This window comes from Arvicola amphibius, chromosome 9, assembly GCF_903992535.2.
Source record: "Arvicola amphibius chromosome 9, mArvAmp1.2, whole genome shotgun sequence".
Lineage (NCBI taxonomy): Eukaryota > Metazoa > Chordata > Mammalia > Rodentia > Cricetidae > Arvicola > Arvicola amphibius.
Window position 1 is genome coordinate 24,075,023 of NC_052055.2, and position 72,089 is coordinate 24,147,111.

A 72,089-nucleotide genomic window follows, 5' to 3' on the forward strand; every position below is an offset into this window, starting at 1 on the left:
CCAGAAGTGACACAAAAAAAGACTTGATGTGGTTGACTGGATCTATTGTCTCCTACAGCAATATAGAAGATGATAGGAGAATCGTGCAAATGCTCATGGACCAGCTAGCAACAGATACAGAGAAGTGGACGTCATGAAGAGACTCATGAAAGCTGTCCCCTGATCTCCACAAGCATGATGTGGAAAGAGAGAGAGATGTGAAGGCGGGGGACCTGGGGAAATTTTGGGTAAGATGTTAGAACATGATCTCTGGAGCTGCTTTTCCAAGATTTCTATTTTTCTGGATCTTCTGAAAGTCATGATCGCTGTCCCTCCTCCACAGCCAATTTCTTTTCTCATTGTTCTCTCTAGTGATGCACTCACACAAACATACTCACACACGCGCGTGCATTCTATTATTTAGTCTACATTTACCATTGTTATCTGTATAAAGTTTAAACTAACCAAAAGCTACTATATCATTACCAGAAACTGGAACTCTAGAATCAAGTTGAGCTAATCACAGGTAACATCCCTGAGTCAGAGGGTGGGAGAAAAGAAAAATTACAACATGATATGGAGACTACGAAATCACCTGCTCGTGTAATATGTGTGTCATTCTTGACTTCCTCCACCCAAGTGTCATCTCTGCCATTTCCTCTTAATGAAGGATTGCTACTGTATGCATCCAAACTATGTCTCAGTGGATCAGGTAACAGCTCCTTTGTGATTGGCAGCTCATATTAAGATTCTTAGTCAAGTGTTTAGCCTCCCAAGGGCTCAGTAGCAAGATGAGTGGTTAGTGTTGAAGAAGAATTATTAGCTTTCTAGCCTGTTTGGCCATGCTCCAGTATATAACTAACACAAATTGAACTGAGTTGTTTTTTTTATTATTTTTTGTTATTGTTTTGGTGGCATGGGGTATGTAAGCAAACGTGGAGTTTTTCTTTTGTCCCAATCGCCAAGTCTCAAATAATTATACAAAAGTTTATATTAATTACAAGTTCTTTGGCCTATAGCTCAGGCTTATCAACTAACTCTTTCAACTTAAATTAACCCATTTCTATTAATCTACATTTTGCCACCTGGCTTCATGGCTTTATAGGTTCTTTTTTTTTTCGAGACAGAGTTTCTCTGTGGCTTTGGAGCCTGTCCTGGAACTAGCTCTTGTAGACCAGGCTGGCCTCGAACCCACAGAGATCCGTCTGCCTCTGCCTCCCGAGTGCTGGGATTAAAGGCGTGCGCCACCACCGCCCGGCTAGGTTCTTTAGCATATCTTGCTGCTCTGGTGGATGGCTGACATCACTCTGACTCCACCCTTTTTTCTTCCTGTATCTCCATTTGGCTTTCCTACCTGGCATATGGGCCTTTCTATAGGCCAAAGCAGCTTCTTTATTAACCAATAAGAGCAACACATATTCACAGCATAGAGACGGATTATCCCACAGCAGGAGGAATCTTAGGGGTGAGGGGACAGATAAGGAAGGACTGGGAAGTATGTGTGATCAGGATACCTGATGTAAAGTTCCCAAAGAATCAATAAAAATATTTTATTTAAAAAAAAAGAATGGTTATTAGCAAATCCTGTGTGATTCTCCTCTGGGACCTTCCAGACCATGTCACATCCTTATTTTTCATCAACACTCTAATTTCATTCAGATTTTACTACAGCATTTAAAGTAACCAACCAGACTAATCCATTGGTCCTTCACAGGGAAGGGGGGGGGGGTGAAAGAAACCTAGAAATGTCATGTCAGTGAAGAAATGTGCATGTGGGAAGAATTATTAGGAATGGAAAGTGCCTCCTCCGTATCAGCCTTAAGCCTGAGGCAATCAGCAAAGAGTCTATATTAGAATAAATGAGTGCATAAATGAACAAATCACTATTAACAATCCAAAAAGTTGAATATTGATCCCATCCAGGTATTGCTTATTTGGTCACTTAATTAATTATCACCAATATGAGTAGAATATAGAAGTCTACTTAATAAACCTAGGTAGAGGAATAGCTAAATTATAGACTCAGCCTATACGGCCATTATCAAATGAATTGCATGTAGGCATACGGCTTGTGGCGTATTCCCATAATGGAGTGTTATTGGCCTTAAACAATTAAATCATGCCATTTGGGAAAAAAGGGGGAAGGAATAGAACTAGAAAATAAGCCAGAAAAAAAGTCACTTTCATTGGCTCTTAGAGTAGTAATATCAATGCTAAACACCAAGTATCATGGATGAGTGGGATTTGGAAAATATGATTAGCTTTATTTTCAAATATTCAAAGGCATTGCAGTGATTCTTATGATAAGAAATAAGGAAAGATCAGTTAGGCGATGCCTAATCTTAAGTTAAATAAAAATAAGATCTAGTATCTGTCAGCATATGAAATCTTTGAATATTGCTTTCTCTCTTCTTTTGCATTGAAAAGACAGAGAGGGTGCAAACAGAGAGGGAAGTCACGATTTACTCGGTACAATTAGATTTTATCTTTTTTTTCTTTCTTGGTAGAATTAGGTTTCCTTGTACAGCAAGTTTAGTGGTTGCTCTTGGGAGTCACAATGACATCTACAAATTCTGTGTTCCTGATTTTACCTCTACTGAATTTCATGAGCTACCTTGTTTTTGTTCATCATGGGCCAGTAAATTCCCATCATTCGTTCTATCCATTTGAAACATAATCTCACACTTTGGGATGCTTTGCTAATTAATGCTAAGCAGAGAGTCTGAAACTAAAATTGGCTGGCATTATAGTCCCCCCTCTAAAAATTGTATAACAGGGACTGTGTGTAATTTTGAAACACTCAAAAGAAGAAGACAGTAAAAGCAACCACACACTCAATTACCTTCCCTGTGAAACCATGGCAACCTACCATATGTATTTGTTATTGCTTTAATAGTTCTGTTTCTGGACTTGCTATAATATTCATCATATAATTTTACATTCTTTTGTCAACCAGCCCAACTGGGCATTTTCCAAATTAGTTATAAATTATTCTATTTTTAAGATGGTATGAGTTTACACTAACAGAATGGTACTGTTAATTATCATCCATTACATTGAAAAGATATTTCCATGCTTCAACCGTTGGAAATGAGCTGTGATTTTACCTTTTCTCATAAACTCTTTTATGTATGGGGCAATTCCCAAGTTCATTACACACCACGTTACATGTCTACTGTGTGCCTGTTGACTCTTGAGGGCAGACATTCATTTTCTGCCTCTGTTCGCTGGTGTTCAGCATAATACCTCAGTAAGCAAGCAAGAGATATTCACAGAGACATTGAAATAGCTGACAGTTCCAGCACCATGGAGCATCCTGCACATCTCATATGTTCATGCTAAGGACTTAGAGTGAAGCATACCAGTGGTTACCAGGGAGTTTAAGGACATTGAATTGCTGAGGCGATCTTCTCAGCTGAGAATGAAACGACGCAGGAGAAACATCTCCCCTGTCCTTGACAGTATTTTACTGTCTATTCCTGAGTAGGCACTAACCTAGGAATTCCTTTACAGAGCACAGTCACTGAGGGACGACTGAGGCTATTGTGGCTACTCTTACTCAAGTCCCTTGAGCCGACAAAGGGAGTTTGTGAAAATACCCATAAACCCCCATGAGTTTACCCACAGGTCTGGAGGTCTGTTTGTATACCTCTCTCCTGATATACCCACACATGCTCCTGTCTCCACTGTAAGCACATTTTTTAAAAAAAAAGGAGCCAAGTCTAATGGGTCTTGATTGTTACAGTACAGACACAGAACCTAGAATACAAAGCATACAATTCAAAACCAAATTCAGTCTATAGGATCCCAAGGATCTTTCACCTGGTCAACAAACACTGCCTGAGTAAAAATATCTACTAAATACATAGCTATGTGCTGCCTTGATAAATATATATATATATATATATATATATATATATATCAAGAATGAAGAAGAAATTAAGCAACAGCCACCACAAGACATTGTGTGTGTGTGTGTGTGTGTGTGTGTGTGTGCGTGCGTGCGTGTGTGTAATCTAAGAGGTTGAATAAGTAGCCCAAAAGCAATGAAGTTAAAATTGGGTTCCATCTCAATAAGAACTAACAGTGTGTAAGTCCTCAACAAAATGTCCAGGATAGCCAGCTTCCCAGACCTCTCTGCGGATGGTGGCCATGAGAGCACAAGCTCCCTCGCTCTCTCACGCTTAGTTAGCACTTATTCTCGGCATTCACTACCAGGAATCAGCAGGTGTAATTGCAGCTTGTTCTGTGGCCCTGTGTGCTGTTAGACTGATACACTGGTTGCAGCAGCTGATTGAAGTCGAGCCCCACGGGTTGCCTGTTAGCCTTTGAGCTGCTTTCTGCAAGTCACTCACATGTGCATGAGTAACTCCAATTTCCTTTCATAAAAAGAAACCCCAGAAACATGAGAAAGAATCAATTTGTGACCTGAAAGGGGGAAAATTCTATAGGTAAATGGCAGTGCTGGGGTCTGCTGAGGTTTAACAAGGCATGTAGAGACAGGCAAACGCTTCAAGCACTATTTCCTCCAGGGACTGTCCCTTCCACAATGCTTCATTTCTGTTCCTCACTTATCCTATCATTTCAATGTCATCAACTATAAAGGGACCTGATGGTCTATGTGCCAATGTAGGTTTTGTTACTTAAAACTCATGCTAACGCAGAATAAAAAGACAGGGAAATGGAGCTGTGAGGATGGGAAAGGGGCTACTTGCTCTCAAGCGTCATTGGGAAAAAGGATCCCAGCATGACTGACAACCACTCCGGGTATTTCTCCCTTCCCTGATGACGTCACTTTCTAATAATCTCACCAGAAACTTCTTTCACAACTCTAGTGGCTGCAGGTTTTGCCTTAGCAGATTATAACCATGTCAAAGTCATCCCCAGAGTTGATCTGTTTCCTTACTTTCCCAAAAGAGAGAAAAAGGAAAAGAACAAGCTTATGAGCAAGTCTCTAAGATATAACTTGAGAGCCACCAAAATAGTACATATGTCTATGGTAAAGACACTTAATTATGACTCTTTCTTGAGAAGTCTGTGTCCACACTTGGGTATATCTTAGTTTTTCCTTGAGAGACTCCCTTCTTTTAGTTCCCTTACTTGAAATCCATGCTAATATTGTCTTTTAGTAAACCATGAGTCTTCTTTGAGAAGCCAACACCCATGCTCTCAAGTGTTCCTTTAATTTTTGCTCAAATGACTTTGTTTCTATGTTTCTATTTTTAATAAAACCCTAATTCTGTTTTATTCTGGATAGTCTTGAAATTCTTTTCTGAATCAAATCCTGGTTTATCTGAATCAAGGTCCCTACAAACTGCTAACCTGACAGTGTTGAGCTATGTCTCTGCCCCCTCATCCCCTTGACAATGTTACTTTGATTTACCCTTAATTAAAGTATGTAGAAATCAGAAATCAAGATGGCAATGTATTTGTTTTCTTGAGGTACCTTAAGAAAGTACCACAAAAAGTGCTTTAAACAGCAATTATTTTATAGTTCTATAGGTTAGAAATCTCTGAGATCAAAGTATCTGCAGTTTTGACTCCTATAGACAGTAAGAAAGAACCTCTTCTATTTCTCTCTTCTAGTTTCTAGACACCTCAATAAATATTTGGTGTGTAGACCATGTCCTCTATAGTAATATTTTGTAGGTGGATGCAGCTGATTTGTTCCCAGCTGCCCAGACCACAAAATAATCACTCAGAAACTATATTATTTGCAATACTGTTTGGCCAATAGCTTAAGCATATTTCTAACTTGCTCTTATATCCTAAAATAACCAATATCCATTAATCTGTGCATCAGCACCAGGTTGTGGCCTACCAGCAAGGTTCCATTACATCTATCTTTGGCAGCAGGCCAAACTATAAAATAATTGCTGTACTTCTCCCAGACTCTGCCTTCCTTCTCCAAGATTTCAGTTTAGTTTTCCCTGCCTAGCTCTGTTCTGCCCTACTATATGACCAAAGCAGCTTCTTTATTCATTAACCAATAAAAGCAACACATGTACAGAAGGACTTCCCATATCATCTCCCATTTTCTGTCTAAAAGGTAGATTTTAACTTTAACATAGTATAATTACATATAACAAAACAGATATCAAGCAAGAATTACAGTTACAACATTTATATCTATCTTTTAACATAACTAAGGAAAACTATAATTATAACTATCTATTCTTCAACTCCATCAAAGACTCTAGAAGGATATAATATTGCCTAAGTAAACTGGGAGTGCAGTGTAAGCAACTTCCAAAACACTAGAATTGACAGAAACATCTTGCTACCTGGACAGTCACCCAAAGTGACCCATTCTGTAATGTTGCAGCAACCAACTTCAGCCTACAGGCCCATAGTATCTGGCAGATGCTTTCATGAAGCAGGAAATTTGAAGATCTATTCTGCCTTGAAACAGTAAAGTCCATAAATTGCTTTCTTCTGCGTCCTGCAGAATGTCTGGCAGACTCTTTCATGAAGCAGGAACCCCAAAGGACAGTCTCACCTTCAAGGAAGATCAGCAGTCATTTTTCTGTGGGTCCTACATGTCCAGTTCATACAGCATAACAACAAGCAGTCCAGGCAAGAGCAGTTTCTTGCCCAAATGGCAAACAAATTCCATGAGGAGCCTCTTCAATGCCCATTTTCCTCTTGAAGCAATTGGTGCTGCCAGGAAAAGTTCCAAGTTCTTAAAATACTTTAAATGCCATATTCTGTAGGTCTTTGAAAGGTTTGAAGGCTATCCATCTAACTAATTATATATATATATATATATATATATATATACCTAACAAACATGACTACAAGCTTAACTATTATAGATGATTCTCTCTTAACCTATATTTCTTAATTATACATTACATTTTTAAATGAGCTGCACACATAATACCTTAATCAAGAACAGAAATACACAAATAACAAAAATGACATTAAATTTGTATCAATAGACCAAAAATCATACCAATGCAAAGTATTTATCTCTATACCCCCCCTTTAAATGTAAATAAACATTTATAAACAATCATTTAGGGAATTTGGACTTAGTTCTCTCCAAAGTGCTTCCTGCTTTTTGTTGGGCAAAGTAATTTTTAGGGGGTGTTCACGGCAACCTTTCAGGGGATTTTGGTCCACAAAACCACATTAGTCTGGAAGGAGTCCATAGGTTCTCATCCTCTGTGGAAACAAAAGAAGAACCTCTTTTCCAAAGCAACATATCCTTAGACCCAAATTTTGAAGTCAAGATAACTTTAAAATATATGTGTTGGTTTAACTTAGCAGTCCCCATAATCAAATGTCTCTCTGCAGTCAAAAAAAATCAAAGAAAACGCAATAATATAAGTAATCCAGACACTCTGTATATATTCCATATTTACGTAGCTTATTTTTCTTTATTCATATTACTTTTTCTACAAGTTTACTCTGTCTCTTTAAAGACTTTGTCTTATATTCTTAAAAATCCATTTACTTCTTTTTATAACTCTCTATACTCTTTTTCTTTCTTTCCTAAGCCTACAAACATTTATTCAACACTATGACCCATTTAGAGGTCTTTTTTATCTGAATCTATCTTTATTGTGTATCTGTAATTATTTTCTGACCAGAAGTGTCTTTTTTTTTTAAAGTGGGAAGACGAGCATGGAGAAAGCATGTTTTCTGCCTCTGAAACTGCCCAGTGGGAGCCATCCTCACCACCTCAACTCTGGGAAGCACTGTGCAGCATATAAACCCTTTTTATCTGAGTAAAAGCCAAATCTGCCATGCAGCACACTGCATGGCCTGGAAATATCTCTGTGTATGGTGGCAGGAATCTGCCATACTCTCCTGCCTGTGTATGCCTAGCAGATCTGATTCGTCTGCCTGCTAAGCCATGGGTTGATCTCAGCTACTTTTCTACCCATCCCAAGTGGGCATATAAGCATCCAGAACCCAAAGTGGATGGCAGACATCAGCTCCAAATGTTTTAGACCACTTTGGTGCACCAGTTAGTTGGGTGGCGAGCCAGCGCTTCCCATATCTATATTTCATTTGTATTCTAGTAAACAAAGCTTGCCTAAAGATCAGAGAGTAAAACAGTCACCCTGGTCAGCCTTATAGACACACACCATTAATCTCAGTAGCCACACTAGTTTGCCATAGAAACTTGGCAGTAACGGTATACAACTTTAATCCCAGCTCTAAAGAGGAATATAAAATGGGAGGAGACAGCTCTCAACCAGTCTCATTCTGAAGATTCCTGCAGGCAGGGTTGCCATTTCAGACTGAGGTAGAAGTAAGAGCCAATGGGTGGCTGTTTTGCTTTTTTAACCTTCAAGTTGAACCCCAATTTCTGTCTCTGGGTTTTTATTAATCATGTTACAGTCTTCTTCACATTGCCATCCCTCTGTGTTTTTGTATCTCCAAACTCTCTCTTGTTACAAAGACACCTGCCACACTTCCCCTTGTTATAAAGGAATCTCTTGACATCATTCGAATTTGACTATCTCTGCAAAGATCCTATTAGAAGAACACCTTCTAAGGTTATGAGGGTTAAAATTTTAGTACAACTTTTTAAATACAAAAAATAATACTCAGTCTGGAACCATTTGAAGTTATAGCATGATTATGAGGATGTCCCAGAGGGTGTAAAATGGCAACTGTTCAAAAGATGCTTATGTTGATCAACTTCATATTGATATGACATACACCTGAAGCAAACAGCTTGCAAGAAGGAAAGATTCACTTTGGCTGATGGTTTTATTGGTTTCTGTTCAAAGTTACTTGACCCTGTCACTGCAAGCAAATGAGGTGACACAATGAATCAAGGCAGAATTGTGTGTCAGATGAAGTTTGCTCACCTCATGGCAAACAATAAGATGAAGAAGAGCAGGGATATAGTATTACCATCAAGAACATGATCTCCAGTCAGCTAACTTCCCTCCACTAGACTTTCCCCTACAGGTTCAATCACCTTTCAATAGTGCCAGAGATTTGAACCCAAACCATTAACATATAGGACCTTAATGACATTTACTATTCAAATCAGAAGAAATGATATTTTCTCTTAAGTATAGATTTCAGCCTGATCCTGATTTGTTTCTCTTAACATCAATAACTTCTTCTTAGTAATACATTGCTTAATAGTTTTCTCAAGAATGTCTTGTTCTGTTCTGACATAGTATAGATTCAAACTATGTGTTTAATGAGTACTTCATAAAAAATATTTTTACTTCTTGCATAAGTACACTGCTACTTATTTTTTCTCAACATTTTTATCAATAGAACAATTGAAGAGGTAATACTATGATGTATATGAACTAATTTAAAAATCTGTAAATTTGGAAATATGAAACAGTATGGGGCTTAGAGACACCACATGTTAAAAGGAAGATACAGAGAACTCTTTTTGAGAGGCTAAAATGAAATCATTGATTAGCAGCCTTAGCTCTTTGCAGACACTCCATAAGTACAATTCATATTTATTCTTCCTGTTGCCAAATCTCTACTGAAAATTTTGACATATGCTAACACAGGAGTGACTAAGCTTCAGATAGTAAAGAGCACACAGGAAGCTGAGGAAGGAGGGAAGCCTTCAAGTCTGTGGACATTCCCAAGATCCATGACTTAATCAACCCAGCATCAGAAGAAAGGAAATCTAAAGACTGCCATCAATAATGAGTTCAAAGATAAAAATACGCAAATACTTGGGTTCTGAGAATTTGTAGCTCACTGTTAGAACATAGAATGTTATTCCATCAGTATGGATAATCAGTTAGAAAGTAAAACAGGTTGTGTTAATTATATAGAAGGAACAGATTGTATTATTATTATTATTATTATTATTATTATATATTTAGGAATATATATGTGTAAAACAAAAATTAAAGAAACAAAGGACATGGATTTAAAAAAGAGCAAGTTGGAATACATGAAAAGGGCTAAGCGGAGAAAAATAAAAGGATAACATGATATTATTACAGTAACTTCAAAAAATTTAAGAAGTTATCCTGATGATAATAAAGGGGAATTACTCAAGAAATACAAATAGGAAGTAGATTAATTAATTGTTTCCTCAAGCACTCACTTATTCATACAATAAATACCTCTATTTGTTGTATTGCTATTTTAGGTTTAGATGATGCAAAATGAAAAAGACATAGCCCCTCTTCTGCATAAGTTTACAAGGCTTATGTGGCCTTTCTAATTGCTCTGAATGGACCACTTTGAACACTCTAGACTTCACAGTATTCCTTTGTAAAACGGCAGCAGTAGATGCTAAGAATTCTTCCTGGTAAAATTTGACAGATCTGGGAAAATTGATCCTATGGATGCTTGACAGGAAGCTCTATCACACACTGCTTAACAGGAGGAACTGAGAGAGAAAGGGCCCGGCTGCTCAAAGGCAAGCTCTACCGCCGATCATTGCTCTCTCTCACCAAACTGCCTAACTGCTCCTAACTTCAGAAACGTTGTCTCTAAAGAAAGATTATCAGTATCTGCCCTGAGGGGGATGCTGCAAAGATTCAATATGAAAATGTCTTGAACTTCAAAAACAAAGCTCAGTGTATAACCGGAAGGGCCTATAACATGCATCTATAACTATAGGTGTGATGAATGCTGTACATGCACCATTCGTGTGTGTATGTTTGTGTTTATATAAATAGTGTACAATAACTGGATTACACATATGTGAAATTTTCTTTCACACATTTTAACTAATATTTGGGTTAGGTTATTAACATTAAAAAAATGTATCTAGGTGCTTAAAGAATCTAAGTTTCGTGAGATAAACCAAGAAGACAAAATCACCTTGAGAGAGTACGATTTGTTTTCCTCAAAGCACATCCTTGGTATGTCTGGCTATATGTTAAGGAATGGTTTAAAATTATTTATAAATGTCTGATTATTCAACGAATGCATTGCAAATATCCCACGATTATGAATTGGATTTGCTAGATGTGTGCTTAAATTGATATTTTAATGTAATTTAATGTAAATGCTAATATAATAAATATTAACCCAAGCCATACACTGACTAATTTATGAAACTCAACTTTCCAGAAAGATGCTATGATTTGCAATTGCTTAGTATGTATGAAATATTTATGCATCGTGTGCTACCTGGAGATATTAAAGTACTCTGTACCCCTGAGCTATCTTTTCTGCTGAAGATACCGTAAAAGCACTACGGATGTTTAAGAGACTAGGCAGGATAGTGGCAGGCAAATTTCTCTTATGTCCTACCTGGCCTCAGATCTTCCTTTGGCCAATAGAAGACCAAGATAGGCTATATAGGCATAAGGGAAAGAGATAAATTGACTGGAGACGAGAGGCTGAGGCAACCACATAGCTGTATTAGTTACTTTTCTGCTGCTCTGATGAAACAAAACTTATGGCTTATGATCCCAGAGAGGTAAGGGTCCATTGTTGCAAGAAACCATGATGACAAATGTCAGGCAGGTGACAAGAGCAGAAAAGCGAGAGCTCACATCCTCAACCACAAGCCCAAAGCAGAGAGAATGAGTTAGTGTTATGAGACTTTGCACTCTCAAAGCCTATCCCCAAGCAATAAAAATATAACAGAACTCAAAACTGACTGGAACAAACATGACTTGATGAGACAACCACTAAATTCATCCTAGTGGTATGTCTGTGCCAGCAGCTATACGAAATTGGCCATTCTCCTGTATTGAATTCCATAACACAATCCAAAAATTTCATGTACAGATGGGGAAAGAGTAATCCTATTCTAGTAAAATCCTTTTCCTTTAATTCCCTCACCAATTTTCTACCTTACAAGTGATTCTCCTTACTCCTCAAGTCTGTACACCATATGAACTGTCAAAGATTCCAGGCTTTGAGATTGTGTCATGAGGAACACTCCTACCTCTGAGCATATACTAAAATAAAATAACTCCCTACAATTCCTTTTTTAATCTCACTTATGAATGTTTTCTCTCTTGATGGACACAGAACCTGAAAACATTATTTAGAGGTCTCAACCCAATTTCTGTACTTCACACCAGCAACAAGACCTGACTTCAAAACTCATCTGCAATGACTCTCTACTGTTTACTTTAGACACTAGGTTGACCTAATGTACGCACGTTGAATGGGCAGGCCTTTTTCATAGCATTAGGAGAACAAGAAAAAACAAAGCGGACTTCTATGCCCACTCTCAGTAGAGTAGACCTTACTTTACAGAATAATTTCATATACCTATCTCACAAAAAATGAATTTTCCTATAGCAAAATCTTACTAAACAAATGTTAAAATTTTGAACAAGGTATTATAGTAAAAGTATAAAATATGGAATTGACACCATTGTGTCTTTTTAAGAACCAAAATTCATTCACAATTTGTACTAAAAGTACTAGCTAAGAAAGATGATCAAATATAACATGTCTTTGCCTGTCAACAGCAATTCATTATTACCATAAGAATGTATAGAATTTCTGAGTGTGTTTTTGCGTGTTTTTCTCTAACATTCTAGAGGCATTTGTCAGCCTAAATGCTGTGCTGAATACATGAGGTTTACTCCTAATAAGCAATGTGAGGAAGCATAGTATTTTTATTATCTCATTGCAGTTTGAAAGTCCTTTGTTACTATAGCATAACTCTGCTGCCTCTGACTGATACATTTTTACAGTAGTAGTCCTGGATCCAAGAGGGAATGAACTGAGAATAGAACAAAAGATGCTTAGAGTCACTCGGGTTAATCTAATTTAAGGAAACTAACATTTGAACAGGGAAAATGTAAGCAATTGAGACTCTAGGGAAATTTGAAGTTAAAGTTGTATGCAGAACAAATTTAAAGAGTCAGTTCAGTGTGAGAGACAGTTTCTCTTTTTATTTTTAATGAAAAGACCACCCTTCTGTAGAGTTCACAATGTGATCTGGGCTCATTTAGTCCTCCCAATAAGCACCATAAAAGCAAGTGCTTCTTCTAATACTCATGAATCTCCCAACCTTCACCATAACAGACACCATCTCAATATGTCCACATGGCCTGGCAAATTATGGAGAGTAGAAATACTGCCAGGAAATTCTGGCCAGAGGACTGTGGGGGAAAAAAAGGGGGCGCCATCGTGTGATAAAACAGGAAAGCCCGGATGGGGTAGGAAACCTTGAATAATGTCCAAAAGAGACTCTGCATATGAAGACAATTTAAACATAAATATGACTTTCACAAATGGTGGAGGAAAAGTTGTCAGAAGAATTCACAAAGGATGTGGTGACAGAACAAAATCACAGATGTGAGAAAACTCTGAGAACATTCCAGAATGAAAGACTATCTCTGTGTTCTGGGCTGCTGTCTGACATTTATGTTAGAAAATATCAATTGATAGTAGACAAGCTACTTAAATTTTTTGAGGATTAAGAAGTACTTGTGAGAAACAGACATTTGTGGGTTGTTCCCATAAGCTTTGTACCACATTTGCCCTAGCTTATTTTGCAGGCAGGACAACATTGTAATTTAAAGAGTATGTGGCTGGGTTGGTATTTGCATTTCTCTTTTCGTAGCCTGCAGAATATCTTCCTGCTCCAAATACACTAGATGTAGGGGTGAGGGTTCTGTGCAGGTAACAGCTAGACTTCTCCATGTTCAATGAGTTGTGTCGCTGTTGTCTTCAGCAATAGGGAATGATTGTCAGTTTGTGGAAACCAAACTACTGTCTTGACAACAGCTTGGGTTGTTTGGGGATTTTCATAAGACTCCTTTGGCCAACAATTCAATTGGATATAACCCAGTTCCAGTGCAGGAAGCTTCATTTAGCGCAATTGGGGCTTCATCTCCCCCATGATTTGGAGACTTTGACTTTATTAGTATTACCTAATAAAGTCAGTGATGGTATTAGTCAACTTTCGGTTACTGTAATAAAGGGCTGATAAACGTAGCTTACAAAGAGAAAAGGGTTAAAATCTTGAACCAGATAAGCTATACCCTGACTCCTCATTCATATATGGCGAGACAAGTATTTTGGTTTAGTTTGGTTTGTAATAATAAAATATTGTTACTTCTTTGAGCATTTCATACATATATACATATAATATCTTTTGGTCAAATTTGCCCTCATAGACTCTCTGTAACTCCTTCCAGATCTCCCTTCCCCTTCCCACCTCGTAAATCCATGTCCTCTTTAAGTCCAAGTTATGTTGACCATATATTCACAAGTGTAAAGCCATCCAATGGAACATAGTCTACCTACCAGGGACTCTTAAACAAAACTGACTCTATATCGCCCACAATTCATCAATTCCTATAGTTAATCAGCAGGTAAAGGCACTTACCACTAACCCTGACAACCTGAGTTCTAGCCCCAGGATCCACATGGTAGAAGGAAAAACCAATATTGTCCTCTGACCTCCACACCTGTGCTACAATATTTGTACCAATCCTCAACACATAAACACAAATAAATGAAGTTTTTAAAAATTTTAAGATGTTGGCAAAATGAACCCCACAAGATAGCTATTGATAACCATGATGATTAAACCAATTGAAAAGTCTTGAAAGCAGATTCTCAAAAGATAATTAAAAGGGGAGAGCAGGGGCTGGAGAGTTGGCTCAGTGGTTAAGTATACTGGCTGCTTTTCCAGAGAACCTGGGTTAAATTTTGAACACCCACATGGCAGCTCCCACCTGTCAGTTATTCCAGTTCTGGCATACTAAATACCCTAATATATATATATACATGTAAGCAAAACATCAATGCACATAAAATAAAAACAGAGAAGTCATTTTAAGAGGGGAAAAAGGTGAGAATAGGTCCAAACTTCTGGAAACTCTCTTGATGCCCAAATTTAGGGGTATAGTGTTTTAAAAGACAAAACCATAATTACATCAGTAGGTAAGTGGAGGGTACATTAGTGATGGATTTAGAGTAGCCAAGTAAACTTTACTCTTTTCTTTTTTGCAAGGTTTGGTATATTTTAGATTCAATTTAGACACACACACACACACATATATGTATATATATATGATATGTATATCATATGTAATATACATGATACTCCACATTGACCAAGCAGCCATGGCTAAATTATGTAAAATTTTTGAGATTTGGTTTACTTATCTATAAAATGGACTTAATTATATCTATCTTGTATTGTTATTGTGAATTACAGGTGATATAACACATTTAAAGTACATAAAAGTACTGTAACAGTTTTGAGAATGTAGTAAGTCTTCAATAAATGCAGTTTTTATTTAAAATTAAAGTCTTCAGCTTGCGGTTTTTATTTAAAATCTAATGGCAGACATTAACATGTGGCAGATAAGGTCAAACTAAAATTCAGGTGTGCATAACTAAAAGAAGTTTTTATTCAAAACGTCTGGAACAAAATGTCTGTATGTTTGACATGTTAGGAGAACTAAGGAGATGAGAAAGATGGGGACTTACGGGGAGTTATTAGAATGTCTCTAAAGCCTCTGGTTGCTAGGGATGTAGCCACTGCAGGTGGAGGGAAGACAGAACCAAAGGGTTACTGTCAGCTACAAGAAATCCAAATGACAGGCAGCAAAAACAGCAGCAGACAAATGGGAGAGAAAAAACTTAAAGGGTTCTGCATAGCAACAGAAACAATGATAAAATAAGAAGACAGCCTACTGGTTGGGGTAAAATACTCTCATCCTGTACATCTGATAAAATATGTAAGTAACCCAAAGAAATGTACGGCAAGAAAAAAATCAGTTTGAAAATGGGCAAAATCTTCTTTAAAGGTATACAAATGGCCAATAGGTACGAGTAAAGAATGTTCAACATCACTATTCACTATGGAAATTGAAGCCATAATATGCCACCTCACTTCTGACGGAATGGCCTTTACCAACCAAGTAAGAGGTGAGCAATGGAGAGGATTTAGAGAAAATCAAACTGGTACACACTGTTCATAAGAATGTGAGCCCAAATATTATGGAGAACAGCATGGAACTGCTTTAAATTTTAACTAAAAACAGCTACTGAAGGAACTAAAGTCAGTATGTTCAAAGGATTTTTCCACCCCTGTGTTTATTGCAGAATCATTCAAATTAAGCAAGATATAGAACTAGCATAAGTACCCATTATGTTTATTGATGGAAAAACAAATATGCTATCTGCAGTAAACCAGAAATGGACAAATACTTCATGATATCATTTAGATGTGGAATCTAAATGTTAAACTCTTAAATGTAAAGTGTGGAACTATACTGAAAGAGTGGGGACAAGGAAGAGAAAGAATGGGAGGTTTTTTATCAAAAGGCACACTTCCAAACAGACAGGAAGAATACGTTTGACACTGTGGTACAGAGCAGGGAACTTTAGTCAGAAATACTGTATTATATATCTCAAAAAAAAATCTAAGAGTAAATTGCAGGTGCTTTACCATTAAAATGTGATAGATGATAGAGAGAGAGAGAGAGAGAGAGAGAGAGAGAGAGAGAGAGATGATAGGTAGATAGATAGATAGATAGGGAGCAAAGACATGGAGCTGGCACTCAACTAGAAACTTTGCCCCTGCTGACTGTGGCTCATGGTACCAGGGGTACTCTGCACTCTACTAGAGAACAGTAACCATCAACATCTCCCAGATACAAACCCTGTGACCTATAATAGAGACTTACCTTCAAGATAATGGTATTATTGTGCTATAATGGATATACAAACAACCAACCACATTTTTGTTTGTTTTGTTGTTTGCTTTTCAAGACAGGGTTTCTCTGTAGCTTTGGAGCCTGTCCTGGAACTATCTCTTGTAGTCTAGGATGGCCTCGAACTTACAGAGATCCTCCTGCCTCTGCCTCCCAAGTGCTGGGAGGAAAGGAGTGTGTCACCATAGCCCAGCTACCAACCACTTTTTGATTGGCTGTAAAGCCTGCTGCTTGAGACTCCTGACACTGTTAAAGTGGTCAGGAACTTGTGACTAGATGGGTCATGGGGCTAGGGGAAAACATAATACTACTATTCTGTTATAGGAATAAAATGTTTAATAAAATGTTAATAACACTACTGTACTCAAAGATAAGTGCCTAGCTCAGCCTCCATCAGAGTAGCTTCTTCTTATAGCAGATGAAAATTAACAGAGACCCACAGCTAGATAATGAACAGAAAGTAAGAAGTTTGAAGCACTCAGTCAAAAAGAAGATGTCTTCATTAAATCCCTCTCCCTCAAAGATTATGAAGCAAAACATACCTAAAGCGGTAGAGGTGTCAGATAACACCAAGGAAACAGTGTCTTCTGGGCACTGCAGGATTAAAACACATATAAACACACAGAGATTGTGTCAGCAGGGGCAAGGCCTGCACAGGTTCATGCCCGATAGGGTCTGAACACTGGGAGGGAGAAGAGAATAAGGGGTCCTACTTTAACCAAAAATTATTTGTGGTTGAATCCAGCTAGCAAAGGGAAAATCCATTTTTTCAAATACAATGTCACTGGGTATATCAACCACACACAACTCCAGGACAGGTTCTATGCTCAGGAGGAGAGAGTCAACACAAAATAAATTCCATGATTTTTGTTTCTGTAGTTGTTGCTGTCTGTGGACTTTTTGCTTCATTTTGTTTTGTTTTCTAATTTTTTATCATATTGGTTTCTTGCTGTTTTGATTATCACCTGCTTAATTTTGTTAGGTTTTCCTAAAAAAAGAAAGACCATGAAGTTGGGTGATAGGGATCTGGAAGGAGTTTGGGAAAAGGGAAAAAACATGAGCAAAATGAAAAATGTTTTTAATGTGAGAAGGAGGCAAGGAGAGTGAGATGATCAGGCTGAACTATATAAGGTGTTCCAGGCCAGCCAGGATAGATAGGTAGGTAGATAGTAGATAGATAGATAGATAGATAGATAGATAGATAGATAGATAGATGATAGATAGATAGATAGATAGATAGATAGATAGATAGATGATAGAGAGAGATAGATAGATAGATAGATAGATAGATAGATAGATAGATAGATGATAGAGAGAGATAGATAGATAGATATATAGAGAGAGATAGATGATAGATAGATAGATAGATAGATAGATAGATAGATAGATAGATAATAGATAGATAGATAGATAGATGATAGGTAGATGATAGATAGATAGATAGATAGATAGATAGATAGATAGATAGATGATAGAGAGAGATAGATAGATAGATATATAGAGAGAGATAGATGATAGATAGATAGATAGATAGATAGATAGATAGATAGATAATAGATAGATAGATAGATAGATAGATAGATAGATAGATAGATAGATGATAGGTAGATGATAGATAGATAGATAGATAGATAGATAGATAGATAGATAGATAGATAGATGATAGAGAGAGATAGATAGATATAGAGAGAGAGAGATAGATGATAGATGATAGATAGATAGATAGATAGATAGATAGATAGATAGATAGATAGATGATAGAGAGAGATAGAGAGATAGATAGATAGATAGATAGATAGATAGATAGATAGATAGATATAGATAGATAGATAGATAGATAGATAGATAGATAGATAGATAGATAGATAGATAGATAGATAGATAGATGATAGATAGATATAGATGATAGATTAGACAGACAGATAGATAGATAGATAGATAGATAGATAGATAGATAGATAGATAGATAGATAGATAGATAGATAGATAGATGATAGATAGAAAATGAAGTGAAATGATGAGTGTTAACCATATTGACTTAACATTCTTAATCAAGTAATTGTTGTACAAGAGTGACGACATGAGCTCAAATCCAAAAACTTAAAAGCAGAAATTAAAATATGTGAGAAGCCAAGCATAAAGGCACAAGCTGCAGTCCCAGCACTGGGGAGGCAGAAGCAAGAGCTTGCTGGAGTTTTTGCTGTCTGTGGACTTTTTGCTTCATTTTGTTTTGTTTTCTAATTTTTTATCATATATAATTTTTTATCATATATAAGGTGTTCCAGGCCAGCCAGGATAGATAGGTAGAATGTGCTCCATGTCAGTGAAAGATTCGTCTCAAAATATAAGGTAGAATGTGATAGAGGAAGACAGAGATGTGACACTCTGGCATCCACAGTCATGGACTGTGCACATACATGTGCACATAAATATACACATAAACCAAGCAAAAATAAAATGGTTCAAAATATCCTATCTGTGCCAATAAATGTAAATAATAATGGTTTGTCAGCACTAGAAATGTGAAGTGAAAAATGAATAGAATAGCATACTGAGAGTCTATGAAGTGTCTACTAAATGTCCTCAGGGAAGAGTCCACCAATTGGTTACCCAATACCAAATGGTCATCCTTGAAAACAAACATATAAGTAACACTATACCAACTGAGCAGGCTGTATTTGTGCATTTAGGAATATATAGACATATATATGGATGTCACAACATAGGTTTGTATATATGTAACAACAACTCATGAAAAGAGGCCATGAATTTGAAAGAGCTAGGAAGGGTATATAGCAGGGTTTGGAGGGAGGAAAGGAAAAGGACTAATGATGCAAGCACATTATAATCTCAAAAAAAATTAAAAGATATTTTAAAAATAAAAATTCATATTTATATTAAATATATCAGAATACATGTGTATATATACATAATCTTATTATCTACCACCCTCATATTACGATAAGCATTGTATTAAAGCCAGGTAATTTTTGTCTCTTTCACTGAGTGTAGAACAGTCCTGCCAAAGGATGGGAACATAACGTGTTTTCAAATGAGTGAATGAGTCAGTTGGTTGAGGCACAACAGTTAAGAGGATGGACTGCTGTCCTTGTCCTGGAGCTTACATGCCATGCCAAGAGGAGTAAAGCAGACCCCACAGGCCACAGGGCATGTGCTGAAGAGCCAGCTACGCAGTGAACTGGATTCCACTCAAAAAGAAAAATTCCTGCATCTTGCAATTGCCACAATTGCAATTTCTCCTGCTAAATAACCAAAACTTAAAGCATGAGAACGCTTTTGTCTTAGTACCCAAAGCAATGCTGCTGAGCCATGTAGAAGGATTTTCCTGTATTTCCACTTCCTTTTGAGGGTGCTTTCTCTTCAGCTTCTGCTTAGTTTCTGTTTTATTGTTGGTCCTATTTTAATCCCTACTTCTGTCCCCATTTGACTATAAAGGATGGTCTTTGCCCAAGAGAGGAAACAGTACTTTGGAGAAGATCTGTGACTGGCAATATTCTCATGCTCAGTCCTGAGAAGAGAGCAGATGGCTGCAATTAGCTGACTATTGTACTTACTGCTCAGCTCCACTCTAGAGCGAGATTTGGAAAACTGATAAGAGTCTGAGTAGCTTCCGGTACCCAAGGAGATACAGTAAAAAAGTGAAAGGGGACCTAGGTGAGAAGCAGAATATTTCAATTGGCACACATATGTACATATACATGCACACGCACACACGTGCACACAGACACACACACACACCACACACATTTTCCCCCAAAGAAGATATAATCATTCACATGTGTCCAAAGTAGGAAATAGTTCTGGGAGCTTACCCACTACCCATGTTTCAGTGTTGGGGTCACATCAATGCTAGTCTGACTCCAAAATCTGTACTCTCCTTATGATGGGGGATACAGTTATTCATTCTATTCATCTATTCCATCTGAAACTGACATAAAAAGTCCTGCCAGGACTGGGGAGATGGTTCATTGAAGAGGGTCTGAATTCAAATCCTTAGTGCCTATATAAAAAGCCATACATGGCCGTGTAACCCCAATGTCTGGAGGGGCAGTGACAGGTAGGTCCCCAAAGCTCATGAGCCAACTCAGCCTAGCCAACATAGTAAGCTTTGTATTTAATGAAAGATCCTGTCTCGAAAATATGATGAAGAGATGGAAAAAGACTCCTGATATCCTCCTCTGGCCTCCACACTCATGTGCATATGTACACACAGAGATACACATAACATACAACACGCATAGACACACATTTGCACACGCAGATCTCTGCCAAACTTCAGGCACCGTTACAGATGTCTGACCCTCTACTTACCAAATTAGAAACAAGTTGTTTTGACAGTGTCTTCCACTAAATTACAGTAAAACGCCCACTGTCCAAAAGATTTACTTTTTTTTTTTTTCAAAATTACATGAAAGCCATCAGAGAAGCAAATTCCAACCCTCCACTCGTGGCATGCAACCCTATGATGAGGTTGTTGTGACAGAATGCTGGTCACATCCACAGTAACATGACTATTTTGAATTTATTTACTTATTTATTTTTTAGTTCGGAAACAGGGTCTTACCCTGTATGCCTGGCTGGCAAACAGACTGCCCTCAAACTTGCAAAATAGATTCCTGCCAATTCTGCCTCTCCGAGCTGGAATTACAGGCATGTACTACACCTGGCTAACTATTCTCCAACAGGTGACGATGCCACAAAATAAGCCAAAGGGATGCCAGGCAGGACTGGAGGTCAGTTTTCCTGCTGCTCTGCCCCTGATACAGCAATCTTTTGAAGGCACAAAATCCGGAAGAGATTCTGACGTCACAGTGAGGGTGAAGCAACCAGTCTGCCTAGATCTTTCCTTTCCTAAGGAGAAATTGATTGGCAGTCTCCTGGCCTCTTCCTTCCACTTGCCATCAGCAGTTCTGCCCAGCTTCACTCCAATAATTCTTCCCTAATGAGAACCTCAGGGAGAGAGAAGTCTCTTGTTGTCCATTCATGCAAAGATACTCAGCAAACGTTTTCTGCAGAAGTCTACACTGTTTGCCATTAGTCTACACATGCTTCGGGAGGATCACCCTTGATCAAGTTGTAAAATTTTCCTCTATATTATCTCAACACGGTGGAGGAGCTAATCTCACTATATATTTGGACAGCTAGGTGGCTCACTCTTCACAATTACGACTTTAAAGTAAACAAAAAGCAAGCTTCTACTTTGACACAGATCAATAGACACTTCAGTATACTTATGGATCATTTGTGCAGCACCAGACATTGCATATGATAGCCAGTTCTAACCTCTTTGTTTTTAATATTTATTTCTTTTACTCACATGTATGTCTGTGTGAGGATGCTGGGTCTTGGAGTTCCACACAATTCTGAGCTGCTATGTGGGTGCTGGGAATCGAACCCAGATCCTCTGGATAAGAAGTCAGTGCTCTGAACCACTGAGCCGTTTCTCCAGTCCCCAGTACTAACCTCTTAGAACTCAGATATTAATATGTGGATAAGTAACCTGACTTTTGTAAGACAGTACAGTAATTGCTACAACATCATCCTATATGAAAGGCTAGGGAAATGGCTGATTTTGTAAATTGTTCATCTTGCAAGTACAAAGACCAGCGTTTGATATCCACTTTTTAAAAACCAGACTTGATGGTGTTTGTAACCCAAGCACTTTGGAGGTAAAAACAGGCAGGGCTCCCTGACTAGCTAGCCTTGCTTATACAATCTGTTCCAGGGAATAATAGACCCTGCCTCAAAAAAAGTGAATGAAAAGGGTCTGTGGCACCTAAGAAACAATATTTCAAGGGTTTCCTCTGAATTGAGGGTGTGTGCCTGTGAGCGAGCACACACACACACACACGCACACACACACACACACACCACAGCATATAGAATGTCACAGGAATAGTAAAGAAAAGGCAACTGATCTTAAGTATGGGAGAAGTGGAATCAAGAGTTCAAGATACTCCACCCAGCAGAATAACAAACTCCTATTATTGGCAAAAGTCAGATCAAGTTTATTGACGATCCCTTAGATGTATCAATTAGAATAGCCTGTAGTACTTCTTTTCAATAAATATTAATCTAGATGTTATTATAAAAATATTTTACAGATGTTAGTAAAGTCTACCAGCAGACAATTTTAAGCAAGCCGTACTACCAAGATAATTTTTACAGACAGAATTCGATAGATCGAAATAAACCTGGTACTAGGTTTCCTTCAGAGAAAAGAAAAATCCCACTGTGGTCACCGCAGACCACACCTAAAAGCTCCCATCCTTTCCGTCTACTATAAACTCAGATAACTAATTCTAATGATTTGCGTTTGCCTAGCCAATACCTACAGATTCATAAACCAAGTAATTGCAATAAACTCTTCTTATTTATTCATCATATTCCTGCTCCTCTAAAATATGAAGTATTCGTGAAATGGGACTTAAAAGTGCAGAAATCGCTTTGTACTATAGGCAGGCAGAGGAATAATTCTAAGGGCTTGACTGCAAAGGCCTCTACTGCATTAAACGGATTGTGAGTAGACACATGGATCTTACTACAGACACGAATGGTGAGAATTCAGAAGGAGCTGAAAATGTTTCCCACAGACAAGAGAAAAATCTAAGTCAATAATCATCTGCAGCGCACAACAGAGTTTCCACTGATACTGAAATCCTGAAGGTCAGGGCTTTCTTTAAGGGAAGTCTCTCTGGTTCAGAGGTGGAAACCCAGTAAGACTACACCTAAGAGTGGACACAAATTCAAATTTAGATTTAGTCAAAAACATTGCATCTGAAACTGGGATGGATTCATTTCTTGGTGTGATTGTGAAGGCATCCCCACCCTAGATGCTTACTAAAGACAAAGTCAACATTTGCTGGAGGACAAGGACATCATTCCAAGCCTCTACCATTGTTTACATAAACAGACAGACCTACCAGTACAACATGAAACAAGATAAACACAACCCAAACCACTGAAGAAGATGCATAATGGCCTGTATTTATGTTCTGATACAATGAGTCTGGGGACATGGGAGGCCTTGACTGACAGTTCTCTCACAAATTCTGAAGATGAGAAGTTCACATGCAGTCTAACTAGGTTCTCTGTTCACTGCTTCACCAGGCTGAAATCAATGAGACGGTGTTCTTATGTAGGTTTGGGTCTTCTTCCAAATTCATTCTGGCTTATGGTTGTAGATCCCAAGGCCTAGTCTTCTACCTGGCTGCTTAGCTCTTAGAAACCACCCCTAAGGCCTCCACGTGGCACTCTCACAAATTGGTATCTTACTTCTTCAAAGTCAGCTAGAGAATTTCTATTCTGTCTATTGCAAGGGGCTTTTTACCATAAGTCATAACTATCTTATCTTCATTGTTAAGTAGCATAACCAATTACAGGGTGGTATCCCTAACACAAGTAGAGCTTATACTACAAGGGGAGGGGCTAAACGTGGGATCTCTAATGGATGGAGGTGAAGAGGGGATTTTAAGAAACGGTTAACAAATCCTGCCACTCAAATGACCCAAGCATTGACTTTATCTATGAATGACTTTTAAAATAAAATGTATGACAAAATAAGCAATCTCATAAAAGATAAACCAATAAAATTTTCAAATAGAAGAGTTGGAGGGAAGGCTCGGTAAGTAAAACCACTTGTGGCATATGTAAGAGGACCCGAGTCCCGATCCCCAGCCTCCATGAAACAAAAGAAAGAATTAGATAGAATGTAGATGGAAACACGGACTAAAGCACAAGGAAGACAAGATATATATTTCTCCATATATTTTTACACTAATATACTGAAGATACACATTGTCAGAGTGGATTTAAACTATGTAAAAAAAAGTATCAGGTATATTTTAAGAAAAATAAAGGTAAAATATATTTGGAATACTTAAAGTTCTAGTATGGTTGAGAAGGCAATAAGTCCATGGATTTATCTTGAGTGACATAAATATAATGTTGATGGGTTTTCCCGGTTACCTTTCTCTAGAAAGGAACAGTCAACTCTCAACTATGTAGGAGAGAGAGGAGTAGGGATCTTTTTCTGGAGAAATTGCAGACAAGCATTTCCCAAGCCAGAAACATCTACCAAAGTCTGCAGTGGACTGTGTCTTAGGAACCCTCTGTGTAAGCCAAGACAGAATTCCATTGACACATCACCCCACCCTGCTAAAAATCTTCAGGCTCTGGTCCTCTCTGCTCAGAGTAGGGCAGTCCCCACTTACTCAAGCTGACTGTTTTCTCTGTATTATCTCATACGCAAAACAATTTCTTAATTGAGATGAGCCTGTTTTCCTTTGTCTCTCCCTTGATTTTTTGTCCTTTCCTGTGCTTGAGAAAACACTGAAAACGTAAAAATTGGCTGAGACACAAGACTTATAGTTATGTGAGTGTAGCATGGCAAGCCAGCTGTGTAGAAATAACCTTTTGGTTAGACACACTACTGTGACTTCTATAGGCAAAATAATAACACTAGTTATTTTGTATATTGTGATGAGTCTTAAATGAGAAAGTCCGTGTGAGGCTGTAGTCAGTGTCTTTCACTTAACCTATCTCTCCTGAAGCTAGCAGATTCCTTTTGCCTATTCCAGATATCTCTATTTATTAAAAAGGTGGGAGGTTGATAGATCCGCAACAACCATACCCCTGCCAGAAAAGGACTGCAACCTGTACAGCTAGCATCTGCAGAACCTTGAAGCCCTTCTGGGGATTGTGTGTGCACTGGATGCAACTGGATTTCCAATAAAGGAGTCTATGACAGGGTCTTGCTCAGCATGAGGCACTGACTACTCCAAAACTGGGCTGAGTTTGCCATCTAGAGGACACCAGGGGACAGACAGGCCCTACAGGGTCTTCAGCAGAGAAGAAACCCTGGCACCCAGAACAGAAACAAAGCTTCCTCACTAAGGGGCATTTGATGAGGGTTTGTCCACCCAAGCACCATAGGGACAAGGCAAAACACAGCCTCTGCCCATGGTGCTCTAGCGTGACAGTGAGGATGAAGAGCGCTTCCCTCACAGCACAGAATGAACTTGGGCACTAATAAATCGCCATGCCAGCTGAGACCCGCCCTCTGGATTAGATTCCAATTTTCTAGACACGCAAGCTGAGCGGGACATCAGAAGTCCCTGTTGCTTGATTTTGCAGTCGCTGGAAAGTAACGCCAGCCAACAGGGACCACACAGTTAGAAAGTAGCAGAGACAGACGTTGGAGTCACTCTGGCAGGGCCTGCGTTCCTTCTAATGACATCAGGAGTATGACCTGTGCCTGAAGCAGCCTGATTCCAGGACCGTGTGGGAAGAGAGCAGAGCAGGGAGAAACCCTGGGCTGAGGAGGTTTCAGGGGCAGAGTTTCCAAAGTCAGAAGTATCCATATCTTGTGGAGGCCCTCATTTGCCAGCGATGGAACAAATGAGGAACTTTGGCCTCTGGCCTACATTCACATAGCTCTTCTCACCCTATAAATCTGGTCAGGTTGGAGAAAGCTTCTCTAACTTTCATGGGTGTTCCCTCCGTTGCAAGGAATGTCTGTATGTGCACTTACAGTTTAAGAAATCTTTACCTTTGAAAGGTGACAACGTGGCTACATACAATTCAGGGCATTTGAACTCAAAAGGAAATCTCTTCTCCAGAAGCAGGACTGTAGGCCAGGATCCTAAACATTCCACCAACATTATATCCTTTTCAGACCCCATGCTATAGCCTGCCATTGCATTCATGGTTCACTTTCACCTATATACAGGGTGAGCAAGTGTAACAGAGACGGTGATGGACAAGAGATCCACAGCCACTGTCCTCGGGGATTTTACATGTCATCTAGCTTATCATCCGCATAATTAGGAGACTATGACGAATGTACCAAAATGGTGTCTTTGAGTAGACACCACGGACTAATTAACAACAGATTGAAATTGAATTTGTGGTTGGCTTTCCTGCACACGACCTGGATGATCACAGTACTTCTGGTACTCTTTTCTTGGCGCTTTATTCAATGTACTCCTTATATTGTTTTTCCAACTTTCGTATTTTATTGCGGTTTTGGTATAATTAAAGAATATCTGTACACACAGACTTTCAGCTTCTTGAGTTCAGGCAAAGCTTCTTTTCATCTCGCAATCTTCCCTATAGTCTAGAGTCTGGATTCTAACGGTAGGTTTGGGTTAAAATTTTTAATGCATAAATCAAACAGTCAGATTTTTCCATCAATCTGTCAATCAATTTTAAATATTACTGACAAAAGCACATTCATAAAGTCTTTAATTTGTAATGCATGAGAACCTAAGTATAGTAATTGATGATCAATGAAAATTTTAAAGCTACATGCCTCCATCCAAGTGCATCATTGCAAGTCATTTGTCATTTGTTGCACAAGTAATCTGTCAAACATGACGCTGGATGTCGGTTAAAACCGAAGAGCCTTTCCATAAATAACCATAAGATGTTTGTGGGTTCTGAGGAAGGGGCACATCTCACCCTTTGCTGGAATAATCGGCCAGGGATATCTTTGCTGAAAACTGAAGTCTGACTGCAATGATTAGACATAGCTTTCCTCAGTGGAAGCAGGACTGGCCGGCAGGCAGGGAAGGATCCAAAGATTGTGTCACAGCTGCAAAGGAACCTGCCAGAGTACATTCAGTTTCCATACACATGCGTGAAGCATTGGGCAACAGCTTCACTCTCCAACTTCATTTAAAATGAAGACAGTTTTAGACTCAAAGCCGTAAAAGTTGCAGCAAACCTTTTTGAACCCGTATGTTCAGAGTCCTTTAAATCGTCCTTCAAAACTTCAGCCGACTCATATTTTTGAGCCTGATGACACTCTTCAACTCCTGGAATATAAGCCACCCCATTCAGTGAGTGGTCCATTATTTCTAATTTTTTGTTCACTAAAAGTTAATACAACCGAAAGTTTAGATTTCATGAGCTCTTGTGATGTGCTGCACACTGACCTATGCACTGTTTCTGAAGGATCTCTTTTTTATTGGTATTTATTGAGCTCTACATTTTTCTCTGATTCCCTCCCTGCCTCTCCCTCCCCCCTTCTAACCCTCCCCCAAGGTCCCCATGCTCCCAATTTATTCAGGAGATCTTGTCTTTTTCTACTTCCCACATAGATTAGATCTATGTAAGTCTCTCTTAGTGTCCTCATTGTTGTCTAGGTTCTCTGGGATTGTGGTTTGTAGGCTGGTTTTCTCTGCTTTATGTTTAAAAACCACCTATGAGTGAGTACATGTGATAATTGTCTTTCTGTGTCTGGGTTACCTCACTCAAAATAATGTTTTCTAGCTCCATCCATTTTCCTGCAAATTCAAGATGTCATTATTTTTTTTTCTGCTGTGTAGTACTCCATTGTGTAAATGTACCACATTTTCTTAATCCATTCTTCGGTCAAAGAATATTAGGTGGTTTCTTTTACTTGGTGTGAAGACAGTATTAACTAGCTTCCATTCTGCCATCAGGAAAATGATGTTGCGAGAAAATGGGTCACTTGGTTTGGGAAATCCAAGTAAGGAGTAGTGGAGCCAAGCACTCATTACTTTTACAATGCAATGGTCACAATACCTGACAGGGACAGCTTATAGGATGGAGGGTTGATTCGGGCTCATAGTTCCCGAGAATTCCCATCCAGAGTGATGGGAAAGGTAGGTCAATGTCACATGGTAGCAGTATTCCATAGATAACTCTCTCATGGCTGAAGGGAAGAAGGATGGGAAGATTTGGCAACTAGGTGAAGATCTGATGCAGAATTACTGGCACTCTCGAAGGCATGCAGTTACACACCACCCACTCTCAAAAGCCTCCTGTTTTGAGACAATGCAGCAAATCGCCCATCTTTAAAGAGTTTGTTTTTTGCTTTCTCATCAAAGAAAGATTATCTTAGAAATAATAATAATAATAATAATTCAAGGCTGAGAAGTATATGTCACTTTACTGAGATAATTTTAGGGAACAAACGGACTTTCACAATAATTCATCCTTATTCTGTATTCCTTGGGAAGTAAACAAATGCTGAAAAGGTAGGTCTTGTTTGTTGATCTATTTTGTAAGATTGAAACTTAAATTTTGAAATGTTCCCCAGAGGACTAACAGAAATGGATCCTCAAACCCTTAGTACTCAAAGCATAACCTGTGAATAAGAATCCCTCTCAAATTCTTCCAAGAGCTGGAGGTGAGCCTCGGGACTGTTTTCTCACTGTCTTCCTGCATTTGAGAATGCACATGTCGATTTTCTGCTAGCTGCAATGGACCACAAAACCTAACAAGATTTTGTCATACTCACCATGTGAACACTCTCCCGTCTTATGCATTTCCTCCTTTTGCCATTCTATGTTTACCATGTGACAGTCCTTATCTATATCAACTTACATAAATGCTACCATGATCTTTACCATGTAAACTCTGCTAAGTGCTTCTCAGGCATCTCTTCCCATCCAGTGCCCCCACCAGCCTTCAGAAACCACATCCTTAACACTCGCATGATGAAAGAAGACAATGCTTCATGAAAAGGAGGCGATCACATAGCAAATAAGTGATAAAGCTTGGACTAGAAACTGCGTCTGGATTTGCCTAGAACAAATTCTGTGTCTGGTGGCCCCAATAAACTCGGGGAACCGTGGCTGCTCAGTGCTGAGATAGTCTAGCATGAGGTATGGAGTAGAAAAGCAATAACTCACCAAAGACTTTAATGACGGATGTTCGTGTAAGCAACAAATCTGTGGTGGTAGCTCATGCATGAATCTCTTCATAAGGGGAGTGGGAGCAGGAAAGTCAATGAGTTCCAGGCCATCCCCAGCAACACAGTGAGCTCCAGGCCAGTCAGGGATACATAAAAACCTGTCACAAGGAAAAGATGAATAAAACAGATTTTCATGTACACATTAATTCATTGTTTGGGCCTATTTAAATGTGAGCTCCTCAACAAAGGCCCTTTATTTTTTTTTTCTACTCCAGATTTGAAAATGTATGGGAGCTATGGTTGGAAGGATCCTAAAAGAGTTCATTTCTGGGTGCTAGAATGAGGAAGGTGGTCTAGGGACTGGAATCTGGGTGAGGTCATAAGTGCAGCTATGAGCAGAACTCTTGACTCTTGACTTGTTTCAGCCTGTCTCTAGAATGCCTCATCTTAAAAGATACAATGCTATTTCTGTCTTGCACTTGACATTTAGAGCAATCTTAGCTGGTCTACTTATAATAAATTATGTAAAATAAAACATTAAAAGCCAATCAGGGTGTGATTATCCCAGGGTGAATTGAAATGGAGAAAGAGGAGGGGGAGAAACATTTCTGGATAAAGCAGCATCAATATTCAGGGTCAAGAAAGAAAGCCATTTTAGTGTCCTCACCAAAGAGCATCTTTAGGTAAGCCTAGAAGAAGCACCACAGTGGAAGAAGAGAAAGAACAAACTGCTTCTAACTTCAGGCCTCTGCTAGAGTAGTAGCCATATAACGGTGACTGTGACATGACCCCCCCACTTCAGGGAACTTACAGTCTAATGATTAAACCACAAAGAGAACAGGTCAAAATGCTCTGTAGTATGTATTGTGATGCACTTGAGTCTACAGTCATTTGAAAATCACAAGGAAGGAGTTTACAATCCACAGGAAGTTTCCTGAAGCAAGTAGCTGCTAAACTGGCTTTCTGGGGGTTCTACACAACTGGTAAAAGGACATTCAAGACAAAAGAACAAGAACCCCACTAAAGACACTAGGGCAGGGAGATGCCTCAGAGGGTAAAGGTGCCCAGAGCCAAGCCTGATAGGCCCACATGATGGAAGGGGAGAACCAACTCCCATAGGTTGTCTTCTGACTTCCATGTGTGCATTGTGGGATGTGCACAGGAACATACACACACATGCACACACATACCACGTAAATAAACATAATTTCAAAAATATTCCAGTACCTAGAGGTGATAGTCTAGTTTGTCTTGGGTATAGACAAAGTCCTATATGGCAGGCCACAGAGGGAACAGATGATGGTACAAAGCCAAATGAAGCAAAGCAAAGGCCAAGTTGTGCCAACGCTCATGGGCTATGTCTATTCTTTGGCATCTTTGCCTAAGGACAAAGGAGTTCACTCAGGATAGCTATGCGGTGGAATGGCATGAGTCAATGAATTTTTACCTAAAATGCGTCGCTGTAACTGCTGACTGATAAGTGAAATGGAAAGGAATAATCTGTGAACAGGGAGACTATCCCCCACTGTGGCTGTAGTCTAAGGGAAGAACAACACGACTGTGGGCTAAACATGTGAGAGAGGTCAGTGCAGTCAAAATGGAATGCTATGTATTGGAGATTGATTAGGCAATAAGTGGTAGAACTGGAAAGTTAACTTTTAAGTTTCTGATGTGGGCCATCAGTGGCAGAACGGGATGGTCAAGAAGGTCAAATCTCTGGGCTTGTAACATGGATCCCTACAAGCATAAAGGCCTGAGGTTCAACACCATGCCTCTGTTGATGCGATGAGACTAAATTCTATGGGGATAAAAACTGTTTTTGAGATTTGGACTGGATGGGCTTCAAGGGCCCGAGTGAAAGGGCTCACCTGAATAACTAGACTAGGTTGTCATGTTAGTCGTGCCAGGTTTCTACGGTATCATATTGACTTCATGTATTAACGGACCCTGAGAGCAAGGGTTTCCCAAAACACACTCTCAAGCCAGTTTAACTCCGTGCAGAACGTGTCTGGCTACAAGAGTTCTGACTCTTGCCAAACCTCATAGAGTGTATTGGAACCGTCTTACAGCCCTCTGCATTCCTGCAGGTCTCCGCACCCTAGTCTCTGCTCCTTAATGCTAAGTTTCTCTAGGGATGATAGCTTTGGGGTCTTGGGTTTGACTCAGTTTAGTCCAGGACTTGGAGACATTTTAAACAAATTAGAATCCCTGTGCTATCTTCAATGAAAGGTTTCGTAAGGCAATGGAAGACGAGCTCAGCCACCAAATATTTGGGTCTGGGGAAGCATCTTCAGCCTTTCCAATAGGCCAAGTGTGATGTGGTGAGACTGGCTCCTGTCAAAAGCAATGAGGGAGGCAGCAATGGACACTGGGAAAATTAGGCCTGGCACCAACTTAAGCCACTGACTATTCAAATGCATGGCATGCGAAGTGTGGTTTGAACATCTTGGTCTGGAGAGCAATGAGAATTCTGGGTAGAATTTGGGTAAGTATGAAAAGTGCTTGAAAAGATCAAAGTAAAAATAAATATTGGTGAAATGTTATCACTCAGATTGAGGACAGAAATAAGTAAAAGACACACAAGGCATTTTTATTGGTTTTCTCATTAAATGCATTTATTCGATGACTATCTACCCAGACTGAACTTCAGAAGCACAGTGAAAGTTCTAATGGCTTTGGTATGAAGCAGGATTCGGCCACCAAAAATTCTAATGCTATGAAAAAAGTTAGAAACTTCATGAAAACATTTATTTTCAAGGTCATTATTGGATGAGAAGAATGAGTTTGGAAGGTCCCATGTATCTGAGTTTCAAGTTTGCTTGGTTATTTACACATTTTGTGGCTGTGGCTATTATCCTATAGGTGACATACAATGTTTGGCACACTTAAGATACGAGGCCAATACTTGGCCAAAGGATGAATGAGTGAATGCTTAACCCAGGCCACACAAAGTGCTAAAAATATACACATTCCCTTATGAATTACAAATAGCCCTCTGTGGTAGGTATTACAATAAGAAAAGTGGAATTAGGAGAGTTTATACAACTTACACAGATCATATAGCCAGTTAGTAGAAGAGTCATGATGAAAATCCTACCTTAACATTGCAAAAATAGAATCTCAAATATCTGCCCTGGAATAATGTGTTCCTACATGAGATAAACATAGAAAAAATAGCACCAGGAGAAAACTCTGACAGGATGGAGAAAAGTCAGGAGGATGTCGTGAAACCATCTAATATTGGACTTAGACAAAAGAGGGAGATTCTAACTAGAAGGTGAGGCAAGGCCTGCTCGGGATGCGACAGGTAACACTCAAGGCAAACAAAGGCAGATTCAAAAGCATTGAGGAGTTGGATTAGAATGCTTTGAGTACCAGCTGCCCTGATGTTCATTCTTATCGGAGGGCAAACAAATTATATAAATGATGCCTAGTGATGCTTTAGGAAGAATGTGTTGTCTTTTGTGTATGAGAAGGTACAGTATGAAACATTGAGACTAGGCTACAAAACAGGGGAGTTGACCAATACGCCAGTTTTAGCTCACTGAATATTTTGTTAAAAAAAACATTAAAACACATCAAAGATTATTCATTTACCTATCATCCATCCGTGAATGATTTCCAACTACTAAAAAAAAAGAGTTAAATAGAATGATAGAGACTATAAGATCTTCAGTGCTGAAATATTGGCTATGTTTATTGACCCTTTTTAGGTATTTGCCAAATCCCGTAGTAAAGTTATATGACACACAAATATGGAAGCACCTATCCAGGGTCTGGCACATGGTAAGTAAGCAGAAAATTAAGTTTGCCCAGAATAAATTGCCGAACCTCTATCCAACTAAGCCAGTTAATACACAGTAGCCTGCCACAAGAACCTTCAAAGTCAACCCGCAGAGCAAGGGTTAGGGTTTGAATAAAGAGCTTTTCTATCTAGGACCACATCAAAGTCTCTCACCATTCAGCAGAACAGGTGTTGGTATTCCTGTTTACAGAAGGGGTGACTATAAGCCAGTCTAGACTCTGTTATGATACAAGTTCCCATGACCCCACTGGTAGAATAAGAGAATTTGCTGGCTCATGTTATCCTTTATTTTCTTTCTTTTTCGTTGGGGTGAATGTTATGGTCTTTCAAGAGAAGGTACATTTGGGATGTGTGGATTTGCTATCAGGATGATATGGGCCATTGGACTTTGAAGAGTAAGTCATAGCTACTCTTGGAATGACAGATTCCTAGAAGGATAAGAAGTCACATTATCACAACAGGGGCAATAGTTTCATGGCACCTAGGGCATACTAACAGAGGAGAAAATTCCACAGAGAGAAGTGACCCAACCCAATAGAAAACTGGAAGGGACTGGAATTATGAAAGACTTCGGAGAGACATGGGAGACAAAAAAAAAAAAAAAAAAAAAAAAAAAAAAACCATAGTCATCACCATTGCTAAGAGGCAACAGAATGGAAACATCACAAACTACTCTGAGACCTCAAGATGTCCATGAACCAAACAATGAGCTACCTGGATATACAGAACTAAATCTAATGGCACATGACCTGCCAGGTAGTCTAATATAATGTAGGCATAGATACAAGAAGAAACTGTGGTGTAGACTTCTAGGCAAGACCAGAAACTAAGTTAGACTCCAAGTCATAGCTTACTGATCATTTCATCTGTTTAATTGTGCAAATGACATAAACTCTCTGAGCCTCCATTGTCCTAATTGTAGTACTGTCTCATGATCACCTTTGAAAGTATATAATACTCAGCACATACAAGTTGCTCAATAAACACTATGAACATTATATGACCATTGAGAACATACAAAATATTATGGAGACAAGCCCAGGGATGTTCTACCTAGAACTTTTCTAAGGTAGAGAACACTCCTTAGATTGGGCAGAATATAACATAATGGTAGAAGGGACAAGAAATAGAGGATGATAAGAGAGGCTACTCTCTCTGCTTCCAGTTTTTTCCAACCCCATTCATTCTCACTCTAAACTAAAGCACAAATCCAGTTTTCTTTCTACCGTGCATAAAATCTATAAATGATTTTTTTGAGTTGATCTTGTAACTTGCCACATCACTGAAGTTATTTTTCAGCTGTAGGAGTTTTTTGGTAGAGTTTTTGGGGTCACTAATGTATACTATCATATCATCTGCAAATAACGAAAGTTTAACTTCTTCCTTTCTGATTCGAATCCCCTTAATCTCTTTATGTTGTCTTATTGCTATTGCTAGAACTTCAAGAACTATGTTGAAGAGATATGGTGAAAGTGGACAGCATTATCTTGTTCCTAATTTTAGTGGAATGGCTTTGAGTTTCTCTCCATTTAACTTGATATTAGCTGTTGGCTTGCTATATATTGCTTTTATCATATTTAGGTATGATCCCTGTATCCCTAACCTCTCCAAAACCTTTATCATAAAGGGGTGTTAAATTTTGTCAAATGCTTTTTCCGCATCTAATGAAATGATCATATGGTTTTCTTTCTCAGCAGTAAAAAACAATGACATCTTGTATTTTGCAGGCAAATGGATGGAAATAGAAAACACTATTTTGAGTGAGGTAACCCAGACCCAGAAAGATGAATATGGTATGTACTCACTCATAAATACTAGCCATAAATAAAGGACATTGAACCTATAATTCGTGATCCTAGAGAAGCTAAATAAGAAGGTAAACCCAAAGAAAAACATATAGTTATCCTCCTGGATATATGGATATGAAGTAGACAAGATTTCCAGGCAAAAATTGGGAGCTTGGGGGTGGGATGGGGGTAAGGGTAGATGGGGAGAGAAAAGTGAGAAGGAAATGATGGGGAGAGCTTGAGGGAATGGGATGGCTGGGATGGAGGAAGGGTGGATATGGGAGCAGGAAAGTATATATCTTAAGTAAGGGAACCATTTTAGGGTTAGCAAGAGACTTGACTCTAGAGGTGTTCCCAGGTGTCCATGGAGATGTCCCCAGCTAGTTCCTTGAGCAGCTGAGGAGAGGGAGCCTGAAATGGCCCTATTCTATAGCCATACTGATGAATATCTTGCATGTTACCATAGAAGCTTCATCTGGTGATGGATGGAGATAGAGACAGAGACCCACATTGGAGCACTGGACTGAGTTCCCAAGGTCCAAATGAGGAGCAGAAGGAGGGAAAACATGAGCAAGGAAGTCAGGACCGTGAGGGGTGCACCCACCCACTGAGACAGTGGGGCTGATCTAATGGGAGCTCACCAAGGCCAGCTGGACTGGGACTGATGGAGCATGTGATCAAACCGGACTCTCTGAACGTGGCAGACAATGAGGGCTGACTGAGAAGCCAAGGACAATGGCACTGGGTTTTGATCCTCCTGCATGTACTGGCTTTGTGGGAGCCTTGTCTGTTTGGATGCTCATCTTCCTAAACCTGGATGGAGGTAGGAGGACCTTGGACTTCCCACAGGGCAGGGAACCCTGACTGCTCTTTGGACTAGAGAGAGGGGGGGAGGAGGAGGGATGTGGGTGAGGGGGAGGAAAATGGGAGAAGGTGGACATTTTTAATAAATAAATAAATAAAAATCTATAAATGATTTTACTTGGATTCAAATCAGTACTCAAATTCCATAGCCTGCAGCATGCAGTTAGTATGCTCATCTGAGATATATTTATTTAATACTGACTCTATGTCAAGAACTGTTGTTATAAGAAATAATACATGGACCTTGATTATGAAAAGTTTGCAGATCAATGGAAGGACAAAGATCTACAAGGCTTGGGACATGGTGAGAAGGACTGAAACTGGGCAGGCATGCAATGCTGTAATGGAGAAATGAGGCTTACACCTTCTGGTTGACAGACTCAAGGAAAGCCATGATATAGAGATAAGGTGTGGCTATGTTCTGAAAAGTAAGCAGGAAAATATTTAGAAGAAAAGACAGGAAACAGAAAGTGGAAAACTGACCTGGAGTCCAGTATTGCAGGGGCTTAGAGAGCAGGTAGAAAGACCAGTAGGCAGGGACTCAGTCAGCAGTCTTACATGTCACGCTGAGGAACATGTACTTTATCTAGTGAACAACATAGAACCATGAAAAAGCCATGATCATTGCTGTCCAGGAAAGGCTGGATAGGGTCCAGAAGAGGGGAAAAGAGAGACCATTGAACAGCTCTTCCGATGATCCATTCTACCCAAGGTGAATGAATGGATGGATGGATGGATGGATGGATGGATGGTTGGATGAATAGATGAATGAATGATCACACAGATGACAGATTCTGATAATGCTAGCTGGGGTTTCTACTCACATGAGAAAAGGGAAGTGGCTTTCATATCCTTTTCAACTGCTATCCCCACCCCAGCCCCCAGCCTTCATGAATGGTTTCCCTCTTGCACGCATGTATATCTCTTCCTCAAATACTGAGATCTCAGAACTAAACCTAATGTCTCCCTTACATGGGCTTGTTACACCTAAACAAACTTACCAGGCAAGGCAGGCACTGAGAAGATTAAATCAGAATCCCCAAGAGGCCCAGACAAAGAATGGAAATCAACAAAATATAGTTTGGACCAAAATAATCATCATTTAGAACTATTCTAAGATTGCTCTGACCATACAAGATTGAAAATGAGGGTGGTGTAGACAAGCAAAGGCCGGAGAAGTAGGCATAAATGGTTATCCTGTAAAGAAAAATTGCAAGAATCTCAGATCACAGTAATTTGGAAAGCAGAGCTAGTTTTCTTCAATTCACTAATTTTCTATATATTAATAAACTAAATCATACTATAATTCATTCCTTCAAAAGCTCTTAGCTTAGTGGAGATAGGTGGGAATCTAATTACACATACTACATTCTAACAGCTGCCAAGACAAGAAAAATAGGGAGCATTGTACCATCCCCAAAAGCACAGAAAGCCTTGGCATATGAGGTAATAGTCACGGTGGGTGTAGAAGGGAGATCAAGACCATAAAATATGAGCAATAGCTCATGAAAACATGCAGAGGTGTAAAGTGAACCAGGCCTTGAAAAAGAACTTGATCAAATGAGTTTTCCCCAGTCTCACTAGGATGGAACACTTCAAACTGAAATCTTCAGTTAAAGACCATTTCATCTTTTCTCTGTGTTCAGGACAAAAGCCTCAGAAGGCACATAAAGGCTAGGAAACATACACCATGTATAGACAGAAGGAAGTCACCATCAATCAGCATGTCAGAAAAACCTGTAACCCAAATCTTATTAAAAATGAAAGCAGCGGGACTGGGTCCATCTCTGGGAACTTCCTAAAACTTCCCTCTGAGATTATACATTTAGCTACTTAGCATAATCAACTCAAGGGAAAGCTAAAATGTCTTTCCTAGGCTTGGCACTTACTTTGCTCTCTGACCCAAGGAAGGAAAGACACTCCATGAGCTTACGTTTTGTAATTGTAAAGGGATGGAAACGGATAGTAATTCCCATTCAGACAGAGTGCTCTGAGAATTAATTAGGATGTATGTAAGAAAAGAGAGGCAGAGCCCAGCAGTTAGTAGATGATGAACAAATGTGAGCCATGCTTTCTCTCTTCCCATCCTCTTAATATCCTGGATAGAGTTTAAAACACATACCTCACATACAACCAATGCTCGACCTCCACATAACCCCACTGGGTCTACTAAAAGTTGGTAGAGACTGATGATCACAGTGTTTACTATGTGTAGAATATTTGGCCTGTTTCCTCACTTGACTTTCACCATAACATTCAGCAAGGCAGCTATAAGTTATGTATCCCCATTCAAGAGTCAAAAACTTCCACTGTTCAGAGAGCATAAGGAATGTTCAAAGTCATATAACTATTTCAATGCAGAGTGCTATGTCTTCCATGACACCAAGACTGTCCATAGAGTCCATAGACAGCCACTTGCAGAGGTGAGGCTGGGGTGACTCAAATTCTCTCAACAAACCAGACCTGAATGAAGTCCTCAAACTGCACTGTGTCATGTCTGCCACTCTCTCTCAGACCTTACGTACTTTGCATATGGAATGTCTTCATTCAAAGTGGTATAACAAACCAAAAGAGGAATTCCCGAGATGCAAAAGGCGAATTTTGAAGAGAGAATGCAACTTCAATTTTAACAATAGGCTTTCTTAATTCTTTACATTAAGAAGGAACAGAGTCAAAGAACAAAATTCATTAATTAAAAGGAAAATCAATTAAATGAGATTTGGGGCAGTTAAAGTAACCGAAATGTCCTCTGTTTCTCAGAATTGGCCACTTTGGGGAGGTTTTGCACCTTTTTTTAAACTTCCAGATTTCATACTTTCTGTTCAGCTTTTGCAACTTCCCAAGAGTACAGTTTGAAAACAAAAAGAGGAAAATAGAACCCTGGACCTAGTATACCACTTTCAAGAAGGCACCTCTCATGGAAGGAACATTTCAAGCCTAAAAGCCCCTCGAAGTCTAGGTTTGGCTCTTCCCTCTGATACTGTGCTTCTCATTACTGAGTGGTCTTTGGATGACCAGTATTGCGTGTCCTCAAGAAAACTTCATAGTAGTTTAAGCAAATCATGACAGCTATTTTAATCGATTTACAGTGGTTTCCAAGTAGCTCCCCAACAACACAGAGAAAGAGCAAAGAAGAATAAAAGGGAGAGGGAAAGAAAAATCCTCTAACTTTAACATTGGAAATAACTAATAAGAAAAATTGAGACCAGGTCTGATTATTAGCCCTGCATGACTGGCCAGGAATTAACTATTTAGACCATACTGACATCAACCCCATATCCACCTACCTCTGTTGCCCTAGTGCTAGGATTAAAGGCACGTGCCCCCATGTCCAGATGTTTGAAAATATTTTAACTTAAAGATGAACATAAATACTCACAAAACAGCACTGGCATAACCTCAAACTTGAAAAACAAACCAAAGAACACAATATGTAATCCCCACTGGCTGGTTCTTTCCCGCTAGGGTCTTAGTATATAATTCTGACTGGTTCTCTCCCACTAAGTTCTTAGTTTCCATAGAAACAAGCCTAGAGAGTCTTATGGTACACTTTTTCATGGTGGTCATTATTCTTTTATATGAGGGTGTATGTTTGCTGTGTTTTTACATGAGTACAGGAACACACATGCCACTTCACATATGTGGAAACTAGAAGACAGCATTCAGAAGTTGGCTCTCCCCTTCCACCTTTTTTTGCAGTGATAATATCTCTCTTGTTTGGGCAATGCTGTGCCCTCCATGCTAGCTGGCCAGTAAGCTTCTGGGTGAGTCAGTTGCCTCTGCCTTCCACATCATCACTGAATTCTAGAATTACAGATGTGTGCAGATGTATACAACTGCATCTAAATTTTTTTACCTAGGTTTTCAGGATTACACTTAGGTTGCCAGGCTTGTGCAGCAAGTACCTTTACCCCCAGAGCCATCTTTCTGAGGATTTACTGTCCTGTCCACTTCAGTACAGAATGAGAGACTTTCTTCCTACTGAGAGATTTTGTGGCACTTTCCACGACAGTGCTTCCTAACCAATACAAGGGCATATGAGAGAGCTGTGCCAAGATGCTAATCCACTTAGTAGTGGGGGAAACCGGACAAGTTGAACTGGACAAACCCCAAGGACAGTCAACTACACAGTGAGCAACTTCCTGTTTATCAGACTGTGCTGAAAATGCATCATCTCCTCCATAAATGTTTTGCTTTGGAAAAGGTGGGAAGAACTTTACAAAAGATTTTTGCCATGCCTGGGGTTATTTGCCCCAACATTAGAAACCCGACTTTCATGCTTTTGAAATCCTCAGTCTATTTTTATAGTCTTTTTTCCCATTTCCTTCCAGTTCATTGCCACATCTTGCTGTCCTGAGTGTTTCTCTCTTCTTGCTGTCTGTTTCTAGTCTTGTTTAGCCAAAAAATTAAAGCAGTTAAGCAAAATTCTCATTTTACTTAGCAAACGTTCCTTGTGCACCAACTCAATATGAGGTGCTCCTGGCTTTTGCAGAAGGAAAGAAAACAAATAGAGACAGCACATTGCTACATTCTTCCATGGGATCAAAACCAAAACACTTGTAAGTCAAGTTAGAGTTGGTGGGCTCTAGAAGGCTAATGCTAGGTCCCCGGTAGTCAAGACTGTTGCTTCACAGATGTTAAAGCAAAGCCCAGTGTTTAAGCTCAGCAGCAAGCATTATTCATGCGTCTGGAGGCACACTGCAATGATTGACATCCCACAAACTCTCAAACAGGACTGACAAGCTCAGCCCCATCGGTCACTAATTCTAAGTTGCTTCATCCTCCTCAGTCTGGGATTCCTCTCTTGGAAAATATCTACCCTCTGGGTTACTGTAAAAATAAAAAAAAAATGTATGCACAGTCTCGGCTCCACATTTATGTCTGAAACTGGCCAACTTTATACACACGGGATGTCCCACATGGTATACTTGGAAACTGGAACTGTTGACAATAAGGAAAGAAAGTTTTCCCAGAACATAGGTTTTCATGCCAGTTACTGGGATGTTTGAAGAAGGTGGGTTTATCTTCCCACAATCAGCAGCTCTGAGTGGCACCAGCTTTGCCACCGTAGTGCTCCTAAATGTCATGTGCCTCTGCATAAAGAACATACATGCATTCTTCTGTGTCACATAAAACTGCAATCATTGACCCTTAGCCCCCTCACCAGGCTTTATACTCGGGAAGCCTTCACAGCTTCCTGAGAAACTGACAAAACTGAGCAGAGTTTCTGACACAGGTTGGACTCTTGTGCAAAGTCAACCCCGGGCAGCTTCATCTCCTTGAACATCTACCGAGAGAAGCCTGATTACTCCCAGGGGTCCCTGTTCCCAAAGATAGAATCAGAAAGAAGGCAGCATGAGTACACACAAGCAGAGTTCCAATCCTGACTGTCCCTCTTTGACAAAAGATGGTTTTATCTCCCCCTGGGAACTATAACTTTTTAATCTATGAAAGAAAATAACATTGCATATCATACAAGACATTCTGCAGATTGAGGAAGGAAATGCCTATGATAAGCTTAATACTAAGCCCAGTATATAATTGCTATCAATTGGCATTAGCCTCCTGGTACATCTTTTTCATTTGTGAGACTTTTCATCTGTGAGACTTTCTGTGTCTCAGTTTCTGCTTCATTCAGTAAAATACAGGTGACCTTCCCTATTGGTCTGGTATGGAGTTAACAAGATCGTATCGTGTATTTGAAGCATCTAGCAGAGGATCTGTAGCATGTATATCCTCACACCCTGATACTCTCTTTCACCCACATAACTGAGTTTACAAACCCTGGTCCACTAAAAATTCTAATGTGTGTGTGTGTGTGTGAGAGAGAGAGAGAGAGAGAGAGAGAGAGAGAGAGAGAGAGAGAGAGGAGAGATGTATTTTCCAAAAATCCACTGCATATTTAAAAACCATAAGAAACGTCCTTTGTAACACAATGCCCCCCGGAACTATGTCCCACGTCAAAAGGCTTGAGGGCCACATGGCTGTGGTCATTTTGAAAGACTGAATATCCAGTCAAGCATTGGGAATCTGCAGAATGCTAGGCAGTTGGTCGTCACCCACCAGCAAGGAGGCTGTGCGCCACGGAGTCATGTGGGAGATGTGCAGATGCAGGCCAGCAGAAATAGCAGCATCAGATAATGCCCAAAGGCTTTCTTGACAATGGAGTTCATTATCGGGCATGTGAATGAAATGGCGAGTGCTGTCGTCTCTTCCTGCGGTTAACTGGGTTTTCATTGACAAAAAATTAAAAAAAAAAAAATGAGAGGACTTTTGTTGCCGACACACTGCCCTTTGCAAGCCTGCTAGGACCCAGCCCTATGAAGTTGCACTTCATGTTTCAATGAAGCAAATCTCTCCCAATGAGAGAAAAGGTTACTTCCTCCATCACGCTCCCCTGACCACTAGTTCTACCAGATCCTGTCATGTGCTAGAGAGAGAATTAAAAGCAAAAAGCAGAGCTCCCAGGAGAGAGGAGAGAGAGAGAGAGAGAGAGAGAGAGAGAGAGAGAGAGAGAGAGAGAGAGAGAGAGAGAGAGAAAGAAAGCCACTTCTCCCTCTCATCAACTTCTAAATCCAAATGCTAAACCAGAGTCCAGTGGTCTTGTTGGACTTTGTGATCAAGCCCCTGCCTTTGGTTTCTCATTCATGAATAAAGTTGGTAAGGGAAGTCTCCATGAGATCACGAAACAGTCACACTGGACGTGGTGTCTTGGTGGCATGATCTCAAGCCTGTTCTGCAAATGTTCTCTTTGCAAACAACAAAAGGAATAATATGATTGTAGCCCTCACTAATTACAGTCCATCCTAAGCTTACCCTCTGAAGGCCACCATACAATTTGGAGGCCTATCTCACTTGGAAAAGGCTAAAGTCCTCAGGGCTCAGCAATTCCTCTGGCTAGAATCACCCAGTAAAGAGTCATGACTACAGCCACCAGGGTTGACAAAGCCTGCCTGGAAATGGAAATTTGAAAATACTGATGAACTGAAATATACCAAGTAGCAGGCACAGAGCACACTGAGACGAAGTACAGAGAAATCATTTCTTCTACTCTGTAGAAAAATGAGACACTCTGGCTAATTGGTGGTTTCACCACTCCGTAGGCTTTTCCATAACAACAATCTGTATCCCCATCAATGATGGCGACAGTCATAATGTCGTCAATAAAAGTACTTTCCACTCTTTGTTGAACTGTCCTTATCCAACTAGACATCATTCTCAAGAATGGATACAAATCCTAGTAGTCCAAAAGGGAAGGGAAATAGCCCCAAAAGGCACCTCTCTACTCAGGCTGACAACCAGACTCACAATGAGTAAATTTTCCCAGTTCTGGGGTCATAAGTTGTGTGTAAAGCCCCACACAAATTTCAGGAAGAAAGAGTTGTATGAATGATTAATCTAACATCACATACATATGGCAGTACTGCCCTACACAAATCTGGATGTAAGGCCACTCTTGCAACTCAAATTTCAAGTCCTTAGGAACCAATTCATTATTGGGGGGGAGGTAGTAAGCATGGACAAATAAAAAGGCATACATTTCTGGTGATGTCTCCTCAGTACCTTGAAGGGGCATTGAGGCACACATGTGCAAGGGGGTACAAGTGTAAATCTTCCCCAGCCCATTCAGACTCCTACCCATATGTTCATCCGGTACAACCAATAAATCTTTCCCTGTTTGCGAAGCTCTGGCTGCTACTTTCCTTCTTGAAATTATCTCTTCCACTCTCAAAAGAAATTTACTTGATTAAGTCCTACTTATCTCCAATTATCTGCTTACACTTCACTATTCCTCAAAGACCTCTGCACACACCTTGTCTAAAGAGAATTTGTAGGTACACCAATCAATGCATCTTTCCCAGCACTGATAAAATAGCTCAGGTGTGTGTTTCTTTGAATGCCTTATTTTAGTTGACCTAGAATCTCACATGAAAAGAAATCAAAGCAGAGACTGCAGTTCTTTGATTCATGGCTATATCCCCATGTGCTATTGAAAGGAAGTTGAGCTTTAATAAACATCTATTATATGCCTTCTAACCTTTACATCAACTCTAGGAAATTAATGGAGACCATAATTACAGGCAGGGAAAACTGGAACTCTTCAAAGCCTGTGCAGAGTGCATCATCTCTGAGGGCAATGCTCTTTGGGCTGCATGAAAACCACCTCCCAGAGATCCAGACCACTGAGCGTCAGCTAGGTTTTCCATGAATCGTGCTGGCTTCATCACAGCAAAGGGAATAGTGTGAGGGCGGTGTCAGATCCCTCAAGTCTGAAGGCTGCGTGCAATCTCTCCAGGGACTTCAGATGGACTTGAATGGTTAAACTTTGCTATAGAACCCAGACTACCAGCAGACCCAACACTAAATCCTGATCTCTCCGTGTGTTTCTTATGAAATTGTGGTAAAACATCTCTAGGTGTTACCCATCCCCCCTTCTGGAAAATGAGGACCACACAGATTTAGTTTGGAAGCATTTCTTAAATTTTTGAGCAATTGTCCATCAAGTCCTCAGTGCAAGGTCAAGTTTATGGTCCATACGAAAGAAACAGTAGAACTTTTTATGACGACTGCATTGCCACCAATATTCACGGGAAAGCTTGACACTATAAATCTATTAAGGAAATGTATTTCCCATGGCCAGAGGACTTGAGCGAACCTGTCAAAGGTCCGCTCCCACCAGAATAGAAATCTCTGAGATAGAATTCAGCAATAAGTAGTTGGGTGTAGAATTAGTTATAGTTGTGACTGTGCACTTACACAGTAATCCTTGGGTCAAGGATTGACCTTGATTACGTACCAAGCCTGGTTCCAAGCAGTCATTTCCTGCCCTTCTGTCTCGCAGGCGCTTGACACCTCCTCTGAGCTTCCTCTCACTCACTTGGAACAGCCTTTTTTCCACGGTTTTTTTTTTTTCCCAGGTGTGTTCCTGCTTGGTAGGTCGGAGGAAGCTTACCACTTACCCCAGGGACTGCCAGGGCCGGAAGAACCTTTCCAGAGGGTGCCTCTCAGAGGAAGGAAGAACAGATGTGAGGCCTGAAATGGACTGGGTTTGGTGCAGAAAACTCAGGTGCCCCTGACACCTGCTGTGGCAGGCAGGATCTATTAGCTATTATTGTCCAGGATCTATTAGCTATTATTAGGTCACAGGAATGTCAATGGGCCTAATTATCTTCGAAGATATTTTACGTATTGCATCACCTGGATGAAGAGGTCTAGACATGAAGATGCTCTTGAAAGCACAAACAGTGGTCCAGAAGTTATGTCTCATATTTTCAAAAGCTAAACACTTTCTCCTAGTACATTCTCTTTTCCCATATGTGGGTATGTGGTGTGCATAAGTATGTGTGCATGTTCACATGTCTACAGGTGCAAATGTGTGTGGTACACATGTGTGTGAACATAAGCCTGTATGTATGTGTACATGCATGTGGAGACCAGAGGTTGATGTCAGGTAGCTTCCTCAACTTATATGCAGGGTCTCTCACTTGAATCCAGAGCTTGCTGGTTGAGCTAGTTTAGAGAGCCAACTTGCTCTGGGGACCCTGAGTGCTGAGACTACCAGTGGGGTACTGTGCCAGCCAGCCACTGTGCACATCTGGCATTTCTGTGAGTACTGAAAATCATAATAGTGTTTCCCATACTTGTAAGCAAGCACTTTATCCACTGAGCCATCTCCTCAGCCTCTTTCTTGGTGCATTTTTTAATTGTGCAAATGTCTCTTCAATTATTATATATTACTTTCTTAATTATATTTGTTCATAATTATTAACCCAAAATAAAACTGTATTTTTTCATCCTGATAAGTCAATTAAAATGTCAAGATTAGTAATAATAATTTGAGGAGAAAATGAGAATGAACACTCGGGGGAAAGATAAACAAATTGGATGGTGGCACTTCACTGTATGAACCTGCAATCTACTCTCTTGGATTGTAGAATAAAAATTTAGTTCCTGTCTATAGCCTAGAAGGCCCAACCTAATCTTGCCTCTCAATCACACCTCAAATCATTCACCTCCGTACTTACTGCAAGAGGTTTCTGAAATGTGACAACTTATTTGTGTCTCACAGACTTACACAGCTGTCTCCTCTTCCTAAAATACTCTTCCTCTCCTCTGCATGTGAGTGTTGTTTTTATCCACAAGATTCAACTCCTCAATGAGACTTTCCTTAGCTACCTGACTGGCCCTGCCCATAGTTTCCAATTCCTTCAAGATATTTAATGCTAACTGAAATTATTCTTCTTGCTTATGTTTTCCAAACTGCTAATGGCTGTATTGGCCTCTGGCACACATAAATCAATCATACATCAAAGGTTTTCTTTAAGTCAGAGGAAACCAATGAGATGTTACAACCAATGCTCGCATAGGGATACTGGGATGAATTTACAAATGCATGCAAAATGGGCAGAAATGCTCTATATCCACAGTGTGAAAATCAATTGCATTCCACCAGATACAGTTTGCATTTGTGTAGACATAAATTAATTACATCACTGCTGGCTTTCTACAGGTTAATATTTCTACAGTTATAAAATTAGGTAGTTAAAAAAAATGAACAAAGACTCCTGTTTCTGTGGGGTCAGATAACCTCCAAAGGCTCCAGATTTATGGAAGAACATTCATTGATCTCTCCTGTGCATTCCCAAATCACCCAAAATTATCTCTGTAATATGTGTTAATATCCAAAATTCTTGTTTTGTTTTCTTTGTTTGTTTGTTTTTACTATTCCCTTTCCTAATCTTCCTGCTATAGACTGTAAACTTTACAAGAAGGCTTTTCCTTCAGTATTCTTCAAGGTTACCAACAAAGCCTCAAGCATTCATCCTGAGCATTCAAGAATATTTGTTGGATGAAATATGTTGACCTACAGGAACAATAAAGGACAAGAAATGTCCCATTCTCTGCCAAAATACACAAATTAGAAAGTAAAAAGGCTTCATCTTTCCTTTCTAATCGGCAGAACAATTAAAGGCCCTACCAGAGTCTTCTAAGGACATAAGTTGGGATGGGGGCTTTCTAGGTTGCCAGAGAGAAGCTGAGCTCTGATACTTCTCCTTTCTTTAGGGGGATCTGTGTGTTCTGGAAGCAACTACCTAATTCAGAATCTGAACTTGCAAAGGAGAAGAACTCTCAGGCAGAAGTGAGTGGCAGAAGTGAAGAAGCTGAAACTTCTACTGGTCAAAGTTGGGGGCATTTCAGAACTCAGGGTGACTTCTTGCTTGTCAATTGCAAGAGTGCTTGGGATGGGTTGCAGGACATTGCCACAAGCTCCAGTTTCCCCAGAAACTCTAGTGCGTTGGGCTGGGGTTGTTTTTGACAGCCTTTCCCATCTTCTTGCTGCATCTCCTACTGCCTTCCTCTTATAATCACTAATTCCTGAACTAAACTCATTTTCCTAAAACACTTGGAATGGTTCTGTTTTCTTAACCAGATCAAACCAAATGAATATAGAAGGTATTCCCAGACAAATGCCTTTCTCTTCTGTTCTACCAATATTAGGTAGTTTTGTGTTATGGGAAGTAACTGGATAATAGTGAGGCAAGAGTTCACAATCTTTGAAGCAATAACTCCACTTATGTATTAGATAGCTAGATATATCAATAGATAGATAGACAGGCAGACAGGCAGATATTATATATAATGTATTTCTAGGACACAACTCATTAACCCAGACATGATCTAGATTCGTGTAAAAGGATATTGACAACAGCAAAGACCAACAAACTCAGCAGCAAGGAAGTAGTTTAAAACTTAAAGTACACTCATCGAATACAGCATTTTGTAACTTCTTTAAAATTTATTTTATAATAGGGCTAAATGTCACAATTAAGGTTAATGTGCAATGCATCAAACCCTATATTTAATATTTTTATTAGTCGCATTAACAAACAAGGGACTGGCAAGATTGCTCAGTGGTTCAAAGCACTTGCTGCTCACCCAGAGGATTGGAGTTCAGTTCCCAGCATGCACATCAAGCATCTCACAACCACTTTTAGCTCCAGCTCCTGGGAATCCAACACCCTCTACTGGCCTTCTTACACACCTACACATACATATGCAAAGACAAACAGATGTGCATAAACTTTAAAAAAGAAAATCTTCAGAAAAACAAAATGCTTACTGTGCTGTACCATACATTAATTCTGTGAGTCTAGGCATTTCAGTTAACTTTTCATTCATTTGCACAGCTGTCAAGGGTGTAATGGTCTGCTCTGTCCTTTTAAGAAACAAGCCAAGCCCACTCCCTCCCCAGTCCACCGAGGCAAGCTGATCTTCAGTTTCCAGCCTGAATCCCTTCCTTTTCTGTCTCCCTCTGGAAGAGGCAGTTTCCGTCTCTCTCCACATCTCCCCTTCCCTCTTCTGTTTCTCTCTCTCTCTCTCTCTCTCTCTCTCTCTCTCTCTCTCTCTCTCTCTCTCTCTTTCTCTCTCTCTTTCTCTCTCTCTCTCTTTCTCTCTCTCTCTCTGCTCTTCTCTCCTTCTCCCCTTTCCCTTCCATAACTTACTAAATAAATATCCAACCTCACCCTGCATGGCATGTCTATCCATGTCTCTGTCTCCCACCCATTGTGTGTGTGGCTCCCTGCCTGGGACCAGCCAGCCACCTTCAGAGACATGTGGCATGGTCTCTAGGCATGCCCGTCTGTCTGTCCCTCCTAGTGAGACTGGCTGTCCCATCGAGGTCTCTCACCCACCATGCAGCTCCCTTCCTGGGACTCATGGCCCACTACAGCCACTAGGGGAATGGTGCCATCCCTGCCTGGAACTGGCTGTTTTTGGGACCCACCGCCCACTGCTGCTGCTTGGGGACCTGCAGCCACTAGGGGATCCACAGCACTTTGCTTAATCCTTAACAAAGGGGAGAACACAATGCTTTGCCATGCCTTTCCTAAAATGCCAAATGAGGAAACTTCTTTTTTCTTTTGTTTTGTTGTTGGGTTGTTGTTTTTTTTTTTTTTTAATTTACACCCCAGCAACAGTTTCCCTTCCCTCCTCTCCTCCCAATCCCTCACCCTCTTCTGTCCTCTGGCCCCCAATCCACCCCTCCTTCATTTCTGTTCAGAAAAGGACAGGCCTCCCATGGATATCAACAGAACATGACATATCAAGTTACAGTAAGACTGAGCACCTCTCCAAGTATTAAGGCTGGGCAAGGTGACCCAGTATGAGGAGGAAGGTCCCAAAAGCCAGCAAAACAGTCAGAGACAGCCCCTGCTTCCATTGTTAGGAGTCGCACAAGAAGACCAATCTACACAACTGTAGCATATATGCAGTGCACCTAGGTCAGTTTCACGTAAGCTCCCTGGTTGTCGATTCAATCTCTGAGCCCCAATGAGCTCAGATAGCTAATTCTATTGGTTTTCTTGTGGTATTCTTTACCCTTCTGGCTCCTACAATCCTTTCCCCCCTCTTCTGCAGGATTACCTGTGGAAGCTCAGAAATGTGAGCCTATTTCCACCCTGTCTGAAGGTCAGAGAATTTGAGGTTGCTCAAAATTGTTGACAACAACCAGGGTTACACATTCTGACCCAGAACATGGTTACTTGGTTCTTTTGACATTAAGATGGCTCATTCAGGTAGATCTACTCCACCCTGACAAATGGTCAGGATATGCAAGCAAACTTCTGCTCCTTCTTTTGTATTAGGAGGTTTAACCTGGGGAGTGGCTGCCTTTGGTCTAGAGTGGCTTCACTGCCTAAGTAACATAATGCTAATGACTTGATGTCTCAAAGAGTTAAAGGAATTAACTGTTCAATTTGTCCTTTTTATCATGTTAAAGAAGTCTTTTGTTCCCTTCTTCCCCCTTTTGTATTAGGGTATAAAAATGTATGGAAAATTAAACACAGGTGATTTCAGTATTCACTGGAACTCCCTCCCAATACTATCCTATGTTTCTGTTTTATTATTTTTACTTGCGTCTTCATATTCTTTACTTATTTTATTATCCCCATGCCCCTACCCTGATAATTGGTATTTTTGTTGTAGTTGGTCTCTGACAGTTACCCAAGCTCTGCCTAATGTTTATCTGTGGGTCTGCATCTGTTTCCAATGAAGCCTCTCTGATGACAGTTGAGCTAGCCACCAATCTATGTGTATAGTAGAACACCATTAGGAATCATTACATTGACTTTTTTTCCCTCCAATCGTGTTTGGTTCTATCCTAGGTCTCTGGATAATCTAGTCTGTGGGTCCTGGGGCTCCAGGCAATGGCAGGGATGGGCTTATTCTCCTGGCATGTGTCTTAGGCTAGACCAATTGTTGGTTGGCCACTCATTCAATCTGTAGTCCACCGCTACCCCAATCCATTCATAAGATAAATTCTTAATGTTAAGTTGGGAGCATAGACCCCAACCCTCGCATCTATCCCAGCCCCCCCCCCAACCAGGCATGAGAGTTGTATTGGTCTAGACTCCAAATCCCAGGATGCCAGGTCCTGACCCCTGCCTGGGGTGGAGAGGGTCAGGACCACTCCCACAAAGTATTTAAGTGAACTCCCAAAAGAAAGAGGAACACGTGGTCCCTTTTCCTTCCTCCTGGTGGTCCCATTCGCAGCCTCCTGGTTCCCCCTCAGAGCCACCCAAGAGTGCAAGAATCCCATTAAACCTGGATATTTCTTAATTTGGCTTGTTTTGATTTGGCTTGATTGAGATTTTGCATCGGCAGAGAGCTCATGTTAGGAAAAATTCTTAACACTTAACCCACAGAATGAAGCACCATGGAAATTCTATTCTCAACAACATCACTGGGGGCCTTACAGTGAACAATTAGAAGCAAAGCCTCTAGATCCAGCTGCCAGACTCCACATTCTGGCTTTGCTGTGCACTAACAGCCTTTTATTTGACCATCACTTGTTTTTCTGAGCCTTAGTACTACTTCATACTATTATTATAATATGAGAAGCAAATTAGTTAATGAATGTGACATATTTAGGAGAGTATGCAGGACTTGATAAGAATTAAAATAGTGGAATGTCTTCCTCCAAAGCTCTCTATATATTTATTCTACAACTCATTATAGTTTTTATACCAGAGGGTTACAGACATATTTTGTGACAGACCCTTTATTGGCAAAGAAGTTAGCCAAGGACTGGAGGGTTGGGTCAGCTGTGAAGAGCTCTTGTTACTCCTACATAGGGTCCAAGTTTGGTTGCTAGCACCCACATCAGGTGGCTCACAACTGCCTGTGACTCCAGTTTAAAGGGATCTGAAGCCCTCTTCTGAACTATATGGGCCCCTTCACCCACACTTGTATGTATGTTCTTACACACAGGTACACTTATACATGTAATTAAGGAAAAAATATCTCTTTCTTTTCAGCAAAGAAGGCCATTGCAGAATACAATAGCAAGTCATAATGCAGAGATTAATGGATTGTTTGGAGTCCAGGATCAACAAGTGTATCTACAATACAACTTCTAAACCTAAAGCTCGAGGAACATTGTGAAAAAGAGGGAGGAGAGATTATAAAAGCATATGGGCCAGGGAATCTGCTGTGGATTATCTCTTCTAGAAACAACAGGGAACCTCAAACAGTGTGGCTACCTAAATAAGATTCAAGCAATGGCAATGCCAAGAGACATGCTAGTGTGGAGGGGGGAAAGAACTGAGAAAGGAAGAGTTAGTATCTCCCAGGGGTAAGCCCCTAACTGGTTATGGAGGCTCACACATAACAATAACACACAAAGAATGAAAATATACTCAGAAGATTGGAATAATTATATGTTTGTGCATATATGTATAACAATAATAATCAAAAAGAGGCTAAAAATTTGAGAGTGGGGATTGGATGGGGATAACCTGGGAAGAGTTGGAGGGAGGACAGGGAAAAGGATGAGTAATATAATTGTATTTTAATTCAATTTATTTGTTTGTTTGTTTTTTGAGACATGGTCTCTTTCTTTCTCTGTCTCTGTAGCGCTGCCTGTCCTGAAACTCACTCTATAGACCAGGCTGGCCTTGAACTCACAGGGGTCCACCTACCTCTGCCTTCCAAGTGCTGGGATTAAAGGCATGCCCACCACTGCCAGGCTTAATTTAATTTTTAAAGAAAAAATAAATACTTTTTAAGAGACTTTATTTGGTTGGTTGGTTTTTTTGTTTTGTTTTGGTTTTGGTTTTTCAAGACAGGGTTTCTCTGAAACTTTGGAGCCTGTCCTGGAACTCACTCTGTAGACCAGGCTGGCCCCAAACTCATAAGATCCACTTGCCTCTGCCTCCTTAGTGCTGGAATTAAAGACGTGTCCCACCACTGCCTGGCTTAAGAGATTTTTTTTAAAGGGGAATTATCAAAATGAAGAAGAAAGGCTATAAACAAGGTCATTAAAATATAATAAGAAAATTAACTCTTTCATCATAAAATATGATGCAAAGATTAGAAAAGGAAAGATACATGTGCAGCCTTGACACCTGGAAGGAAAAGATGGTATCCCCTTGATGAGAAATTCTTGACTCCACCGGATTAGACAACTCGTTCATTATTATCTGCTTGACACTGATACTCATAGAAACAAACGGAAGTTTTTCAGCTTGGGTTTTTCTCTGTGAAGCACACTGATAGTCAACTCACCAGCTCAAGAAATCCTCCCCTCACAGCCTCCCGATTCACTGGGAGTGTAGAATAGACACATGGCTTACAAATTTAGGTTTTCACATTCGTATTTGCATCTTGAATATTTTCCATCAATAGACAGTACACATGATCATCCAAACCCTGCCATTGAGGCATCTGGATCAATGAAAAATTACCTGCTTAAAGACGTGAGGTTCAAAAGGTGGAATAACAGAAATGGCAAGCCACATGGAATCTGCTCCTTCTAGAACCATCCCATTGAACTATAAATCATAAAAACTGTTAATTCTGTTGCATTATCCCTGCTCCCAACATCATGGGGTCTTTACCCCCTAAACATAAAGAAACAGTTCTTAAGTAATATCTCTATATTATTCCAAAACTCCTATGAAGTCTACTTACTAGGAAGCCTCAATAAATCCAAGCCAAGTAAGTAAAGAAATGCATAATGCCCAAGTCAGGGGGAAAGGCAGACTAATGGTCTCCTGCCTGCTAAGACAGCATTTAACAAAAATTAAAACCTAAGAACAAGTAATAAAAAAAAAAAAAAACAGTAACTATTCAGCTTCTAGGAAACTGCCCTGGCCTTTCTGAACAAGTGTCCTATCAACTTCAATCAACAGTACAATCCTATGGCACATTAGGCGGTGAATTTGATCCGAAAGAAGCAATCAGGATGCATGGACCATTGTTCTGATTAAACACGGCCTGCCAGAATTAAGGCACCATAGGCTGTTTGCAGAGCTCCTTGGTTTTAATTAGAAGAACCTCATTTTAATAGCAAAGACACAACGTGTTCCGCAGGCTCCTAGAAGGGACAAATGTAATTAGGCCATAATACAGTGTGGCTAATCTGCACCCACTTGTGGAAATTGCAGGCTGATCAATTAAAGCTGCCCAAGTTAATTCCTTGAAGCCCCATTTGGTGAACTGAGGCAGGCAGTTCTCATCATGTTCGCCCGAGGGAGTAACTCATCTCACCAGATCCTGACAGCAAGGGAACTAACATTTCTTCCCAGCTGATTATACATAAACAGTAAGTGCAAGCATTCACACCAGGCTGCCTCTCCCCTTTCTCCCTGTCACCATATTTCTTCCACTGTTTTACAGACATTCAACCCGAAGCTTCCACTAAATACCTTCTTCTGACACATACCCAGTATGTTGCGAGTTCAGTTCAAACCTGTAGTTGTCTAACTTCCAAGATTCTGCTGCCAGAGGACAAGAGACAGGCAGGCCTGCATGGGTGCAGGGTCTGGATACCGTGTGTAATAAGATGATAGCTTTGACAGATTTCTGAAATGAACCTATTCCTGATGAGTCTCATGGATAGAAGCCATAAATCCACCTATTTTGTACATTGGGAATGAGAAGTAAGTGAGATTCCAGAAGGAAAAGAGGGGCTGTCAGAGACAAACTCGGGGTGTGGTGTGGTCACTGCTGAAGTATCAGAAAAAAAAAAAAAAAAAAAAAAAAAAAAAAAAAAAAAAAAAAAAAAAACAGGAAATACCAAGAGTCTTCCGGTATTTACGTGAGGTCACATAGATGGCAAGTGGCACACCAGGCCACACATTTGCAAGTGTCATAGAGAGTCACTGTGCCTCCCACATCACCAGAACAAATAAGCCAGGTCCAGAACACCAGATACCTAGATGGGAGAACCCAGGCATCCACACTTTGAGCACGAGCAAATGTTACCTCCCCTCACTTCATAACACCAGTGCTATGAAGAACTCAGTCTCTTGCCCTATGGCTTGTTAACAGTGAGAACCAGGCCCTTACTAAGTAGACAACAAGATGTTCTTGCACACACTGCTCTATGTCATTACTTGCTCTGGTTAATGTAAGGTCATGATTTAATATAAGTAAATCTAATTACCAAAGAACTTTCATACAATTGAAAATAACCCAAGACAAATCAATGTAACTGTACACTATTAGATCCAAAATCATGCAGAGAGACAAACATGTCTTCCTGGGTACTTCCTACATCCACAGTCCTTGGTACATGCTCAGTGGGATCTGCTACATGGATAACAGGTACTACACAGAAATTTGAGCTAATTCTGGCTGTTCACATTAACATTCATATTGCCAACATGAAACTCTTTTCCTCCGGACAACACATAGTGAGCATTATATTAATTATATTATATCAATGACATTCTAAGAGAATAAGAGATTTAACCATAAAATCCGCTTTAAGTATGAAGTTGATATTGAAGAAGTAATAGTAAATGAACATGTAGTTTTCTTATTTGTACATTTTCTCTTCCTCAGAAATAGCCTAGGAGCAATGTCACTGCAATAACACAAAGCACTGCTGGCAGCCGGGTTTCCTGAAAGGTTAGAAACTGTGGATCTTAAGAGTTTCCAGACTGGACTAAGGGAGATACAAAGTAAACCTAAAACGTGTTGTCAGGCTTGGAAGGAAAGAAGCTTTCGAGTGGTAATTAGGTGTGTCCAAAGGACACAAGCATCAGCTAACTGGGGGCATATGTGCGAAAAGTCATGACAATGAGAGCCTTAGAAAAAATAGTGGCTATTGAGGATTAGCGTCTCCTGGCTCAGCTCTGTCATGATCCATAATGAAAGTCCAAAAGAAGAAAAAAAAGTAAAAACTGAAGCAGTTACTGATGCAACTTTGTCTTTTTACACAGTGATAATTGAGAAGCAGTTATTGTGGGTTTTTTTTTTCAGTAGACCTTATATTCCAGGGCAAATGGGATACCTTGGGATGGAAATATTTGTTTTATGGAAGAACGACAAGCAATAAAGGTGGAAGGTTAGAGTCACAAAGTCTTCCTGTGGGGTTTTGTGGGGTCACAGAAGGTAAATAACAAGCTGCAGACAAGGGGACAATTGAAAATGTGTCCAAGAAGAGGCAGGCTGAGCTGGAAGGATGTACCAGAATGGACCGGAAGTGCTGGGCTTGGAGGATGCACAGAATGAACCAAAAGCGGGATGTGGAAGAAGAGTCTGCCATGAGAAGAATGGTGCAAGGAAGTCCTCAAAAGCCTCACAAATCAGCAGATTGGAGGGAACTGTCATCTGCTTAAACCAGAGTCTACACAAAAACTGAAAATTGGTCCAGGAAGATGGATCAGTGGGTAGGGATGTTTATCACACATACATGACATGAGTCCAAATCCTACGACCCATATAAAGGTGAAAGGGAAGTACTGATTCTAGTAAGTTGTCTTCTGACCTATGTGTGTGCCAATACACATATCATGCATGTCCATATGTGCACATGCACACATGCACACACACACACACACACATTCAATTAATCAATCAATAAAAACATTCAGTTGCACAAAGTCAAATTTATCCTTAGAAAAATCTCCTTATGGGGGTACGGGATTGAAAGGATAGCTCAATGGTTAAAGTCTGCTCCCAGCACTCACATGGTAGATCACAACCATCTGTAATCCAGTTCCAGGGACTCTGATGCCCTCTTTTGACCTCCACCAACACCAAGCAAGCACATGGTAGACAAATACACAGGCAAAACACACATACACATAAAATAAATAAATAAATCTTTTTCAGATTAAAGAAAGAAAGACAACCTCTCTGGAAGGCACCTAGTACTTGTATTTTTCAATGAGCCAGTTCCCTCTAACTGTGATCAGAAAGCTATAAGAAGGATAAGCAACTGCGGACAATGTTGTACACATAAAGCAAGCTCCAAGATGCTCCCACTCTAGAAGATCCATGGTAACTCAGGGAACTGTGAGAGAAATAATAGTCCTCTGGCCATCTTTGGCTCCCAAGGACTCATACATAGGGCACATTCAGTAGTCAGGTTGCCATTGTTAACGTTGATGTAGCATTTATTACTTTCTCTATCCCCACTTCTTATTTTAATTGAAAACATCTGTGTGGTCAGCTTGGATTACAGAACACATGTGAAGCAGATGTGCTTGGGAAGGAGTGGGAGACCATTTGAAAGCACGAAGAAGAGGGAGGGCAAGTGTCTCCTTGGGAAGTAGTTACCAAAGCAGTTTCAACTCTGGATGGAGAAAAGCCATTGGATGTGATTATAAGTCATTCACGTCGTAAGAACTCTGCTTTAGTAGAAAATAGTAGCCTGGTGGTTATGGACTTTTGGATGGGCATAGGGTGAACTCAAGTGTGGAGTATGTTGCCACCATTTTTTTTAAAGCTGGCTTCTTTGGCAGTCCTCTATGAGAGACCAAGTGCCGCGTGAACTTGTTTTAGATATGAAAGCTTGGATGTTTTAGATGTGAAGGAGGAAATTATGTCATCTTTCAACTTGGTGCACAAAGGAGCCCTACTTGACTTGGATTCTCCAACCACAGAAAGCTGGTGGATGAGAAGTAGCTGGTTCCTGCGGGACTCCCCTGGGAAAATGAAGGAACAATGTGCTATTGCGTCCCTACAACTGACCACAGTGGTGGAAATTATAAATGGAGCCAGGAAGTGGTCATTCACTCGAACCCACCTGCAGCATATTTAAAATAGCCAGCACTTGCTAAAATAAACCTGTACATTCCAAACAGTCTACTAGCACTATTTATTCAGCAAATTTGATTAATCATCTAATGATGCCAGGGATTGCACTAAAGGTGTAGTTTCTTGTCCATAGGAGTGTTTAATATGTTTTGGCTGATAATAACTTTACTGATATAGCAATGGTTCAATAGGAGAAATTTAATATAAGATGGAGGGGAGGATGGAGGATAAGCAACAATCAAGGAAAATGGAAATAAGTTCTTCATAGCATAAGTTCACAAGAATTCAGGCACTACAACTAGACACGAGTCTTTGCCTCGCTTTGTCAGTTCGATGATTGTATGAAAGTCAGGTTTTAAGGTGAAAGCAAGAATTCTGTTGGACAGCATGTAAGATCTTGGGAAAATACTTAGCTCACAGTATATACTGATGAAGAAGAAAATAAATACATTTTAATCAAAAGGAAAATACCTTCTGCTCATTTATCCCTAGGTAAAACTTACCCAAAGGGTTTCTTAACAACCAGACCCTCAGCCAGGGAGGCAGGGAGGCTAACTGCAGATCTTCAGTTCTCCCTACTCTCTCCAAACCTATCCCATAGTTCATCCCCAGCTCTGTAGCAGCACACCTGCCGTGGCCTTCCTTCCCCCAAGCCTCCATCTCCAGTTAACAATACAAATCTTCCCCTCCTTAATTCCCTGAACCTAATGATTGCTTTATCCTAGCTCCCAACTCCAACATGCATTCCCTGGGAATCCCAAAACCACTTACGACAGAGAAGCGCGTAGCCTACCTGCAAAACTGCACCTCTTCCTCTATCTGTCCAAGTCGATAACCCAGTCTCACCCCACCCCCAGCTCTATAGGAGACCTTCTACGGTGGCCTCTGCTCACTCTCTGCCCCATTCCTTGGAGACAAAGCAGATTCCTGTGGAACACCCTGATTTCCTCCCTCCTGTGGACCCCCTCAGACTCTCTTCCAAACCCATCCCCATTCCAAAGTGTAAGCTCCCAATACCTAGAAATACATTTTACTTGGGATCCACAAGTGTCCACACCTATCAGGATTCCACAAGAATCTCCTACCATGCAGCTCACAATTACAACTCTCTCCTAAGACCCAGAGATAGCAACAGAAAACAAGGAATAAAACACTGACCCTTCAAAGCCGAGACCAGATACCAGCACTTAGAATTCCACTCTTCCCAATCCCAGATGCCTAGACACCAATGTAAAACATAAGCAGTTATGGACAGAACAATACATCACCACTAGAGCCCAGCAATATGTACTGTAAAGTAATTAAAATACAAGACAAAGACCTTAAAATAGCCTTTATGAATGTGATAGAGGTTCTTAAAGAGAAAATGAATAATCCACTTAAAGAAATGTATAAAAACAAAAACATAGAAGAAAAAAAGCAGTTCAAGATCTGAAAGTGGAAATAGAATCAATAAAGAAACCCCAAACTGAGCAAAATATGGAAATGAAAAATTTAGGAACTTTAACAAGAATCTCATAGGCAAGCCTCACCAATGGAGCACAAGAAATGAAAGAGACAATTTCAGGCATTGAAGATACAATGGAAAATATGAATAGCTCAATGAAAATGCTAAATCTAAAAAAAATCATCAAAATGACACAAAACATCCAGGAAATTTGGGACACTATGAAAAGATCAAATCTCTCATTTTGTTCTGTTTGGTTGTCCTCTCTTGGAGGCCTGCTTTTTTTTAAGAAGGACTAAAGGGGGAGTACATCTGGAGGAGAGGGGAGATGGGGGTAGCTGGGAGGAGTGGAGGGAGGGGAAACTATAGTTGGGGTGTATAGAGAAAGGAGAGGAATAGAGGAAGGAAAAGAAGAATAGGTCAAATGCATAGGAAAAACTTCAACAAAATCATAGAGAAAGTTTTTTCCTAACTGAAAGATGGAGGTGCCTAAAATGGACAAGAAGCGTAGAGAACACCAAATAGACTGGACCAGAACAGAAAGTCCCTCAACACATAATAGTCAAAACAATAAATATACAGAGAGAGAGAGAGAGAAGAGAGAGAGAGAGAGAGAGAGAGAGAGAGAGAGAGAGAGAGAGAGAGAGAGAGAGAGAGAACTTTGAACAGCTACAGGGAAGCAAAACAACTAATACACAAAGACAAACTTATTAGAATTAGACCCGGCTTCTCAATAAAGATTCTCAAAGCCAGAAGGACCTAGGCAGAAGTTCTATAACAGACTGCAGATGCCAGCCCGTATTACTACATCCAGCAAAACTTACAGTCACAATAAGTGGAGAAAAATAATAATTTCCATAATAAAACTTAAGCAATATCTATCTACAAATCCAACCTTACAAAAGGTGTTAGATAGAAAATACCAGCCTAAATAGGTTAACCCCACACAAGAAACCACAATGAATAAATAATCCCAAACCAGCAAATGAAATGGGGAAACACACATCACCACCACCACAACAACAACAATAACAGCAGCAGCACCAAAATAACAGGAATCAAACACTGTCCATTGATATCTCTCAATGTCAATGGTCTCAATTCCCCAATAAAAAGACACAGGCTAATGTAATGGATATGAAAACAGGATCCATCCTTCTGTAGCATTCAGGAAACACTCCTTAACATCAAGGATAGACATCACTTCGTGGCAAAAGAATGGAAAAAAGTATTCCAAGAAAATAGACAAGCTGGTATAGCCATATTAATATCTGAAAGAAAGACTTCAAACCAAAACTAACTAACCAGAAGACACTGGAAAGGACACTATATAGTCATCAAAGGAAAACCCACCAAGAGGATATTGCAACTCTTATCATCTATGCACCAAACGCAAGGGCACCCAAGTCTATAGCAGAAACACTAATACAGCTTAAATCACATATTTACCCTCACACTGACATTGGGAGACTTCAATAGCCCACTCTCACCGATAAACATGTAATCCGGACAAAAAATAAACAAAGAAATCCTGGAGCTTAATGGTTTTATAAACCAAATGGACCTAACATAAATTTACAGAATATTTCACCCAAACACAAAAAGGATACTTTCTTCTCAGTATCTCATGAAACGTTCTCCAAAACTGACCACACACTCAGACACAACCAAATCCCCACAGATACAAAAATTGAAGTAACTCCCTGCATCCTATTTAGCCACCATGGATCAAAGCTAGACATCAAAAACAGAAACAACAGAAAGCTTACAAAACCATGGAAATTGAGTTTGAAAACTATTGAGTGAAAATTGGGTCAGGATAGAAATTTAGTAAGAAATTAAAGACTTTCTAGAATTTAAAATAAATATATTGCATGTCAAACTTATGGGACACAATGAAGGCAGTTGTAAGAGGCAAACTCATAGCCCTGTAGTACCTACACTAAACACTGGAAAGATCACATACTAGTAACTGAACAGCAAACCTGAAATCTGTAGAACAAAAGGAAGACATCATCTCCAAAAGGAGGAGATGACAAAAAATAATCAAATTCAGGTTAAAAATCAGTAAAATAGAAACAGCAAGAAAAAAAAACAAAGAATCATTAAAACACAGAGTTGGTTCTTTGAGAAAAACAAAAAGAGAGACAAACCCTTATCCAAATTAACTAAAAGGCAGAGAAAGACTAACCAAATTAACAAAATTAGAAATGAAAATTGGAATATAACAACAGATACTGAGGAAATTTAAAGAATCATAAACACATACTTTAGAAATCTATACTCCACAAGTTTGGAAAATCTAAAAGAAATGGACAGTTTTCTCCATACATACAACTTACCAAAGTCAAATCAAGAACAGATAAGAAATTTAAACAGACATACAGCCCCTATTGAAATAGAAGTAATAATTTAAAAAATCTCCCAATCAAAAGAAGTCCAAGACCAGATAGTTTTAGTGAAGAATTCTGTCAGACTTTCAAAGAAGAGTTAATACCAATACTACTCAAATTATTCCACAAAATAGAAACAGAAAGAACCCTGCCCAATTCATTTTACAAGATCAAAGTTACCCAAACCACGTGCAATGGAACAAAGAAAGAGAATTCCAGGCCAATTTCCCTTATTAATATAGACTTAAAAATTCTCAATAAAATATTTGCAAATCAAATCCAAGAATAATGAAAAATATTAACAACTAGGTTTCATCCCAGAGATGCAGAAAAGGTTCAACAAGCATAAATAAATAAATATAATGCACCATATAAACAAACTGAATGGAAAAAACCCACATTATCATCTCATTAAATGCAGAAAAGGCTTTGACAAAATTCAACACTCCTTCATGATGAAAGTTCTGGAAAGATTAGTGAAACAATGACATACCTAAAGATGGAAAAATAGAATATTCAAGAATTCCTCTGCCTATCAAGAAAATAACCCAGTTTAAAACTGGGATACTGATCTAAACAGAGAATTCTCAAAAGAAGAAACTTGAAGGGCAGAGAAAGACTTAAAGACATACTAAACATCCTTAGTAAGCAGGGACATGCAAATCAAAATTACATTGAAATTTCATCTTATACCCATCAGAATGTATAAGATCAATAAAACAAATGACAGCTCATAGTGGCAAGGGAGTGGACTAATGGGGAACACGCATCCATTGCTAGTGAGACTGCAAACATGTATAGCCACTATGGAAATCAGTGTGCCATTTCCTCAGACTCTATCTACCTCAAGATCTAACTACACCACTCTTTGACCTATACCCAAAAGATGATTTATCTTACCACAGAGATACTTGCTCAACCATGTTCATTGCACAACTATTCATAATAACAAGAAATTGGAAACAACCTAAATGTCCCTCAACAGATGAATGGATAAAGAAAATGTAGTGTGTTTACACAATATAATATTTCTCTGACATTTAAAAAATGAAATCATAAAGTATGCAAGTAAATGGATGGAACTAGAAAAAACAATCATCCTGCTGAGGTAATCCAGATGAAAAAAAAACAAATACAGTAGGAATTTGCTTATATATGGATATTAACCATTAAGTCAATGATAACCATGCTATAATCCATAGAATCAAAGATTAGGTATAAAATAAGGGACTGGGGTGAGAGACAAATATATATCCCTAGGAAAGGGAAATAGAATAAATAGTTATGGGTGGATAGGGAAGTACTGGAATGGGAGGATCAAGTTGGGAGGGGGATGGGAAATGGGGACAAGGGAAGGAATATGGGGGAAAACAGCTATAATTAAGGGTCACTTGAGGGTTAGCACGGAAACCTAATACAGTGGAAGCTTTCTAAAATATATAAATATATGAAGATGATCTAAATGAAATTATCAAATAATGAGGAGACAGAGTCCCAACCGGACATCTCTCATAACCATCATAACCAAATGAAGCTTCCAGTACTGGTATTGGGTTACATCTAATTGAGGTCTTGGGCAAAGTAGTCCCATGGGAACCTACAAACAAACCAGGTTGCTGCCAGAACTATAGACTACTCTCCATAGACTGACAACCAGGTCCCATTGCTGACGACAATACCTACACAACACATTTAAGGAAGAGAAGTCAAGCTGGTCCCTACATAGAGCCTTTGCCCCTACTTGCTAGTGTCTTTGGTACAGGGGGATTCGCTGCACACTACCACAGAAAACATAAACACCAGTCCAGCCACAAATGCTGTGATCTCCAATGGTGTTGTGCCTAACAAGATAGGCTAGTGCAATGTGGCATAAAGTATGTGGGAACAAGCAACTAACATGTGATTTGACTTAAGGTCCACTCTACAAGATGGAGCTCATACTTCATACTGTTTGAGTGACCAAGAACCTGAGACTTGACAGCCCAGGTACATAGGATAAAACCAAATACTACTGCTGTTCTAAAAAAAAAAATCTAAAATAACAATAAAATGACTCAGAATGCTATTCTGCTATAGTCATAGATCAACGCCTTGCTGGGCTATCGTTGAAGAAGCTTCCTCCTACAGCAGATGGGAACAAATACAGAGACCCACGGGTAGACATTACGCAGAGAACGAGAGCCCTTGGAACACTCAGCCCTAAGCAGGATGTCTCCATCAAATCCCTCTCTACTTGGGGCTCAGGAAATTCCAGCAGAAGAAGAAGCAGAAACAGTGTGAGCCAGAAGGGACAGAGGACACCAAAACAAGGACCTCTAAATCAAAGATCATCTGAACTCCCAGAGACCGAGGCAGCATGCATAAGGCCTTGCGACCAGGTCCTCTGTGTATATATTATGGCTTCCACTTCCATGTTTTTATGAGATTCCTGAGTGCGCAAACAAGTGTTTCTCTGATTTTTATGCCTTCTCCTGGGTTGTTTTCCTTCTGTTTGTTAATTTTCCTCAATTCTGATTTGTCAGTTTTTTCATCTTATTATATCCAAATTTATGTTTGTTAAGACAGGGTCTCTCTGTGTAACAGCCCTGGTTGTCCAGGACCTCACTTTGTAAACCAGGGTGGCCTTAAACTCACAGAGATCCTCCTATCTCTGCCTCCCAAGTTCTTGGATAAAGGCTTGAGCTACCATCACTATTAAAAAGAGAAGGAAATGTGAATAGGGTGGAGTTTTATTCATACATAAAATTATGCCAATTGCAAGAAAACTGAAGTGCATCTTATTAAGAGAAATAAGACTCAGAAAACAAGTATTTTGTGTTTTATAATATTTGTGAGTTCTATACATTATATAAGTACAAAATTATATGTGTGTGTGTATGTGTGTGTGTGTGTGTATGTATGTATAGATATAGATATATATCTTAGCTAGGGGTTTATTGCTGTGAAGAGACACCATGACCACAGCAACACTTATAAAGAAAACATTTAATTAGGGTGGCTCATTTATAGTTTCAGAGGTTCAGTCCATTATCTTCATGACGTGGAACGTGGCAGTGTGCAGGCAGACGTGCTGCTGAAGTTGCTGAGAACCCTACATCTTGCAGACAACAGGAAGTCAACTGAGACTCTAGGCAGTAGCCTGAGCATAGAAAACCTCAAAGCCCACCCCCGCAGCGACACACTTCCTCTAACAAGGCCATACCCATTCCAATAAAGCCACACCTCCTAACAGTGCCACTCCCTATGAGATTGTGAGGGCCAAATACATCCAAACTATGAAAGTGGAAGCAAACTTGGAGAATTAAGAATAGAGAGAGAGAAGGAAAGGTGTGTGGAAGATAATTATGATCCCAGTGCTTGATATACTTGTGTGAAAATGTCTTATGAAGCCCAAAACTATTTCAATAAGAATACTCCAACTAAAAAATGTTATACATTAAAGCATTGCCATGGGTGGTGAAAATTGGATATAAAATGATAATTGATTACTAGTAAAATCTGAAATGATACCACCATGATGGGAAACAGTTAAACAGTTTCTTTAGATGTTAAACGATGACCTCCAATATAACCCAGCAATTCTACTTCTGGGTTTCTACCCAAGAGATGTTAAGACATGTATGCAAAAGAAAAGAAAGAAAAAAACTTGCATATGTGCTCAAGAAAGCATTACTCAAAATATGTAAAAAGAAGGGGTCTACAATAATGGCACACAGTTTTTATATGGATTTGTTTTTCTGGCTGATTTGAATATCAGTCTTTAATTGTACACTTGCCTCAACACTGGAAATATTCAGGACTGTGTATCAGAAACTTACACTAGGCTGGGAATATAACTCAACCTGTGAGCACTTAACTAAAATGCACTAAAGCCTGGGTTGGAACCACAACACTATTAAAAAGCAGACGTTCCTATTGCTGGTATTATTTTGCAGCTATCTTCCATGTGATGCCCATGTCCTTTGCCTCTGTTCTGGTCATTCAACAAAACTTGTTTGCCTTTGCTAGGAAACAGCAGCAACAACATGTCCAAGATCTGGGTTAAAATATTTGCTTGGCAGCTTTCTTGGAATCTGTCGGTTGATCTTTGGTGAACTGATTCTCACCAGCGATGTGCTGAGTTTATGTTTTTAATGAACTGCTTTTTGACAGACTGGTTTTCAGTAAACTGAGAGCCACTCTCCTCTCCCTCCTCCGAGCTTCATTCTCAGTCATGAACATGTGTGTCCATTGACAGTCACTGTCATGTGACACTCCCAGTAGGTTCTCGACTTTGAGACCTGACCTTCATCCATTCAGATTTCCTGGCGGCTGGATCATGTGAAAAAGGGTGTGTAAGGCAGACAACATGAGGTTTCTGTAGGCTAGTTGTCCCACCTTTTTTCTCAGCAACCAAGACATTATTTCTTCAAATTTATTCCAAAGTGTAAAATATATTATATAAATATAATATATATGATAATAGAATATATATGTTATAGAAGACTAAGCTTTGCTGACATGGGAGCCACAGGAAGACGTTCCTTCTAGTGCCTTCCAAAGTGCCTCAGAGTCAACAAGCATTCGGTGTTTCACAATGCAAAGGAGATAATTTTTTAAATGATGGAATATCAACTGCCCCCTAAGATGTGAATAATTCTAAATGAATCCCATCATGTGGTGAGGAATTTCCTTCTCTTACATCCAAATGGCTCTTCACCCTTGGTCCATAGAAAGAATATGGATTTCTATTTTAAGCAGACATTAGATCAAATTCCCCTTCTGTTTCTTCCTTTTAATATAAATTTGGGCTGTCTTTTAGCCTTTCTGAGCTTCAGTGTTCTCATCGCTAATGAATGTATGAAAATATCTATGTCGCAGATTGCCATGATGATCAATCAAACTAATATATGTAAAGTATTTTAACAGCTGTAGGCACATAGCATGCTCTTTCCTTTCTCCCTTGCCTCCTGCCTCTGCTCTGAAGTACATGGGACCTCAAAGTTCGAATGTGATGTGGCTGACCTTCAAATGCAACCCCTTTCAAAAGAGCTACCAACGCTGAAAATAATCTGTGACCACAGGCACAAATAAACTTCACATTGATCAGTCACTGAGAACCCACAAAGAAAGCATATACCACAGGGGCAATAAGAAAAGCTGAAAATAGTGAAAGCCCAAATAAATTTGCATCTGGACTAGCACTTCCCTTTGACATTTCTTAAAACTCTATTTCCCTGGTGACTATATAGATTTCTCCAGAATTCTACTGGAAATTTCCTTTCTAGCCCTTGCTATTCTTACCACACAGTCTCTCAGGGGAAACAGCATTGATCAACTGATTTAGGGACTGTTCGCTAATTCCCCAATCAAGGAATCCACTGAGAACTAACTAGGGCACCAGGTAAAGAAATTTACAAGAAAAATCTTGAGGATGAATGAGATTCTCGGGCTTTAGCCTGGAATTCTCCCCAGTGTCTGTCTGAGAAAAGGGGCCTTAAGGGAGAGAAACACTTGGATTGAAAATGTCAACATAGCCCAGTTGGTAAAGTGTTTGCCTTGAAAGAACTAAGACCAGAGTTCAATCCTTTGAACCCCCATTTTTTCAAAAAGCTGGATGTAGTGGCATAAGATGCAATCCTGACACTAGCTGGCAGGGGACAAGGGATTTGCTGAACAGCCTGCCTAACCAGGTAGGTGGGTTCCAGGCTAGTGAGTCCAACATGTCAACACAAGGTGGACAGCACCTGAGGGATGACACCTAAGGTTGTACTCTGGCCTGGGGACAGACAGACAGACAGACAGACAGACAGACAGACACACACACACACACACACACGTACCCATCAGGGAACCTAAGACGAGAAAGAAATATCTCAAATGTAGTTTGCACACCTTCCTGTGGAATAAGACTTGACAGGGCACACAGACAGTAAAGCCCAAACACCTATAGTTAATGCCTTCTGCTGAAAGACAGTTAAGGATAATCACTGAGTTTGATGCTTTGCTTTTTATTTATTCATTTTATTTTACGTACGTTTGTTCAAACCTTAGACCTCACCCAAGACTTGCTAATTCTTAACTTTTGAGGGAAGAAGCAAACAATAAATTAGAACCTAAAAGATGAAAATATTTGTCCCAATTTTAAAGTACCGAAGTTACATTTAGATTCCCCTTAAGGCATAGTGTTCTGCAATGCACAATGTCTCTGCTTAAAACCCACCGGGGGTTCACCACATTTTAACACGGCCATGTATACTTTTTAACTGAAACTAAATTATATGCATTTATCGTGTGCAAAATAGGTAAACCAGAGAAATGCCAATGTAAATTAAATCAATCAGTCACAGAAAGGCAAATGCATTAGGATCTTGTTTATGTATGGCATTTTGAAAAGCTGACCTCATACAAATAGAACAGAATATGTTAATTAGGGCCAGGAAACACCAGACACACAATATAAAATTTCAGGTAAACTGGAGTGGACCATGACTCTTCAGAAAGAATCTGATGATGAGTGTAGCAATTCTAAACAAACACACGCATGTGCATGCGTGCGCATACACACACACACACACACACACACACACACAGCCTCTTCAATCACACGACTTCATCTATTGCCTGGGAAAGTTGCTGATGACCTATTTCTCATCGAGTCACGCATAATTGGTTTAATGTTTCAGTCTCCCCAAAGCATTTGCATTTTAATAGGGGACAATATTTTATTAGCATTAATGTTAATTATTAAGTAAAATAGCTTCATTTTTATAGCACTTTAGACTTTACAAGGCACATTTACATATAGCATCAAATTTATACCCTCAAAGGTGAAAAGAGGAGCAAGATCCTGTCAAGAGAAAGAAAGTTACCTTGAATTATATCTTCTTCCTATGGCAAGATGATTCCCTTTTACTTTGTGGGGGGGGGGGGAGAGATTTAAAATGAGATATTGTTGGCAAACCAAGAAAATTTCTAAACTCTACATGATTTGCAGATTCCATTCCTACAATTTATTGGAAAATTTTTTGTTTTGTTATGAATAGTAAATAATGCTCACTGTAGCAACTTTTACCTCCAAAGGAAACTTCTGAAATGATTTTATTTATTGAAATAACAGTCAAAAATCATTAAACAAATGCCAAGTTCCATGTGTGATTGCTAACCGTTGGGACATTGTCTTCCTTGTTTATTTTGTCCCCTTATTTTCTCTCAGTTACATGTAGAGATTCCCTGGAGAAGAAAATAAGGAGGTCCTGCCCTTGTGGTATCTTGGTTCTCTGAATCCAGTCACTGAAAGAATTGAACAGGAATGATCCTAGCTGAGAGGAATCTTGCAAACTTTAACCGATGACTATGCCAAAATTGGAATATGTTGAGTGTTTAAAGGTAGGAAATGTCGACCAGGAAACAGATAACACATAATCAAGGTCCCTTCTAGTGTAGCAAACAATTATCATCCATGGAAGTAACGTAAATCTGACACTCTGTAGCCTGTGCCACCTTCCAGTCATGATACAGCGTTGCCAGCTCATGCTCCACATTACCAAGCACCTCAAGCAAAGAAACATGCAGCTAAAATTCCTTCTGATTATTTTTAACTATGTGCATATATGTAGATATGTGTGGATGAGTATGTCCGTATGAATGGGAGTGCCAGCTGAGGCCAGAAGGTGTCAGAACCCCTGGAGCTGGAGTTACAGAGGACATAAGCTGTCATGTGGGTACTGAGAACTGAACCCTGGTCCTCTGGAAGAGCTGCAAGTGCTCTTAACTGCTGAGCTGTCTCTCCAGCCCCACAATTACTCAAATTCCTTTGAATAAAATGTTGAGCATTCATTCAATAGGTACTCTGAAGAATGAAAAACAAGAATAAGAAAGGAAGAAATTGACAATAGAAACCAGTGCATGGGAGGTTCATTACTAAATTTAACAGAGACCTTTAAATATTGTACTAATGTGCTCAAAAGACGTCAATAACAGGGCACAGAACACTATCAGAACAGGAAATCTGTAATAAAGACTCAAACAGAAATTGAAGAACTGAAAATACAATAACTAAATACTATAATGATTAGATATAGTAAATTAAGAACAGCTCATACAAAGACTGGTACCTGTGATATATCAATAGAAAATGTCCAATCTGAAGCCTGGGGGAGGGGACAGTAAAGTATTGAAAACTCAAACAAAAGAATTGAGGGGGAGAAATCTATAATGGGGAATTACTATATAATAGAAAATATAGCTCAAATATTATATTCTTTCAAGCAAGAAGTAGTTTTAGAGATAAGAGGTCTCATTTATAATGACAGAAAGACAATCTATCTAGAAGACCAAATCACCTCCACATGCAAGTACAGAAGGCCACAGTACTGGATTATAGAAAGTGACAGAACTATCCAGAGAAATAGACAAGATGATAACCATAGTAAGTTTACCAGACTTCTCTGTAATTGTGGGCAAATGCAGGCAATATCCAGTTGCATGTTTCTTTGCTTAAACTAGTTGACAAAGTTGGTAATGGATTTGGGAGTGTTGTGTCATGGCTAGAGGGTGACACTTGTCTACTCTAGAAATAGAGAGCCGTAGATTTATTTAATTACACATATAGCAAGTCTTTTTCCATCTTCACTTGACTGGACCTAAGTTGCATTTTATCTGGTCTGTATTTCCCACTTTCAACATTTAAAGGCCAGAAAAATAGACTGAGATCCCTAAAACACTACCTGCAACAATGATGTTCCTTACACATATACTTGAAACACACATTATATACTGTAAGATTAAAGCAACCTTTGGTGTTTTCCAACATTTTTATTTGTTTGTTTTTTTCTAGCCATGGCTGTCCAGGAACTCACAAATGTTTAACAATTAAATGATGCCTTAATAAAATGCAAATATTTCTTTGTAAAACATTTAGATATTAGAAATTGGGTTAACTAATTTTGAGGGTGGAACAGTTTAAAGCTGTTGCTGTCAGCTAAATCTATACATGGGTTAGGAAATGGAAAGTGAAAATTATTTCAGAAATAATATCAAACAAGCCCAAATGAAAACAAAACAAAGGGAAGGGGATAATTTGGATGGTGGCATGGCTGAATCAGAAAAAAAGTTAATCAGTCACAAGTTGGCTCTGAGAAAACTAATAAATTAATGAAGCCACAGAAAGATCAATAAGAGTCAACGAGAGAAAGAGAGAGAGAGAGAGAGAGAGAGAGAGAGAGAGAGAGAACATCAAAGTTTAAAACAGCTAAATACTATTTAGAGAAATGTTAGTAGACCTCAGTAAATGACTAGATTCTTGCTATGATCCAAAATATTTAATATGTAAAGACATCAACTGTTTCAAGTAAACACATAATCTAAGAACTCCATATCAAATGCACAGACCCGATTGTGAATGTTAGCCAGCTGATGGTAAATTTGTAGAAAATTGAAAAGACTAATGCAGAGATGAGATAATTACAAAGAACTGCTAAATAAGCTATATTATGAGATAGATATTAAGACTGATTACAGAGTAGCAGTTAACTGAGACTATACAAAGATAAACAAAGAAATCAATAAAACAGAAAATAGCATACAGAAACAGGCCCATCCACTATCACGAAGTTCACAATGAAGATAACCACAGTTCAGCAGAAAAATAATGATCTTTAAAATGCTTTCCCTTTATTTTATTTTCTGTGCATTATTTCTTTGTCAGCATACATGTCTGTGCACCATGTGTGTGTGTAGGTGCCCTAGGAGGGGAGAAAAAGAGCATCAGATCCCCTGAAACTGGAATTACAAAGAGCTATGAGCCACCATGTGAGAGCTGGGAATTGAACCAGGGTCCTCTGTGAAAACAGCCAATGATCTTAACTGCTGAACCATCTCTCCCATCCCAAGAATAATCTTTCTAATAATTGCTGTCTTGATAATCATGACTATTATTTAAAAGGTATCAAGTTCTGGAAGTATTACATACCTAGGTGAAAATGTTCAAAACAATAATGTTTCTACAAAATAACCTGGAGAGTTACCCTAATATTTTGAATAGACAAATACTAAAACCAAAAACAGGACAGATATACTTTTACTAACCACAAGAAAAAGACTGATAAAATTGCAAAGCCTTTAATTTTTCTTAGTGATAACACATGTTTACAGTGTGAGATTTCCATTCTTGCATATATTGCATGTAGGCAATATTCATCATCCATTTTCTGCACCCTCCAGTCCCTTCTCTAACCCCGGTAATGACTCTTTAGCCCCCATGTTGACTTCTGTTTTAGTTTCAAGAAGACAGGTGGTACTTGTCCTTTGGTACCTGGCTTGTTTCACTTAACATTTTGTCCTCCATTTCCTTTCATTTTTCTTCCAATGACAGGATTTCACTATTCTCTATGGCTTAACAATATACCATTGTATTATATGCACCGCATTTTCTGTATCCCTGCATCTGTTGATGAGCAGAGGCTATCTCTGTATCATAGTCACTGAGAGATAGCTTACAAGTATCTCTTTTAGATGTTGGTGACATTTCTTTTGGATATACTCCTGGGAGTAGAAAAGCTGGATCATAAGGTAGTTATAGTTTCCGTTTCTTGGAAGGATCTTCACACTGTTTTCCATGGTGGCTGTATGAACTTACATTCCCACTAAAAGAATATCAGAGCTTCGTTTTCCTCCATAGCCTCACCAGCCTCCATTAGTTGTTATTAATAGCCACCCTGCGTGGAGTGAGACTGTAGCTCATCACAGTTTTGATTTTGTTGTTGTTGTTGTTCCCTGCTGGGTAACCGGACATCAGAATAATAGAAGAATTTATTATTCTGTTAATAAATAATAACAGAATAATATTATTCTGTTAATAAATTAATAAATAAAAAATTTCAAATTAGAGATCAAACAGAGCACCCCAAGAACTTAGAGAATAAGAGAAAGCCAAAGCAAAACAAGTGGATGAAAACAGATGACAGAAGTCAGATACAGTGTCAGTTTGCTATTCCGGAAGTGATAGACCAAAGTTGGCAAGCCTTGAGAAAGAAAAAGAGAGGGGAAAGAAAAAGCAGGAAATAAAACTAGGGATGGAATGCTAATAAGTACTACAGAAATGCAAAGGAACATTCGGGAGTTTCTTAAAACTACACCCTAACAACTGAAAATAGCTAGACAAAACGATCAAATTTCTACATACTTGTGGCCTACCAAAATTGACACTAGAGGATATAAAAACCTGAATAGACCAAAAACAAGTCATATAATTAGTGGTTAAAAACAAATAAATTAAAATCTTCTGATAAAAAAAAGCAAGGACTGAATGCTTTACTAAAACATTTTACTAAAATGTTAAAAAGAAAAACTAACACCAATGCTTCTCAAACTATATCACAGGACTGAAATGAAAATAACCCTCCCAAACCTCTGAGGAAAGAGTTATCATTATTAAAATTTGAAAAGGACACACACACACACAACAGACACACAAACACACACTATAGACCAATATC